Here is a 72,089-nt window from a genome sequence, read left to right on the forward strand (position 1 = left end):
AAATTAATGTAAAATCGTGTGAGATGAGAATGGACAAACTCAAGGTTGTGCAATATGGAAGGGTAGTCATTGGACATTCTGAAACTTGTTTGAGTCCAGCTATATATAAGGCTTGTCAGTGGATATTCTGACAGAAGTTTGAGGGTTGTAGGTCACATGACCAAGGAGCTATTGAAATGTAATGTTTGAAAACTGTAAAATCGTTTGAGATTGAAATGGACAAAGAGCCTATATATTTAGGCTTTATACTTCTCATCATGAAGAACAAGTTCAAATATCATGACTAAAGAGGTCTAGTAGTCTAGCCATACATACATAAAGTGGAAATCTAGCATTTATGACCAGAGAGGTATTGAAATTCGAAACAATAAAAACATAGAAAAATGTATGTAACATCACCTGAGTTGAAATTTGACAATTCAAGGGTGTGCAATTTAGTGACTGGATGTTCTGAAAGTAGTTTGAGGGTTGTAGGTCACATGGCCAAGGATATATTGAAATGAGCAACATTGAAAAACATTGAAAATTAAAGTAAAATTGTGTGAGAAGAAAATGGACAAAAAAAGGATGTACTACATCATTTCAAGGGTGTGCAATTTAGTGACTGGATATTTTGAATGTTGTTTGAGGGTTATAGGTCATAATACTAATGAGCTGTTGATAAAAATTATCATAAAATCTCATGAGATGCAAATGGAGAAACAAAAGGGTGTGCAATGTGTAGGCCCAATGAGTGTACATTCTGAATATTGTTTGAGGTGTGTGGGTCACAAGACCAAGGCACTATTGAATTTTAGAAATTAAAATCAATTATTTAAAATAGTGTGAGATGTAAACCAACAAAAAAAGTGTGTGCAATGTTTGTCTATGCCATCGGTTTAGCTAGAACCAGTTTTTAAAGTTTTAGGATTAATTGTTAAAGAGCTATTGAAATTAGAAAAAATTGTTGACGGTCCCTAACTGCTGTTGGTGGATTTAAGGAAAACTGCAAGCGAATAGTTGAATATCCAACCTGAATGTTCTCTTTACCTCGGTCAACCACAAAGATGTTCTAGTGGTAATTGCACGTAACGATGCTTTACTTGCTGAACATATGGAACTTTCTACTGTCTTCTATGTAATCATTCAGAATAATAATTGATAGCTTCCATTGCATCATCCATTAAAAGTTAGAGGTTGACGCAGCACATGTTTTTAATGTGCGCTCAAGTAGGCTTTCCACTTTCCATCACTCCGGACAGACACAAGCAAAAACAAATTAAATAAATGTAGCAGCAGCCTAGGCTACACCTAAACATTCAAGTTTTGACTTGCTGTATGGGATGAAAACGAGACCATTTTTCCGTCTGATCAACTGTAGGCTACAAATAAGAGCATATGCATACAGCCTATGTGCGCTGTCCATTTGGTAAGGGTAACTAATTGGTAACGTTATATATTTATAGTCCATTTGTGTGTCAGGAGAAAATGTGAATGTGATCAAATTTGGTTTATATTCAAAATTAGGTTGGCTAGGCTGCCTATACGTTTTCAATCCCAAATTATTGTCCCCCCCTGTTTTGAGCCCCAGATTTCTGGGGCGGCTTGCCTGTTTTGCATGTTATTTTGTCATCAAAACGTGTCACATATCAGTTTGCAAATAATGTAAAAGATATATATATATACTCTACCATTCAAACGTTTGGGGACACTAAGAAATGTCCTTGTTTTTTAATAGAAAAACACATTTTTTGTCTATTAAAATAACATCATACAGTGTAGACATTGTTAAAACCTGTTGGGGCTAGGGGGCAGCATTTTCACTTTTGGATGAAAGGCGTGCCCAGAGTAAATTGCCTCCTACTCTTTCCCAGATGAGAATATATGCATATTATTATTACTGGTGGATAGAAAACACTCTGAAGTTTCTAAAACTGTTTGAATTATGTCTGTGAGTATAACAGGAAGTGAGAACTCAATTTTGAAAACAGTGCCATTTGATGTCCATTTTAGATATGGATGAGCATGCACTTCCTAGGGCTTCCACAAGATGTCACCGTCTTTAGATTCTGGTTGTATGATTCTACTATAAAGGAGGGGCTCATAATAGCTCTTTGAGTGGGTTGTCTGGCAGAAAGCCTCGGTCTCATTGCGCACGGTCACGAGAGAGTGTTCTTCCGTTCCAATGCGTTTCTTCAGACAATGAAATTCTCCGGTTGGAACCTTATTGCTGATTAATGTTTAAAACATCCTAAATATGGATTGCATACATCATTTGACTTGTTTCTACGACCTGTAACTGAACTTTTTGAGTTTTTGTCTGGAGGAATTGCTTGTGCTTTTTTAGGATTGAATGCAGGGCTGAACGGGCTAAAAACAAGTGGCTAAATGATGGGCTTTATGGAACTTTATGGAACAAATTGTTGAACTGGGATTCCTGGAACTGCCTTCTGATGAAGATATTCAAAGGTAAGTGAATATATATTGTGTTTTTTGTAGCTTCTGTTGACGCCAAAATGGCTGCTATTTCTTTGGCTAATTTGGGTTCTGAGCGCCTTTCTCAGATTACTTATTTTTCCTTAAAGTAAAAAAAAAAAAATCTGACACAGCAGTTGCATAGAGGATACATTTATCTTTAGTTTTGTGAATAACACTTGCATCTTTTATCAATGTTTATTGTGAGTATTTCTGCAAAATCACCGGATGTTTTGGAATCAAAACATTACTGCACGTAACCCGCCAATGTAAACTGAGAATTGTTATATATATATATATATATGCACATTATCGAACAAAACACGCAATACATATATGACATGATGTCCTATGAGTGTCATCTGGTGGAGATAATCAAAGGTTAGTGATTCATTTTATCTATATTTCTGCTTTTGTGACTGTGAAAAATGGCTGTGTGTTTTTGAATTTGGTGGTGATCTAACGTAAATATATGTTGTGTTTTCAATGTAAAACATTTTAAAAATCGGACACGATGGGTAGATTAACAAGATGTTTATCTTTCATTTGTGTCACGCCCTGGTCTTAGTATTCTGTGTTTTCTTTATTATTTTGGTTAGGCCATGGTGTGACATGGGTTTATTTTGTGGTGTGTTTTTGTATTGGGGTTTTAGTAGGTATTGGGATTGTGCCTTAGTAGGGTTGTCTAGCATAGTCTATGGCTGTCTGAATTGGTTCTCAATCAGAGGCAGGTGATTATCCTTGTCTCTGATTGGGAACCATATTTAGGCAGCCATATTCTTTGAGTGTTTCGTGGGTGATTGTTCCTGTCTCTGTGTTTGTTGTCACCAGATAGGCTATATAGGTTTTCACGTTACGTTTGTTGTTTTTATATTGTTCGATTTTCATTATTATTTAACATGTATGAAAATTACCACGCTGCATTTTGGTCCGACTCTCCTTCGACGGAAGAAAACCGTAACAATTTGCTGTATTGGACTTGTTAATGTGTGAAAGTTAAATATTTCTAAATATTTTTTACATTTCCTGCTCCATCTTTTCAGCTGAATGGGGGGGGTGTTCCCCTAGGGGAACGCTAGCCATAACAGTTGTAAATGACTATTGTAGCTGGAAATGTCTGATTTTTCATGGAATATCTTCATAGGCGTACAGAGCCCCATTATCAGCAACCATCACTCCTGTGTTCCAATGGCACGTTGTGTTAGCTAATCCAAGTTTATCATTTTAAAAGGCTAATTGATCATTAGAAAACACTTTTGCAATTATTTTAGAACAGCTGAAAACTGTTGTCCTGATAAAAGAAGCAATACAACTGGCCTTCTTTAGACTATTTTAGTATCTGGAGCGTCAGCATTTGTTGGTTCGATTACAGGCTCAAAATGTCCAGAAACTAACTTTCATCTGAAACTCGTCAGTCTATTCTTGTTTTGAGAAATGAAGGCTATCCCATGCCAGAAATTGCCAAGAAACGGAAGATCTCGTACAACACTGTGTACTACTCCCTTCACAGAACAGCTCAAACTGTATCTAACCAGAATAGAAAGAGGAGTGGGAGGCCCCGGTGCACAACTGAGCAACAGGACAAGTACATTAGATTGTCTAGTTAGTTGTGTTGTGTAGTGGCTTTGCTGGCATGCATCCCACATAGTTTATTTATTTCCCCACCAAGATGTACATGCTAAAATCACCACTGGTCATACGGGGATGATAGCTGGTCTGTTGATCCCTAGCCTAGTTTCGTGGTCCCAAATAGCACCCTATTCCCTACATAGTGCACTACTTTTGACCACAGCCCTATAGGAAATAGGCTGTAATTTGGGACGCAGACAAAGTTTCTCTGATCTGCTGGATAAAGTGGACAGATCAGCAGTTGCGTTTCAAATGGAACCCTTTTCCCTACACTATAAATGGAACGCAGTGCCATTTCGGACAGACCAGTAGTTGAGGTTTTCTTTCAGTTTCCTCCTTCTTCCTGTTAATGTAATTGGACACCATTGTGGGAGGTTGTCCTCTCGTCACCCCTAGTTACAAGCTACAAGTCAGAAGGGTGGAGGCTAAGGGTGGAGTTGGCCCTGAGGGAAGGAAGGGAGAGAGAGAAGAGGGAGGAGGGAGACACTCCCTAAATATCAGAGTAGTGCTACATTCCAGGCTCTGCTGGGGCCGCACCCTGTGAATCCTGCGGCTCTGCCCTGGCAAATCTGTGTGTGTGTGTTTACCGTTGCATTTATTGTGTGTGTGTTCTCTTCAGCGGTGTGATGATATATGCTTCAGAATGACTGGAATAAAATGTTGTTGGGAAACAAATTGGATTTGCAGGCGCAGTGCCAGGATTCACACACCATCTCCTCGACCTCAACTGAAAACTTGTCAATCTCTCAGTTATAATTTTCGCAAACAACCATCTGGTTAGATAATATGTTCCAGACAGTTATTTGGACCAGGCTGCTGTGATGATTGTCATGCAGATTGCTGTAATTGTGTTAATACTTTTTCATAATGAAAGGACAACTTTTTTGCCGGACAACAACGATAGAATGTAAAGAGCGTCTGCCCCAAAAAGCAACAAATCCCTTTGAAAACGGCTTATGTGGCATCTATATGAGTCAGAAACATTTTGACTACAAAGTGTAAATAGGATAATTTTGGTCATAAGTTCAGCCTCGTCTGAAACAAAGTTTGGAACAGTTCGTCACAAGAGTAAATGAAGGTTGGGTTTGGATTAAAATTATGTCAAAAAATCATGCCCCCTTTTGCTAAGCTCCACGTTCAAATCGCCCCTCCGCCCACTTTGCTTCACATCATTTAATGGGGCTCCGTTGTTTCATGGCCCCCAACGCATTCAAAGGACGGCAGATTGAAAAGCCCTAAACAGATTGACCATGCCTCCACAGCCAAAGTTCTATTTTTTGCTTTTTTGCTTCTATTTTTTGCTCCTGCCAGTGTCATGCACCCTGATCAGCTCTTCATAAAGAGGTGGGAGTGAGGTCACCATTCTGCTTTCTCACTCCCTCTCAACTCCCCTGTCTGTGCCCCTCACTTAGCCTACCACACACATTGACACACAAACACACACACACACACACACATATGAATTTAGATGCGCACACACATTCCTCACACACACTCCTCAAGGGCCTGGAATGGTGGATGTGCATTCCTGGAGTCTGGGCTATGAGGTCTAAGTGGGCTAGGTGGTTAATTTTCAAGGATAACAAAGACTTCAAGGTCTCAGAGCGAGTGACGTCGCCGATTGAAACGCTATTAGCCCGCTAACTAGCTAGCCATTTCACATCGGTTCCACTGTAATGACACATAATAATGAATTCTAATAATTGATTGGAATAACTTTTCCACCTAGGTGCTCAAAGCACTTTACATAGTAAGGGGGAAACTCTCGTCATCCACCACCAATGTGTGGCACCCACTTGGGTGATTCATGGCAACCATTTGTGCCAGGACTCTCAGCACACATCACCACACATCACATTTGTACTCTCCCTCAGCAGGCTTCTGTTTGTCTGTATGTCAAGGTGTAGACTAGACTGTAACTCATGTATTATTGTTCTGTCTGATACACCTGTATGAATGAATTAAGTAAAGGTCAACCTGTTTATGTCTGTAGATAAAGGTTTTATTATGACTTCACTCTCTCTTTCTCACACATGCATACCGTACGAACGCATACACACAGACGTTATGTTATTTTATCCTCGTGGGGACCTCATTCATTCAAATCCTAGTTTCCCTAACCTATACCATAACCTAACCTTAACCCTCCCGAGTGCTGCAGCAGTCTAAGGCACTGCATCGCAGCACAAGAGGTCACTACAGTCCCTGGTTCAAATCCAGGCTGTATCACATCTGGCCGTGATTGGGAGTCCCATAGGGTGGTGCCCAGTGTTTTCCGGGTTTTGCTGGGGTCGGCTGTCATTGTAAATACGAATTTGTTCTTAACTGACTTGCCTAAAGGTTAAACAAATTAACCTAACCCCTTAAGGTGTCTGCATGCCAGCTGGAACATTTTAGTAGAGTTCATATTATGACTTTTAGTTTGTTTTGGACTTAGGTGAGGTTTATTTCAGTTGTTCGGGCACACACATTTTTATCTGGAGTCAAGCCGAAGTTCGGAGCGGAAGTCTATGCCCTTCGTCTGTGATTGGTCAACAGTACGAATTCTTCAATAAAGTCTTTGTTGTCATTCAATGAGAGACAACTCATTTTCTTGCACATTTTTTTCATAGAAAAAACAACATTTTAGTTAGACGTAAAATTGCACGATTATGATCTCTTTGGCAAAAACATCAATGAATGCCTGATTTCTTTAGTTATCTTAGATTAATTGGGACCTTTGAGGAACTGTATACTGGCTACGGCATCTCAAAATGGTGTGGGAAATGTCCCCCACAAGGGAGAATTTTCCTTGTTTTCCTATCTTTGTGGGGACTTTTGGGGATTTTAGGTCCCCACAAGGATAGAATAACCAACACACACACCTAACAAGGGAGCAATACTATACATGGCTGTCAGACTTCTTCCCTGCAAAGAGATACAATCACACCTCTGGTCTACACTTAAGATTCTGTTTCCTTTCTGGTTGGTTTGGCCAATGACTCACTCTGAATCCATTAAAAACATAGGCCTAATATACAGGGTGACACTTTTATTACAATAGCACATTTTGAAATGTTGGATAATAACTTAGATAAACACTTATAGTCAACATAGACAGTAAAACACACATTGTTGGGAAGGTTTGGCGTGGGTGGAGTCCAGACCCGAGATAAGACAGGACAGGAGGCGGGACAGTCCCTCCGGGTAAACCTGTTGGTGGTGATCGTTACGGCCAGACCCAGAGAGGACTCCGTACCCCCGCATAGCCTGTCTCTCTCTGTCTCTATTCTTCCCGACACACCCTTGGATTTCATGTGTGAGCTAAAATAATTACCAAGGCTCTAGAGCCAAAACCTCCACCCATCCCTCGCACCGCGCTGCACTCGGGACTTCACCGAACGACTTCAGTCATTTTAGGTAGGGCGCGATTCTCCAGACTTCTGTTTATTCATCCCGCTGCGCAATGGCCCCGGGCGTCTTTTACGTCAGCCTACTCACTGTGGTAAGTGACGGAAACCGCAAACAATAATTTTGTATTGAAAGTCACAATAGCTGTCTTGGAGAATAGCGCTGATGTAGGCTAGACTATTTAACACACAATGCACACACTGGTTGAATCAATTTAGTTTCCACGTCATTTCAATGGAATAGACGTTGAATGGACGTCTGTGCCCAGTGGAACGGTATTCTTCACTGGGATCCGTTGTTTTCGGTATTTCCCCGAATAAAAGTATTGAGGGACTAAAGTTCAGGTTTAAAAGTAGGTGGGCAGTCCAGTCCTCAATGTCTGACCACTACCCGTATCTCATGCAGACGTTTCGTGAGCAAATCGGTGTGGAATGTAAGCACAGACATGACAGACGTATGTTGTTGAGCTGAAACTTTGTATAAAATGAGCATGATCCGTGTTCTCTAGTCTCCTGTACTAGTCTCTTTCTCTGACGTGTGTTTAGGCTATAGGCTACTTATTTGTCAAGCTGAGTAGGCCTGTCTAGATCTATTGCAAATGCATTCATTAGTTATACATTTCACTGATACTGCACTCTCGCTGCGAATGGAGTTAATGATTATCGAAGGCACTACGGGTTATAAAAGAAACACAGGTCTGGGAAATGCGAATCCAGATAAGACTTCTTTGATAAACTCCCGTAAAGCTCAAATATTTTCAAATAGCCTAGTGTGTGGCGGCCCATGTTGACATATTTTTTTGAGCCATTATGACCAAGCTACTCCATATAGGAAAATAATAAGGTCATTTGGGGGCCTCATACAAACAGCATAAGGCCTCCTTACTCATTGCTCAACACTGCCCCACCAAAACATCCTATACTGTTTCAGGGACAAATATTAGAAATATTGCTTAAAATAACCCATATCCCAATCTGGGATTAAAAAACAAAGCAGTCACATCACCACTTGTTTTGATAAACAGTTTCAATGTTTGTAAACAACAGAAATGTGAACAAACACCGTACAGCCTCAACTAAAGATGGGGAAAGAAATTGATAAAGTTACATATCAAAATATTATTTGGGATGATATTATATCGATACTTTGACTCAAAGTATAGATTTGTAGATTATTATGTTTTGGCTTGGTAGCGTTAGAGCCGACTAGTGCTTGCTATCTATGTCAAAACTGAAGTATTTTTCATCCTATAGCTTTTTAAATAGTGAGCCAACAAGTTTTCACCACTTATATTTCCATGACTGATCAATACTCATTTTTGTTATGGGTCTCACTTGTCTCTCTGCAGTAGACATGCACTGAGTGTACAAAACATTACAAACACCTAATATTGAGTTGCACCCCCTTTTGCTCTTGGAACAGCCTCAATTCATCAGGGCATGGACTCTACAAGGTGTCAAAAGCATTCCACAGGGATGCTGGCCCATGTTGGTGCCAATGCTTCCCACAGGTGTGTCAAGTTGGCTGGATGTCTTTTGGGTGGTGGACCATTGTTAACAAACACGGAAACTGTTCAGTGTGAAACTGCAGCATTGCAGTTCTTTACACACTTAAATATTTTGTCTTGCCCATTCAACCTCTGAATGGCACACATACACAATCAATATCTCAAAGATTAAAAATCTTCTTTAACCTGTCTTTTCCCTTTCATCTGCCATGAGTCACATCATCAATAAGGGATCATAGCTTTCACCTGGATTCATCTGGTCAGTCTATGTCATGGAAAGAGCAGGTGGTCCTACTGTTTTGTACACTGTGTACAATGAGCAATACATATCGTATCGGCACCTGCGTATTGTGATAATATTGTGATTCCCTGGAAATTCTATGGTCAGTCAATGCATCCATAGATCTGTCTGAATTTCAGTGGTTACATTTCTCCAGACCAATCCCTAATCTTTTTAGGAAAACAGAGGCAGTGTGCCTGCTTTGTTATTGTTTTGATTAAGGATTATAGATTTAAGGTTAGGGTTCAAAGACATGCATCTGCAGCCAGTCTGTCTGCTCTCTTGACAAGGAGTTGGCAGATAGCAGAAATGGATTTGGGAGTTAATGCATCACTGCCAATAATGAATTGAAAATATGGACTGTAGGAGAAGGAGAGTGACAGAGACAGGATGAAAGACACACGTGTAAACCATGTTCTCTCTGTTCTCTCTCAGATCATAGCTCAGTCCGAGTGCTGTGTTCCTCATTCCATCCAAGCCCAGGTCCCAGTGGAGGTCAGGCCTGGCTATGTCATCTCTCAAGGTAGGCCTATAACACCTGCCTATCTGTGTGTAGCCTAGTCAATGTAAACTTCAAAAAGAAATGTCCTTTCACTGTCAACTGTTTATTTTCAGTAAACTTAACATGTGTACATATTTGTATGAACATAACAAGATTCAACAACTGAGACATAAACTGAACAAGTTCCACAGACATGAAACTAACAGAAGTGGAATAATGTCTCTGAACAAAGGGGGGGTGGTGGTGGTGGTGGTGGTGGTGTCAAAATCAAAAGTAACAGTCAGTATCTGGTGTGGCCACCAGCTGCATTAAGTACTGCAGAGAATCTCCTCCTCATGGACTGCACCAGATTTGCCCATTCTTGCGCTGAGATGTTACCCCACTCTTCCATCATGGCTCCTGCAAGTTCCCTGACATTTCTGGAGGGAATGTCCCTAGTCCTCACCCTCTGATCCAACAGGTCCCAGACATAGTCAATGGGATTGAGATCCGGGCTCTTTGCTGGCCACGGCAGAACACTGACATTCCTGTCTTGCAGAAAATCACGCACAGAACGAGCAGTATAGTTGGTGACATTGTCATGCTGGAGGGTCATGTCAGGATGAGCCTGCAGGAAGGCTACCACATGAGGAAGGAGGATGTCTTCTCTGTAACGCACAGCGTTGATATTGCCTTCAATGACAACAAGCTCAGTCCGATGATGCTGTGACACACCGCCCCAGACCATGACGGACAGTCCACCTCCATCACCCCTGGTGAGACAAAAACACGACTCGTAAGTGAAGAGCACATTTTGCTAGTACTGTCTGGACCAGCGACGATGAGTTTGTTCCCATAGGGGGAATTGCTGCCAGGTGTTTTTATTATTTTACCTTTATTTAACTAGGCAAGTCAGTTAAGAACAAATATTGTGACCTTAATTGCCTGCCTACCGTCTGTAAGCTGTTAGTGTCTTAACGGCCGTTCCACAGGTGCATGTTCATTAATTGTTTATGGTTCATTGAACAAGCATGGGAAACATTGTTTAAACCCTTTACAATGAAGATCTATGAAGTTATTTGGATTATTATGAATTATCTTTGAAAGACAGGGTCCTGAAAAAGGGGTATGTTTTTGTTGTTGCTGAGTTTATTTAGTGACAGTGTTTTATGTGTGTGTGAGTTATGTCTGACTCACTGCCTGTAGTTACCATTGCCTGTATTCACAAAAAGTTTCAGAGTAGGATATAGGATCAGATTTCCCCTTTTAGATCATACTGAATAAGTTTATATGGATAGAGAAGACCTGATCCAAGATCAACACTTCTACTCTGAAACTATTTGTGAATACGAGTTTGAGTGTTCTGTCCAAAGTAATATGTTTTGTTCTGAGTGTATGTGTGTGGGTGTGTGTTGCCCAGTGTAGTAACTGTCATGATGTGCACTGTGGGAGCCCTCCCCCTCTTTCAATTCAATTAAAGGGTCTTTATTTGCATGGGAATCTTATGTTAACATTGCCAAAGCAAGTGAATTAGATCATATCCAAAAGGGAACTAAATACTAAAAATGAACAGTAAACATTACACTCACAGAAGTACCAAAAGAATAAAGACATTACAAATGTCATATTATGTTTATATACAGTGGGGCAAAACAGTATTTAGTCAGCTACCAATTGTGCAAGTTGTAATTTATCATAGGTACACTTCAACTATGACAGACAATTAGATTTTTTTTCTCCAGAAAATCACATTGTAGGATTTTTTGTAGGCATTTATTTGCAAATTATGGTGGGAAATAACAATTTGGTCAATAACAAAAGGTTCCCAATACTTTTTTTTATATACCCTTTGTTGGCAATGACAGAGGTCAAACGTTTTCTGTAAGTCTTCACAAGGTTTTCACACACTGTTGCTGGTATTTTGGCCCATTCCTCCATGCAGATCTCCTCTAGAGCAGTGATGTTTTGGGGCTGTTGCTGGGCAACACAGACTTTCAACTCCCTCCAAAGATTTTCTATGGGGTTGAGATCTGGAGACTGGCTAGGCCACTCCAGGACCTTGAAATGCTTCTTACGAAGCCACTCATTCGTTGCCCGGGCGGTGTGTTTAGGATCATTGTCATGCTGAAAGACCCATGTTTCATCTTCAATGCCCTTGCTGATGGGAGGTTTTCACTCAAAATCACACGATACATGGCCCCATTCTTTCCTTTACACGGATCAGTCGTGCAGAAAAACAGCCCCAAAGCATGATGTTTCCACCCCCATGCTTCACAGTAGGTATGGTGTTCTTTGGATGCAACTCAGCATTCTTTGTCCTCCAAACACGACAAGTTGAGTTTTTACCAAAAAGTTATATTTTGGATCCATCTGACCATCTGACATTCTCCCAATCTTCTTCTGGATCATCCAAATGCTCTCCAGCAAACTTCAGACGGGCCTGGACATGTACTGGCTTAAGCAGGGGGACACGTCTGGCACTGCAGGATTTGAGTCCCTGGCGGCGTAGTGTATTACTGATGGTAGGCTTTGTTACTTTGGTCCCAGCTCTTTGCAGGTCATTCACTAGGTCCCCCTGTGTGGTTCTGGGATTTTTGCTCACCGTTCTTGTGATCATTTTTGAGATCTTGCGTGGATCCCCAGATCGAGGAAGATTATCAGTGGTCTTGTATGTCTTCCATTTCTTAAATTTTGCTCCTACAGTTGATTTCTTCAAACCAAGCTGCTTACCTATTGCATATTCAGTCTTCCCAGCCTGGTGCAGGTCTACAATTTTGTTTCTGGTGTCCTTTGACAGCTCTTTGGTCTTGGCCATAGTGGAGTTTGGAGTGTGACTATTTGAGGTTGTGGACAGGTGTCTTTTATACTGATAACAAGTTCAAACAGGTGCCATTAATACAGGTAACGAGTGGAGGACAGAGGAGCCTCTTAAAGAAGAAGTTACAGGTCTGTGAGAGCCAGAAATCTTGCTCGTTTGAAGGTGACCAAATACTTATTTTCCACCATAATTTGCAAATAAATTCATAAAAAATCCTACAATGTGATTTTCTGGATTTTTATTTCTCATTTGTCTGTCATAGTTGAATTGTACCTATGATGAAAATTACAGGCCTCATCTTTTTAAGTGGGAGAACTTGCACAATTGGTGGCTGACTAAATACTTTTCCCCCACTGTACAGTGTTGTAACGATGTACAAATGGTTAAAGTACAAAAGAGGAAATATGTTTATTTATATGGCTTGTATTTACAATGGTCTTCATTGGTTGCCCTTTTCTTGTGGCGACAGGTCACAAATCTTGCTGCTGTGATTGCACACTGTGGTATTTCACCCAGTAGATAAAGGAATCAAAATTGGGTTCATTTTCAAATTCTTTGTGGATCTGTGTAATCTGAGTGAAATATGTGTCTCTAATATTGTCATTCATTTGGCAGGAGGTTAGGAAGTTCAGCTCAGTTTCCACCTCATTTTATGGGCAGTGTGCACATAGCCTGTCTTCTCTTGAGAGCCAGGTCTGCCCACGGCTGCCTTTCTCAATGGCAAGGCTATGCTCACTGAGTCTGTACATAGTCAAAGCTTTCCTTAAGTTTGGGTCAGTTACAGTGGTCAGGTATTCTGCCGCTGTGTACTCTCTGTTTTAGGGCCAAATAGCATCATAGTTTGCTCTGATTTTTGTTAATTACTTTACACATTGGAAATAATTATCTTTTTGTTTTCTCATAATTTGTTTGGGTCTAATTTTGTTGCTGTCCTGGGGCTCTGTGGGGTGTGTTTGTGAACAGCGCCCCAGGAACAGCTTGCTTAGGGGACTCTTCTCCAGGTTCATCTCTCTGTAGGTGATGGCTTTGTTATGGAAGGTTTGGGAATTGCTTCCTTTTTAGGTGGTTGTAGAATTGAACGGCTCTTTTCTGGATTTCGATCATTAGCGGGTATTGGCCTAATCCTGCTCTGCATGCATTATTTGGTGTTTTACATTGTACACGGAGGATATTTTTGCAGAATTCTGCATTCAGTCTCAATTTGGTGTTTATCCCATTTTGTGAATTCTTGGTTGGTGAGCGAACCCCAGACCTCACAACCATAAAAGGCAATGGGTTCTATATCTGATTCAAGTATTCTTTAGCCAGATCCTAATTGGTATGTTGAATTTTATGTTCCTTTTGATGGCATAGAATGCCCTTCTTGCATTGTCTCTGAGATCGTTCACAGCTTTGTGGAAGTTACCTGTGGCGCTGATGTTTAGGCCAAGGTATGTATTGTTTTTTGTGTGCTCTAGGGCAACGGTGTCTAGATGGAATTTGTATTTGTGGTCCTGGCGACTGGACCTTTTTTGGAACACCATAGTTTTGGTCTTACTGAGATTTACTGTCAGGGCCCAGGTCTGGCAGAATCTGTGCAGAAGATCAAGGTGCTGCTTTAGGCCCTCCTTGGTTGGTGACAGAAGCACCAGATCATCAGCAAACAGTAGACATTTGACTTCAGATTCTTTTAAGGTAAGGCTGCAGGTTGTTCAAGTGCCCTTGCCAATTCTTTGATATACAGTGCCTTGCGAAAGTATTCGGCCCCCTTGAACTGTGCGACCTTTTGCCACATTTCAGGCTTCAAACATAAAGATAATAATATAATATATAATATAATAATAATATAATAATAATATAATAATAATAATATATGCAATGCAATGCAAGCTAAATGTTAGAGGAGGGGGATGCAATGCAGGTTATATGTTAGAGGAGGGGGATGCAATGCAGGTTATATGTTAGAGGAGGGGATGCAATGCAGGCTAAATGTTAGAGGAGGGGGATGCAATGCAGGCTAAATGTTAGAGGAGGGGGATGCAATGCAGGCTAAATGTTAGAGGAGGGGGATGCAATGCAGGTTATATGTTAGAGGAGGGGGATGCAATGCAGGTTATATGTTAGAGGAGGGGGATGCAATGCAAGCTATATGTTAGAGGAGGGGGATGCAATGCAGGCTATATTTTAGAGGAGGGGGATGCAATGCAGGCTATATGTTAGAGGAGGGGATGCAATGCAGGCTATATGTTAGAGGAGGGGATGCAATGCAAGCTATATGTTAGAGGAGGGGGATGCAATGCAGGCTATATGTTAGAGGAGGGGATGCAATGCAGGCTATATGTTAGAGGAGGGGATGCAATGCAGGCTATATGTTAGAGGAGGGGATGCCATGCAGGCTATATGTTAGAGGAGGGGATGCCATGCAGGCTAAATGTTAGAGGAGGGGATGCCATGCAGGTTATATGTTAGAGGAGGCCATGGCTATATGTTAGAGGAGGGGGATGCAATGCAGGTTATATGTTAGAGGATGGCAGGTTATATGTTATGGAATGCAGGTTATATGTTAGAGGAGGGGGATGCAATGCAGGTTATATGTTAGAGGAGGGGGATGCAATGCAGGCTATATGTTAGAGGAGGGGGATGCAATGCAGGCTATATGTTAGAGGAGGGGGATGCAATGCAGGCTATATGTTAGAGGAGGGGGATGCAATGCAGGCTATATGTTAGAGGAGGGGATGCAATGCAGGCTATATGTTAGAGGAGGGGGATGCCATGCAGGCTAAATGTTAGAGGAGGGGGATGCAATGCAGGTTATATGTTAGAGGAGGGGGATGCAATGCACGCTATATGTTAGAGGAGGGGGATGCAATGCACGCTATATGTTAGAGGAGGGGGATGCAATGCAGGTTATATGTTAGAGGAGGGGGATGCAATGCACGCTATATGTTAGAGGGGGATAATAATAATAATAATAATAATATATGCCATTTAGCAGACGCTTTTATCCAAAGCGACTTAGTCATGTGTGCATACATTCTACGTATGGGTGGTCCCGGGGATCAAACCCACTACCCTGGCGTTACAAACGCCATGCTCTACCAACTGAGCTACAGAAGGACCACAGATATAAAACTGTACTTTTTTTGTGAAGAATCAACAAGTGGGACACAATCATGAAGTGGAACGACATTTATTGGATATTTCAAACTTTTTTAACAATTAAAAAACTGAAAAATTTGGCGTGAAAAATTATTCAGCCCCCTTAAGTTAATACTTTGTAGCGCCACCTTTTGCTGCGATTACAGCTGTAAGTAAGAGTTGGGCGTGCAAAATTATTCAGCCCCTTTACTTTCAGTGCAGCAAACTCTCTCTCTCTCCAGAAGTTCAGTGAGGATCTCTGAATGATCCAATGTTGACCTAAATGACTAATGATGATAAATACAATCCACCTGTGTGTAATCAAGTGTCCGTATAAATGCACCTGCACTGTGATAGTCTCAGAGGTCCGTTAAAAGCGCAGAGACCATCATGAAGAACAAGGAACACACCAGGCAGGTCCGAGATACTGTTGTGAAGAAGTTTAAAGCCGGATTTGGATACAAAAATATTTCCCAAGCTTTAAACATCCCAAGGAGCACTGTGCAAGCGATAATATTGAAATGGAAGGAGTATCAGACCACTGCAAATCTACCAAGACCTGGCCGTCCCTCTAAACTTTCAGCTCATACAAGGAGAAGACTGATCAGAGATGCAGCCAAGAGGCCCATGATCACTCTGGATGAACTGCAGAGATCTACAGCTGAGGTGGGAGACTCTGTCCATAGGACAACAATCAGTCGTATATTGCACAAATCTGGCCTTAATGGAAGAGTGGCAAGAAGAAAGCCATTTCTTAAAGATATCCATAAAAAGTGTCGTTTAAAGTTTGCCACAAGCCACCTGGGAGACACACCAAACATGTGGAAGAAGGTGCTCTGGTCAGATGAAACCAAAATTGAACTTTTTGGCAACTATGCAAAACGTTATGTTTGGCGTAAAAAAAAAACACAGCTCATGACCCTGAACACAACATCCCAACTGTCAAACATGGTGGTGGCAGCATCATGGTTTGGGCCTGCTTTTCTTCAGCAGGGACAGGGAAGATGGTTAAAATTGATGGGAAGATGGATGGAGCCAAATACAGGACCATTCTGGAAGAACCTGATGGAGTCTGCAAAAGACCTGCGACTGGGACGGAGATTTGTCTTCCAAAAAGACAATGATCCAAAACATAAAGCAAAATCTACAATGGAATGGTCAAAAATAAACATATCCAGGTGTTAGAATGGCCAAGTCAAAGTCCAGACCTGAATCCAATCGAGAATCTGTGGAAAGAACTGAAAACTACTGTTCACAAATGCTCTCCATCCAACCTCACTGAGCTCGAGCTTGTTTTGCAAGGAGGACTGGGAAAAAATTCAGTCTCTCGATATGCAAAACTGATAAACATACCCCAAGCGACTTACAGCTGTAATCGCAGCAAAAGGTGGCGCTACAAAGTATTAACTTAAGGGGGCTGAATAATTTTTCACGCCCAATTTTTCAGTTTTTTAATTGTTAAAAAAGTTTGAAATATCCAATAAATGTCGTTCCACTTCATGATTGTGTCCCACTTGTTGTTGATTCTTCACAAAAAAAATACAGTTTTATATCTTTATGTTTGAAGCCTGAAATGTGGCAAAAGGTCGCAAAGTTCAAGGGGGCCGAATACTTTCGCAAGACACTGTATATGTTGAAGAGGGTGGGGCTTAAGCTGCATCCCTGTCTCACCCCACGGCTCTGAAGAATTGTGTTTTTTTGTCAATTTTAACCGCAGACTTGTTTGTGTGCATGGAATTTAAAATTTTGTATGTTTTTTCCCCCAACACCACTTTCCATCAATTTGTATAGTAGACCCTCATGCCAAATTGAGTCAAAGGCTTTTTTGAAATCAACAAAGCATGAGAAGACTTTGCCTTTGTTTTGGTTTGTTTGTTTGTCAATTAGGGTGTGCAGGGTGAATGTGTGTCTGTAGTACGATAATTTGGTAAAAAATACAATTTGACATTTTTTCAGTACATTTTTTTCACTTAGGAAATGTATGAGTCTGCTGTTAATGATAATGCAGAGGATTTTCCCAAGTTTGCATATCCCACGGTAGATATTGGGGTTAAATTTGTCTACACTTTTGTTGATTGGGGTGATCAGTCATTGATTCCAAATATTGGGGAAGATGCCAGAGCTAAGGATGATGTTAGTGTTTTAGTATAGCCAATTGGAATTTGAGGTCTGTATATTTTATCATTTCATTGAGGATACCATCAACACAGGTGTTTTTGGGTTGGAAGGTTGATTTTTTTTTTATTTTTATTTATTTATTTATTTATTGGTCCTGTGGTTCATTCACGGTAATTGGAGAATCCAGTGGGTTCTGGTAGTCTTTTTTTTAGTTGATTCTAAGATTTGTATTTGATTATGTATGTTTTTGCGTTTTGTTCTTTGTTATCGAGCCAAAAAGATTAGATAAGTGTTTTACCAATACGTCTCCATTTTGGATAGATAATTCTTCATGTTTGTTTAGTGTTTTCCAATTTTCCCAGAAGTGGTTAGAGATTATGGATTCTTCAATTAATTTGAGCTGATTTCTGACGTGCTGTTCCTTCTTTTTCTGTGTTGTATTTCTGTATTGTTTTAGCGATTCACCATATGTTTTTGGTTGGACACATTTCTCCATTTCTTTCTTAGATTTTTGCATTTTTCATCAAACCATTTGTCATTGTTAATTTTCTTCGATTTTCTATTTGAGATTTTTAGATTTGATTGGGAGGCTGAGATATTAAAAATGTCTACTGCGATTTTCATTTTTTGTTGCTTAATAGATTTTTGGTAGGTTTCCAAACTACATTCCTTCCATCTATAGCAATTCTTAATATTACTCAGTTCCTTTGGGGATATAGGGGAGGGAATGCGGTCAGCTCCAGGCAGTTTTTGTCCCCCTGTGTGCTGAGGTGTTACGGATACAGTTATCCTGTGTGTGTGTGTATCCTGTGTGTGTGTTTCTTTTCTCTCCTTCTCCCCTCACAGGTGAAAACCATCACTCCCAATCAGTCAACAATCAATCATCAATCAGAAGACACACCTCCTCCTATTTCCTGACCTATCACAGTTCCTTCCCCATGGTTTAAAAACCCCATCGTTTGTTCTAGAGCTCAGCTCAGCTCAATCTCTCTGTAAATGCCATGTCTGTAGGTCTCTGTGTTTCACGCTCGCTTTGTGTCTTAACCTCTCTTTTGTTTAAAGCACCTCATAGCACTTTGTCATCACCTGTGAGTATTGTTTTTGGTTATGGTGTTTGTTTGTTTGCTGGTGGGAAAAGGGGAAACCAAGACAAGTCGCCCATGGGCATACACTACCCGTAGGTGAACTTTGTTAAATACACTAGTTAGAACTGGGCGGACCACCCACTGTATTTTTGGTTAGTTAGCTGTTGTTAAAGTAGGCTAGTCTAGCTTAGGGGTGTTTTTGAATACTTATTGTTTCTTTCCTTGGGTCTACCTCAGCCCCTTTTCCTGCTCCCCCCATTACCGTGTGTTTATAAATAAACCTAGAGTTTGACGGTAGATTTCTATTGTCGTGGTTATTTCGTTCACACTTTCACTTTGTCACAATAATAATTTGCATGAGTTATGTTACGGATCTCATTACCATCCCCCCTAGACTGTCGGGCCAAAAGGGATTCGTAACATGAGGGTATCAGGGTATCAGGTACATACTGTTACATGTCCCTGGGCCTGGAAATGATTGATTTCCCCCTCCAGGATGGAGAAGCTGTCTTCATTAAAGTATGGGGATTCTAGTGGGGGGATATACAGTGAGGGGGGGAAAAGTATTTGATCCCCTGCTGATTTTGTATGTTTGCCCACTGACAAAGAAATGATCAGTCTTTAATTTTAATGGTAGGTTTATTTGAACAGTGAGAGACAGAACAAGTCAAAAATGTTATAATGTTATAAATATATGCTCACGTAGTTACGCCTACGTGAGCATAGACATTGCGTCAGTGTCATGGACCACCCTATGTAGTGTAGAAAACCCACTCGTGACGCAATTCACCACAGACCACACAAACCACAGTGTAAGCTGAGGTTGCAAATGGTTGAACTACAACACTACCTAAAGAAATTGACATGAGACTAGAAAACATGCAGCTGACGCGACATGTGGAAATAGTTGCCACTACAACTCTACCAAAGGACAAGACCATACCACGTGGAGCATTTGCTACACGGCTGGAAATGGTTGAACTCTGAGACCATTGATCACTACAGAATAAGAGCAAATCTTAGACGAATATTGTCTAGTCTGCAGCTAGAAATTAAGTCTAGAACGAGAATACCGACAACCACTGAAACATCTATTCTAAAAGCATTTTTGAATGATACTCTGAAGTATCCATTCTAACAACCTTCGACTTTGATCTCTGGTGGACAAACCAGAGGCTTTCTGTCGACTCTCTCCAGCCGATCGACCGGCGACCATAGAGCGAGACGACATTCGTAAATATGTAAATTGCAATTTCCTTTCAAATTAAAGGTAGTTCATGTAAGGTATTATCAATTTCTATGAGTGTAGTTATCAGCTATCGGTTTTGTCCGCCAGGGATTTTTTTTTTGTATCATGTAATATGAACTAATTGTCTATTTTCATGTATTTCTGTGACTTGATTAGTTATTTAGTAAATAAGTAATTAAACCAATTTGTATATCGCTGATTCGTAATTTATGCTAGGGTTCGTGCAGATAACCACACATTTTACGATGTTTGGAATGAGACTAACGGAAGGTAAATATTTAATAATCATTAATAGAACACTGTACTCAATAACATATGAAAACATCTGAAGAATCGATTCGGGAAATAGAGACTCTATTAAAATAATTCCGTGGTGCCCCGACTTTATATTTCATTAAAGTTTACATGATTATTTAAATCACGTAATAATAATTACACCTAGAAAATTGTTTTGATAAAATGTATTCACTTTTAATGATAGTTCAATTGACTTAACAGTGTGTGGTGTCTGTGTTCTCTGTTGTACCAGTGACAGGGTGTCACATACAGGGACAGTGGCTGACCTCCAGTGATCCCCACTTCGCCATGCGGAGTGACGGCACCATTGTCACGGTGGACGTCACAACGGTTACAGCGGAGGGCAGGTCCTTCTGGGTGAGGGGGAGGGACGGGGGAGGACGGCGCTGGAGGATGGAGGTCCATCTGTCCCCAGATCTTGAACAGGTGAGGAATGCCTGGGAGGGTGGGAGAGGGAGGGATACTTCTGAATGACTTTACTGTAACATTACTGAATCATGCAATGAATCATGTATGCAAAACAGTATTGAATCACAAACAGAAGACACACCCAGTACTTCCCACCAACACTTCTACTCAAACTGCCCTCTACAACAGAAAAGCAATAACAGAGTTACAGTAGTATTATAGTAGATATGTGAGTCTTCCTGTAAGGTTTAGAAAGTAGACTGCTTGTGTCTTTACTTATCACTGTGACACTGTCCTTGTAGGAGCATATTCAAGTACCCATGAGGGTGCCCTTCAATGTGCCTGCACATAAAGGGGTTCAGAGGGGTCCGTCTGAGGTCCTGAGGCGCTCTAAAAGGAGATGGAGTCCTCTCCCTTTCAGCATCATAGAGCAGGACATCCCTCCTTTCCCCAAAGATGTAGAACTGGTGAGGACATGCATTCATCATTATCACCGTCCTCACATCCTCCCTTCTGTTTCCTCATGTATCCCATCAGTCTTACTCTCCTATCCCTCTTCTGTAACCCCCTCATCTCAATCACCTTCCTCCAATCTTGAACTCCCCCCTTTTGGAATCATCATTCACTTCTCTTCTTGGCTCTTGATTTATGTGTCAGTGTGTTAGAACTGTACTGGTGTTATTTTAGGCTATTTCTGTAAGTGTGTCTGTCCCTCTGTAGGTGGGGTCAGATTCATCAGTGAATTTCACAGTGTACTATATAATCAGTGGTTCAGGGGTGAACATGCCCCCGGAGAAGCTTTTCTCTGTGGATCGTGACACAGGCATGGTGCGTGTGCACTACCCTGTTGACCGGGAACAGTACGCCAAGTTTGTGGTAAGTGTGACAGACCTTCAATACAGGCCATAAAGTTTGTCTAAATGAACGCACAATGATTATAGGCAAGATAATAGCAGTGGAGTCATCTTGTCTGTCTGCTGTCTGTACCTTAGACCAAAAGTGTTCAGTATGTGTGTTCTTAATGAGAGGTGTGTAGTTCACAGCCCAGGTGTTTGACAGGCGGTCGGGGAAGGAGACAGATCGGCCTCTGGACATTACTGTTCTGGTGGAAGATATCAATGACAACGCACCGACCTTCTCTGGACCACTCACCTTCTCTGTGTTAGAGCAGTGCAAACCTGGTGAGTGTGTGTGTGTGTGTGTGTGTCTGATAGATCAATATTGTATTTTAACTTTCTTTCTCTCTCCCCCTCCCTGCCTCTCTCCAGGTACTGAGGTAGGAGAAGTGAAATCCACTGATAAGGATGAAGCAGACACCCCCCACACTAAGATCAGATACACCCTTCTGACTGGTGGTCAGTTCTTCACCATCGGGTCTCACAGTGGGCTGATCACAGCCAAGACCAGCACTCTTGACAGAGAGGTACCATAGGCAGGGCTTCTTTCCTTATTCGACACCCACCTGTTTCCCTCTAAATACACCAGCATCACTGTAATATAGAGTTTGCCTATTGTATTGTTGGGCTATGTTAATATTGTGTAACAAGTGATTGTTAGTCTCTGACATTCTAGCTAATTGAACGGTGTACTGAATTTGAGGTATAAACCAGAGCAGACTTGAGTACTCTTGAATGATGATACTTCACTGAGGTTTTCTGTGGTGGAAATGTTGTAGTTCCCATGTGGCTCAATTGATAGAGCATTGAGCTTGCAATGCCAGGGTTCTGGGAGACCAGTACGAAACAATGTATGCACTCTCGATAAGAGCGTCTGCTAAATGACTAAAATGTATATGTAGTAGAAATGTTTCTCTGTGTGTTTGGGTCTTTCCAGACGCAGGTTGTCAATGCTGTTACCGTGGAGATCCGGGACATGGACGGAGCTAAGAACGGTCTGTTTAACACTGCTACGGCCACCATTACGCTACTGGACATCAACGACAACCCTCCCACCTTCAGGGAGACCACCGTACGTCACTCCTCCCACTTGTGTTTAAGATGACGACTATCGTTGCATCCTAAATGGCACCCTATTCCCTATATGGTGCACTACTTTCGACCGGAGTCCGTCTGGATATAGGGAATAGGGTTTTTGCCATTTGGAATGCAGTCAATAAATCACTCATCTTTAACGCAAACTCAACGATATTGCACACAAATAATAGCAATAGAGTGAATATGTGGAAAACGTTACATTTTAACAACACTTGAGCAAGATTTATTTTTTGTCCTTTATCCCAACCCCCCACAACAATGCATTAGCCTACAGCATCTGAAAATGGTAAATAGATTTTCACTTCTCTCAAACATGCTGAGATATTCAGGTAACATCAATGCTGTAGAGAGTGATTGCCTGGACAGGTTACCAGTTCTGTAACCTGAGGTCCTATTCTAACCTCTCAACCGTTCTGCCATGAGACAGCACTGTGTCTGTGTTCCAAATTCCCTGCATAGTGCCCTACGAGCCCTGGTCAAAAGTCATGCACTATAAAGGAAATTATTTACATTTTATTGGCTGCCGGAAAATAACACTGCTGGCTAATCTCAGCGTGACAGGCCATTTAGAGTGTATTAGTTAACACATTATTTTGATTGTAAGCAGACCTGCAAAATGTGTTTTAATGTAAAGAGAATAACACATAGTAAGGTTGTAAAATTCTGGAAATGTTTACTAAATTACCAGATTTCCTAGAAATCCTGGATGAAAGATTCCCGGAATCAAAAGGGAGTAAGCAATAAACCTGGGAATTTGGGGAAAGTTAACAAGTTGTGCAATCCTTCACAGAAGTGGTATTGTCTGATATCTTGGTTTAAAAAGACTACTGCCCTCTTTTACCCCTTTGACCTTTCGTACCTGTCCATATGTGTCTGATCAAAACAGGTATGCAGTGTTAATAATGCAGTCAACAAATCACCTCGGTATTTTCGGTAGGTGCTAAGTGGTCATTATTGAAACGCTACTTAAATAGTAAAATATATTCAGGCGATGCTATTTATTTAATGTATTTATTTGCACTTAAAAGGAAACCTTTACATAAAAAAATTGGTGAAATATAACCGGGCAAAAACAACGACAACAAAAAACAAGGGCTCCACTTATTTTACAAAATGATTTAGTTTGTTTCTGCCTGACAGTACAAGGCCACTGTAAAGGAGAACCAAGCAGACATGCTGGTCCTGAGGATTCCTGTGGATGACAAGGATGAGGAGAAGACTCCAAACTGGAACGCCAGGTTTGTCATCACCCAGGGCAACGAGAATGGGAATTTCCGGATCGACACGGACCCTGAAACCAACGAGGGCCTGCTCTATGTCATCAAGGTGACAGAGATAACAACAACTACAGACGAAAGCACTGACACAAACAAAGATAGTCACATACTTGAAATATGTTCCAAATACTTTTATGGGTATACTACTATGATTTCATAACTTTACTATTCCATTAGTCAGCACATGTCCATCTCGTTTGGGTGTGTCAACGCTTGCTTTTTACTTGACTGACACAAATAAAAAGACTGCTACAGAGAGAGACTGACAGAATGACATAGACAGAGCGACACTGACTAAAAGATGAATGATGATATTAATCTGCTCACATTGTTAAAATTCAGAGGCAGCTCTCTGGAGAGTTGAGTGTGGAATTTGTCTTGGCAGACTTGTCTCTCTCTGTGTGTCACACAGTGTCACACAGAGGCACTCACAAGCAGTTTTTCTTAGTAAAGGGACTGTGCAGTCAAAAACATGATTTCCCTGTGTTTTATATATATTTCCGCAATATGAGGTTGGATGGACTTTTGGCCTGCCTGGTGAGTGTGGATTAGTCTTGTCAGACTTGTATGTGTGTCTAAGTTGTAGCAGTGATAAGAAGTGAGCGTGGTTGTTATTATTAGCAGGTCAGTGTGTCTCTGCTCTCTGGTAGGTGGGTGTTAAATGTGTCAGAGGATGGAGACTTCAGCTTGACCTGAGTTGTAACCTGTGCAAAATGTTCCTGCTATGTCACAAATGGAACCCTATTCCCTATATAGTGTGCTACTTTTGACCAGGGGCCATAGGGCTCATTGGGCTCTGGTCAAAAGTTGTGCACTTGGTAGGGAATAGGGAGCCATTGGGGATGCTGCCACAGAGCTCAGGCTTATACTGACAGAATGACAGCCAGGCCAGTCTGAGTTAGTCATGAGCCTAACCTGTTTTTTCCCCCTCTTCCCTACTCTCCCACCCCTCCTCCAGCCTCTTGATTATGAGAAGGGGAAGACGGTGAAGCTGATGATTTCTGCCCAGAATGAGGCTCCCCTGGTGGGCATGGCAGGGACCTGGCTGTCCATCCCTGTGGATGTCAGTGTGGGTGATGAGGACGAGGGACCAGAGTTTACCCCTCCTAACATGGTGATCAGGGTTAAAGAGAACACTCCCAATGGGACCCTCCTCTCCACCTACACCGCACTGGACCCAGAGACCAAGAGTAGCAAGGGGATCAAGTACGGACCACTGTCCCTAGTGCACACTAGCGACCCACTGTCCCTACACATCCAGTAACAGTAGAGTAAAGGAAGTATATAGACCAATGACTACCCTAAAGCTGGTTATAGTAGAGTAGATTGGGAGAAAATTATATTTTCCTTTATATTAAATTAGTTGTTTTTTTCTATTCATGTTTCTACATGCATATCATGTTGCACTTGTCACCTATAGTTTGGAATGCATCAATAGCTCTATGCTATCTGTTAAACCTGTTCTCTCTCTGTGTGCATGTGTAAGATCGTGCTGACAGACATGGCAGGTCTGCTTCTAGCTCCTAAGCAACTTTGTAGTATTTAATTTTTTTACGCAACATCCGCAATAACATCTGCATGTTACCAATACAAATGTTGATTTGTGTGTTGTAGGTACTACACCAAATTTGACCCTGGCTCATGGATAGCTGTGGGAGAGACCACGGGAGAGCTGAGGGTAGCTAACACCATTGACCTAGAGTCTCCTCTAGTTACCAACGGAGCCTACACGATCACTATCAAAGCTGTGGACGAGAGTGAGTGTGGTTTTCACCCAAACTGTTATTACACATGGGCAACCGCACTGGAGAGTGTATGAAGGATATTTCATACATGTATTAGTATGAAATGAATCATCTGCCTTTTGGGGTTTAATAACATTTCCCTGTTAGGTTTACAGCGTTACTCTGTGTAGGTGAACATGCAGTGACACAGTAAAACATGACTTTATTGGTGTTCATAAAGGACCACGTCCTCACAGTATAACATACTTGCTATGCTGTTGTGAGTTGTTGGTGAGAACACCTGGAGTAGCTGAACTGGGGTGTGGCTGATCAGTGTTGTTGGGTTGTCAATCAGGTTGTGGTAGGCGGAAACTCTCCTTTGTGCTCAGTGTACTTTAACTGTTTGTGTCACAGTCCTCTTAGAGAGGAGACCAAGGCGCAGCGTGGTAAGCGAACAACTCTTTAATAAAAGAGAGCACACTGAACAGAACTAAACAAAACAACAAAATGAACCGTGAAGCAATATGGCTAGTGCAGAACAGGCAACTAAACATAGAATAACAACTCACAAAATCAAGGAATATGCCTACCTAAATATGGTTCCTAATCAGAGATGACGATAAACAGCTGCCTCTGAGAACCAAGACTAGGCAACCATAGACATATAAACACCAAGACTAGAAAACCCCTAGACATACAAAAACCCCTAGACAATACAAAAACTAAACAAACCACCCTTGTCACACCCTGACCTAACCAAATAAGGAAAACAAAAATAACTAAGGTCAGGGCGTGACAGTACCCACCCCCCCCACCCCCCCAAAGGTGCGGACTCCCGGCCGCAAACCTAAACCTATATGGGAGGGTCTGGGTGGGCATCTAACCTTGGTGGCGGTGTTGGTTCTGGATGCTGCCCCCCTTTACAGAGTCCGCCCTTGTAGCACTGACCCGTGGATCCTCACCGTAGGCCCCGGGCTGGGGACTGTCGTTGGAGACCTGGGCTGCTGACCGTCGCTGGAGACTGGGTACTGTCGCCGGATACTCTGTACTGCCGAGGCGCACTGTAGGCCTGGTGCGTGGTGCCGGAACTGGTGGTACCGGGCTAAGGACACACCTCAGGGTGAGTGCGGGGAGCAGGAACAGGGCGTACTGGACCCTGGAGGCGCACTGGAAGCCTGGTGGGTGGTGTCTGCACTGGTGGTTCTGGGCTGGTGACAGACCTCAGGGCGAGTGCGGGGAGGAGGAACAGGACGTACTGGACTGTGGAGCCGTACTGGAGGTCTGGAGTGTAGAGCTGACAGAACCCGTCCTGGCTGGATGTGGATTTTCGCCCTGCAAATGCAGTGCGCTGGCACAGGACTTACTGGGCTGTGTAGACTCACCGGAGACACAGTACGCAAAGCTGGCGCAGGATATCCTGGTCCAAGGAGGTACATTGGAGACCAGGAGTGCTGAGCCGGCACCCTCCTTCCTGGCTGGCTGCCCAGTCTCGCCTGGCTAATGCGAGGAGCTGGAATAGAGTCCACCGGCCTAGAATAGCGCACTGGAGACACCGTGCGCTCCACTGCATAACACGGTGCCTGACCAGTAACACACTCTCCACAGTAAGCACGAGGAGTTGCCTCAAGTCTCCGACCTGACTCATGCAATCTCCTCGTGTGCCCCGCCTCTCGGGCTTCCGTGCCAGCCGTGTACCCTCATATTGACACCGTTCCTCCTGCGCTGTCTCCACCTGCTTCCATGGCAGGGTCTTGTCCCCTGCCATTACCTCCTCCCAGGTCTAGGATGTCCTCCACTCCTCTTTCTCCCAGGTCCAAGATGTCCACTCCTTTTTAGTACGATGCTTAGTCCTATTTTGGTGGGTTGTTCTGTCACTGTTGTCATAGAGAGGAGACCAAGGCGCAGCGTTGTAAGCAAACATAACTCTTTAATAAAAGAGAACACTGAACAGAACTAAACAAAACTAACCGTGAAGCAATATGGCTAGTGCAGAACAGGCAAATAAACAGAATAACAACCCACAAAATATCCAAGGAATATGGCTACCTAAATATGGTTCCCAATCAGAGACAACGATAAACAGCTGCCTCTGATTGAGAACCAATCTAGGCAACCATAGACATATAAACACCTAGTCTAGAAAACCCCATGACATACAAAAACTCCTAGACAATCCAAAAACTAAACAAACTACCCTTCTCACACCCTGACCTAACATTTAGGAGGAGCAACGGCTCAGCCGTGAAGTAGTAGGCCACACAAGCTCACAGAACGGGACTGCCTAGTGCTGAAGCGCGTAAAAATTGCATGTCCTCGGTTACAACACAATAACAATAACTATTTCTTGGGAGCTTCATGAAATGGGTTTAAGTGGCCGAGCACCCGCACACAAGCCTAAGATCACTATGCACAATGCCAAGCATTGGATGGAGTGTTGTTTAAGCTCGCCGCCATTGGAAACTGGATCAGTGGAAACGCGTTCTCTTCACTATCTGCCAGTCCAACGACAGATGCCAGGAGTACGCTACCTGCCCCAATGCATAGTGCCAACTGTAAAGTTTGGTGGAGGAATAATGGTCTGGGGCTGTTTTACATGGTTTAGGCTAGGCCCTTTAGTTCCAGTGAAGGGAAATCATAACTCTACAGCATACAATGACATTCGAGACGATTCTGTGCTTCCAGCTTTGTGGCAACAATTTGGGGAAGACCCTTTCCTGTTTCAGCATGACAATGCCCCCGTGCACAAAGTGAGGTGTCTAGAGAAATGGTTTGTTGAGATCGGTGTGGAAGAACTTGACTGGCCTGCACAGAGCCCTGACCTCAACCCCATCGAACACCTTTGGATTAATTGGAATGCTGACTGCGAGCCAGGGCTAAGTGCCGACATCGATAATGCCCATGTGGCTGAATGGAAGCAAGTCCCCACAGAAATTTTCCAACATCTCGTGGAAAGCCTTCCCAGAAGAGTGGATGCTGTTATAGCAGCAAATGGGGGACCAACTCCATATTAATGCCTATGATTTTGGAATGAGATGTTTGACGAGTAAGCGTCCAAATACTTTTGGTCATGTAGTGTGTGTTTCCCATGCCAAAAAAGCCCATTGAATTGAAAGGGTTAAGCTAATCTGTATTATCTGAATGTCTACCATTCCTGAGAGTGATATGTGTGAAACGGTCACGCAACACCATAGTGTAAATTGGATCAAAGCCGTTGGCTGCTATCTGTGTCTATCTAGTCTTGCTTTAAGTACAGAGTCACATAGAATGTGGCAGGAGGACATTCATGCAAGACACTTGAACTGTTTTATCTTCATTAGGGCTGAACTGTCCTAAACTCCCAAAGGAAATCTACACAACAGAACACTCACAAGCAGTTTTTCTTATTAAAGGAGCAGTGCAGTCAAAAACATGATTTATCTTTAAAAAGAAAAATATATATATATATTTCACAATGAGATTGGAATAATACTGTGAAATTTAGAAAATTATGATAATACCTTTTTATTATAAGAGCTGTTTGAAAAGACAGCCTGCAATTCCAACTAACAGAGTTTCAAACCTCTCCGCCCATAACTGCTAGTTTTCAGGTTACATATCCCTCCCATTTAGGCCCCTCTCTCAGGCCACTCCCAGGCAGTCCTAGCTACATTCTAGCTTGAGAAATATAAATATTTCTGATTGACCATTTTAATTTAAATCAATCACAGTAAGGTACTTTATTGTTAACCATCAATTATTTCATATTTAGATAATAATGGCTACATTTGACCATAACATAACTGTGGATGTGTGTGTACAGCACAACTGTTATTACATATTCCACTCAAAGTATTGTACTTTTGTTATGTGGCACTATTGTATAATACAATGGATTTTAGATGTAACAAAATAGTTGAATGGATTACTGAATGAATAGATAAATTCATTCAAGTTACAGATGACATCATGTTTGAATGAATGGATGAGATTCCAGGTTTGAATGAACGAATGGATGAATAATTTCAGTTTTGAATGAGTGAAACCTGAAAAGTTACCCAATCGGGACTGCCGCTCAGAGCTTGACCTTGTTCACCTGACCCCTCCACCTTCTTTTTGTCTCTTAGGTAAGAAATCTGGCAATGGCAATATAACGCTGCTGATCGAGGACGTTAATGACAACGTCCCGATGATCGTCTCGGGGACATACCTGACGTTGTGTGAGGGGGAGGACGGGCGGATGGGCTCTGTAACCATAGAAGCAGAGGATGCTGACCTATCACCTTATGCCAGACCCTTCAACTTCATGCTGCCAGAGGGGCATGATGGGAAATGGAGGCTGAGAGACATTCAAAGTGAGTAGAGTGGGTTGGGGTTGAAATGTGGTTGAATTGTGGGTATAGTATGTCTACATCCAGAGCAGTGGCGGTCGGTGACGTTTAAGATGAGGGAGGAAGATATATTTTTGAATGAGCTTGGCCTTATTTCTATTACAGCATATTGGATGACTGTCATTCATATTCTATTCACCCAGCTCAATGTAACATCGATAGTTTTAGGCTATGTTCCCAATACCCATCACGAGGTTGCTACAATCTAACCTATGAATTAAGGTTTACAATGTAGGTGCACAGGTCAAGATCATTTTTAGTTCAGTGACAGAGAGAATTTACCAAGAGAATTTACATCTACATTTTTGTAGCAGTCTATTTAAGATGAGAAAAAATAAAGCTGTATTTACCACCACAAACCGATGCTGGCACTAAGCCCGCACTCAATGAGCTGCATAAGTCCATAAGCAAACAAGAAAATGCTCATCCAGAGGTGGCGCTCCTAGTGGCCGGGAACTTTAATGCAGGAAAACTTAAATCCATTTGGCCAAATTTTTACCAGGATGTTACATTTGCAACCAGAGGAGAAGAAAAACTCTAGGCTACCTTTACTCCACACACAGAGACACATGCAAAGCTCTCCCTCACCCTCCATTTGGCAAATCTTACCATAATTCTATCCTCATGATTCCTGCTTACAAGTAAAACCTAAAGCAGGAAGTGGAAGTGGTCAGATGACACAGATGCTAAGCTACAGGACTGTCTTGCTAGCACAGACTGACATGTGTTCTGGGATTCATCTGATGGCATTGAGGAGTACACCACGTCAGTCACCGGCTTCCTCAATAAGTGCATCGATGACGTCGTCCCCACAGTGACCATACGTACATACCCCAACCAGAAGCAATGGATTACAAACAGCATCCGTACTGAGCTAAAGGGGAGAGCTGCCCCTATCAAGGAGCAGGACTCTAACCCGGTAGCTTATAAGAAATGCCCTCCGTCAAACCATCAAACAGGCAAAGCTTCAATACAGAACTTAGACTACTGCTCAGTGTTCAACACCATAGTGCCCTCAAACTCATCACTAAGCTATGGACAGTGGGACTAAACACCTCCCTCTGCCACTGGATCCTGAATTTCCTGATGGGCCTCCCCCAGGTGGTAAGGGTAGGCAACAACACATCTGCCAGGCTGATCCTCAACATGGGGGCCCCTCAGGGGTGTGCGTGTGTAGTCCCCTCCTGTACTCCCTGTTCACCCACAAATGCGTGGCCAAGCATGACTCCAACACCATCATTAACTTCTCTAGGGTAGGGGGCAGCATTTTGAATTTTGGATGAAAAGCATGCCCAAATTAAACTACCTTCTACTTAGGCCCAGAGGATAGGATATGCATATAATTAGTAGATTCGAATGGAAAACACTTGAAAGTTTCCAAAACTGTTAAAATAATGTCTGTGAGTGTAACAGAACTGATTTGGCAGGCGAAAACCTGATACAAATCCATTCAGGAAGTAGGATTTTTTTGTTGTGTAGTTTTTAATTCAATGCCATTACAGTATCCATTGACTTCGGACTCAAATTGCTATGCCTTCCACTAGATGTCAACAGTCTTTAGAAATAGTTTCAGGCTTGTATTCTGAAAAATGAGGGAGTAAGAGCAGTCTGAATGAGTGGACCCTGCCGTGTCACAGAGCTTTTTCATGCGACCGAGAGTGCCTTTCTTGTTTACCTTCTATATTGACAATGTTATTGTCCGGTTGAAATATTATCGATTATTTAGGCTAAAAACAACCTGCGGATTGAATATAAACATTGTTTGACATGTTTCTATGAACTTTACGGATACAATTTGGATTTTTTTGTCTGCCTGTTGTGACTGCGTTTGAGCCTGTGAATTACTGAAGCAAACTCGCAAACAAAACAGGGGTTTTCGCATATAGAGAGAGACTTTATCAAACAAAAGGAACATTTATTGAATAAATGAATGTCTTCTGAGTGCAACCATATGAAGATCATCAAAGGTAGTGATTTAATTTTATCTCTATTTCTGACTTGTGTAACTCTTCTACTTGGCTGGATACTGTTTGTAATGATTTGTCTGCTGGGCTATGGTCTCAAATAATTGTAAGGTATGCTTTCGCCGTAAAGCATTAAAAAAAATCTGACACCATGGTTCGATTCGCAAGAAGTTAATCTTTAAACCTATGTAAAATAGTTCTGTCTTTTCTGAATTATGAGTATTTCTGTATTTGAATTTGGCGCTCTGCAATCTCACTGGATGTTGGCCAGGTGGGACGCTAGCGTCCTATATACCCTAGAGGTTAAGTTTGCCGACACAAGGTTGATAGGCCTGATCAATGACAATGATGAGACAGCCTATAGGGAAGAGGTCAGAAACCTGGCAGTGTGGTGCCAGGACAACAACCTCTACCTCAATGTAAGCAAGACAAAGGAGATTATCATGGACTATGACAGGGCTGTAGTGGAACAGGTTGAGAGCTTCAAGTTCTTTGGTGTCCACATCGCCAACAAACTATCATGGTCCAAACACATCAAGACAGTCTTGAAGAGGGCACGACAACACCTGTTCTACCTCAGTTGGCTGAAAAGATTTGGCATGGGTCTTTAGATCCTCAAGAAGTTCTACAGCTGCACCATCAAGAGCATCCTGACTGGTTGCATCACCGTTTGGTACTGCAACTGTTCGGCCTCTGACCTCAAGGCGCAACAGAGGGTAATGCATACGGCCCAGTATGTACATCACTGGGGCAAAGCTTCCTGCCATCCAGGACCTCTATACCAGGCAGTGTCAGAGGAAGACCCCAAAAATTGTCAAAGACTCCAGCCACCCTAGTCATAGACTTTTCTCTCTGCTACCCCATGGAAACCATAGCGGAGTGCCGAGTCTAGATCTAAAAGGCTTCTTAACAGCTTCTACCCCAATCCATAAAAATGCAGAGCAGCTAATCAAATGGCTATCTGGACTATTTGCATTGACCCTTTTTTATGCTGCCAACTCTTATTTTTCTTAACTGCATTGTTGGTTATGGGTTTGTAAGTAAGTATTTCATTAAGGTCACAGCGCGTGTGACAAGTAACATTTGATTTGAAGACTATATCTACAATTTTAAATGACCTTAAAACAGATTACTAGAGCCCAGATTGCCACAATAAGTCCAGTGGAACAAACAGAATGCAGTGATTGTTCAGAGGCCTGTGTGTTCTGCGTCCTAAATGGCACCCTATTCCCTTTTATAGGGCACTACCGTGTGTGACCTGGTCAAAAGTAGTTTGCTATATAGGAAATAGGGTACAATTTGAGATGCAACCTTCGTGTATATTAGACAGAGCCAGACTTGTGAGTGTGTGTGTGTTTGTTTGTGTGTGTGGTGGGGGTATTGTGTGTATTAGCCCTAGCCAGACATCTGCATCCTCACAGGGGAGAAATGTCCAACTAAATGCTAGGCAGCACAGAGGAAATGTCACCCTCCATTTAGTGTGTGTGTGTGTGTGTGTGTGTGTGTGTGTGTCACCCTCTATTTAGTGGCATGGTAAATACATCTGAGGATAAGTTCCAAAACAACCATCACAGGCTGCCATAGGCCCAGCACCCAGTGGGCACATAGACACACGTGCATGGAGGCACGCACACACCACACACAAACACACGCACAGTGACCATAGAGTGAGATGCTGGAGGGGATAGGGATTGAGATAAATACACACGTCACACTCTAGGGGACCGTCGTGCTGCAGGACCCTCACGCTGCAGGACACTCGCATGACCCCTGGTTGCACAGCCACACGCTGCAAAGCACATACAGTGCATTCGGAAGTATTCACACCTCTTTAATTTTTTCCACATTTTGTTACAGCCTTATTCCAAAATGTATTAAATAAATAAAAAAGTCTTAATCAATCTACGCACAATACCCCATAATGACAAAACAAAAACTGATTAAGAATTTTTTTGCAGAATTATTAAAAATTTAAAAAGGAAATACCTATTCAGACCCTTTGCTATGAGACTCGAAATTGAGCTTAGGTGCATCCTGTTTCCATTGATCATCCTTGATGTTTCTAAAACTTGATTGGAATCCACCTGTGGAAAAATCAATTGATTGGATATTATTTGTAAAGGCACACACCTGTCTATATAAGGTCCCACAGTTAACCGTGCATATCAGAGCAAAAACCAAGCCATGAGGTCGAAGGAATTGTCCGTAGAGCTCTGAGACAGGATTGTGTTGAGGCACAGATCTGGGGAAGGGTACCAAAACATTTCTGCAGCATTGAAGGTCCCCAAGAACAAAGTGGCCTCCATCATTCTTAAATGGAAGAAGTTTGGAACCACCAAGACTTTTCATAGAGTTGGCTGCCTGGCCAAACTGAGCAATCAGGAGAGAAGGGCCTTGGTCAAGGAGATGACAGAGCTCCAGGGTTCCTCTGTGGAGATGGGAAAACCTTCCAGAAGGACAACTATCTCTGCAGCACTCCACAAATAAGGCCTTTACGGTAGAGTGGCCAGACGGAAGCAACTTCGCAGTAAAAGGCACATGACAGCCCGCTTGGAGTTTGCCAAAAGGCACCTAAAGGACTCAGAACAGGAGAAACAAGATTCTCTGGTCTGATGAGACCAAGATTGAACTCTTTGGCCTGAATGTCAAGCGTCACGTCTGGAGGAAACCTGGCGCCATCCCTACGGTGAAGCATGCTGGTGGCAGCATCATGCTGTGGGGATGTTTTTCAGCAGCAGGGACTGGGAGACTAGTCAGGATCGAGGGAAAGATTAACAGAGCAAAGTACAGAGAGATCCTTGATGAAAACCTGCTCCAGAGTGCTCATTACCTCAGACTGGGGTGAAGGTTCACCTTCCAACAAGACAACGACCCTAAGCACACAGCCAAGACAACACAGGAGTGGCTTAGGGATAAGTCTCTGAATGTTCTTGAGCGGCCCAGCCAGATTCCGGACTTGATCCCAATCTAACATCTCTGGAGAGTCCTGAAAATAGCTGCGCATTGACACTCTTGATCCAACCTGAAAGAGCTTGAGAGGATCTGCAGAGAAGAATGGGAGAAACTCTCCAAATACAGGTGTGCCAAGCTTGTAGCATCATACCCAAGAAGTCTTTAGGCTTTAATCCCTGCCAGTTGTGCTTCAACAAAGTACAGAGTAAAGGGTCTGAATACTTATGTAAATGTAATTTTAATTTTCTTTCTCATAATGGGGTATTGTGTGTGTGTAGATTGAGGGTAAAAAACTATTAAATCAATTTTAGAATAAGGCTGTAACAACATGTGGAAAAAGTCAAGGGGTCTGAATACTTTCCGAATGCACAAACACACACACACTTTGAGGGGCACACAGCCACCACAGGAGACTACCAAATATGGAGGGAAACTCTCTGAACACTGAACATTCCAAAGGTTATCTCCTCACGAGGCATTTATACCATGGTTACCAAAGTAATCTATCTCTAGCTTGCTCTGTCTCTCATTTTTTTCTCCTCCCTTTCACTTTTCCTCTCTCTCAACCTAACTCTCTAAATCCCCTTCCTCTATTCTTCTATCCCTCATATTGTCAATCACCTCCTAACTCCCGTCCTTCTTACACCCCGCCCCCTCTGTAGATGGGTCAGCTGTGCTGGAGCAGATGGTGGAGATGGCCCGGGGTGTGTATACGGTCCCTGTGCATGTGACTGACCTCCAGAATAAGGGCGGGGTCCAGGTGTTGTCTTTAAGGGTGTGTCAGTGCCTGGGGGGAGAGTGTGTGGCCAAGAGGAGTTCTGTCTCTGTGGGGATCTGGGGCGTCCTAGCCATGCTGCTGGCATTCCTGCTGCTCCTACTGCTCTGTGAGTAGGAATGATGGATACACACTAGCACATGCCCACACTTGTACATTCATCAAATATCTTATCCTGCATCACTTAGTCACATCGAATACTTTGTCAGTTTATTCCTGTATTAAATAATATGCCACTCGGAGTACTCATACCATGTTCTCAGGCATGAATATGACATATCCTACATTATACTTCACATCTATCATTTTAGTCAATTCTCCATTTATATGGATTTATGTAACTAACATATTTGTTCTCTCATATGCAGGTCTATTATTTGTGTTTTACTGCACCACTAAGGGAGAGAAGATCTACATGGAAGACTGTAGTGGTGGCATGCTGCTGAAGTCTAACACAGAGGCTCCTGGAGATGAAGTGGTGAGATCAGCTTTCCTCTGGACTAGCTCCTCTATCATTGATGAGTGTGTGTGTACTGTTTGCCTGTGTGTGTTGTGTGTGTATGCGTGTGTGTGAATGGGACTTTCATTGTCATTGTCTCTGATCTCTGGTCAGAAATCTGCGGCCCTGCTGATTGTACCTTCCACCGGTATTGCCGTGGACACAGTGGATGGCTCCGTGAAGGGGGCAGGGCTGGTGGGGCTTCTGGATCAGAATGGGGCGGGGTGTCCAGCTCCAGGTCCTCCTCTGATTGGTCAGAAGACGATCAATCTGAATCGGGAGAGCAGTAGGCGGGACTTCCTGACAGCTCAGGGACAGAGTAGCTTTTACTCCACTGGACAGTACGGGGGCGGTAACTTCTACACAGACACTACCTTCCTCAAACAGTCCCAGGCTTCCTCCACTCTCTCCGCCTTGCACACCTGGAAGACCAACGGACTCTACCTGGGCAAGGTAAGCCATAGCCAAAGCAACATGTGTTTTTTGTTATTGTGGTTTTTGTGATGGTATTCAGATTGCAATACATTATTTGTAGATTTAGTCAATATGGGCTGTTTAAAAAGAATGGAATTTCAGCACTCAATTTGTCATTCCTGTCAAGTGTTTTTGCAATAAATATCTGGGTTGGTGTGACAACAGTTGGGACCTGGACACCTCTTTTCTCTATTCTGCAGAAGCTGGTCTATTTTGCAGATGAGTCAGAGGAGCGTTATGCGGACGACGTGGCCCGAGCGTACGGGTACGAGGGTGAAGGGTCACCGGCCGGGTCGGTGGGTTGCTGCAGTGACTTTGGTGACCAGGATAACCTGGACTTCCTGGACTCACTGGGGTCAAAGTTCAAAACACTGGCCAACATCTGCATGGACAAGGAGGAGGAGATCTGAGATGAGAACATGATTAAAGAACACAAGTAACGAACACAAAGCAACTAATAAGATCAGAACCTTTGAGAGAAAGACAATCACTAAAGTCAATGGAAGGTTAATGCCAAGAGTGTGTCGTCAGTATGTGAGACTGTCAGTGAGTGAGACTGATGATAGATCTGTTGTTTTGGATGGGAGACAAAGATATGGCAGGTAGAAGATTGAAGAAGCGAGACATCACCCAGACTATTCTCACTCTGAGGTACACATGCTGCTGACTGTTAGTGCTCTGATCTGGTTTCTGTTATGCTCTGCTTTGACACCAGGGGGCGTATGTCCCTGTTTTTACTGTAATACAACACTGGCCAGGATCAGTGTGTTTGTGTGTGATAGAGATCAGCTAGAGATCATATTTCTGGAGTTGTCATTGCTGAATGTGTAACATAATCTCTGAGTCAATTGGTTTCTGTAGGAGACGAGATAATGCTTCATAATTGCTGCCATTTGTCAAGGGCTCAGACTATCTTGTCTTTTTCTAATGAGAAAATAAATAGCAAATTTAAGCAGGAAGAGAAGAGCTTTGTTTTGTACATTTGTGCTTGAAGATGTTAATGCAGAGTATTTTTCTATTGTACGTTATACATTAAAACGGTCTGCTTCTTGAATGTTTGTTTCTCTTAAATTAAACCCAAAGGTATTTTGAAAGAGTTAATAGAGGGGGAGAAGTGTGTCCTGCCAGCTGAAGAAATGGAGAAAATAAAACGGTAAAGAACGGTGATTGCTCTTTCTAACACAGCGGGTTGAGAGTTTCAAGTTCCTCCGTGTCCACATCATTAAGAAATGATCATGGCCCACACACACCAACACAGTTGTGAAGACACTTCTTCCTCCTTAGGAGGCTGAAAAGATTCGGAATGGACTGAGATCCTGAAAAAGTTTACCGGTGTACGATTGAGAGCATCTTGACCGTCTGCATCACCGCTTAGTATGGCTTCTGCTAGGCATCTGACCGCAAGACGCTACAGAGGGTAGTGCGTATGGTCCAGTACATCACGGGCCGAGTTCCCTGCCACCCAGGTGTCGGAGGACGGCCCTAAAAATGGTAAAAGACTCAAGACATAGACTGGAACCAACAGGCGGGGTTGTGGGCATGTAAAATGGCGCGGTCTCCAACCAATATTTTTAAAGGCCCTCCTGTTGGGTGAAGAGAAAACATTTAGCTGTTTTAAAGCGAATTTCTTGCAATTCTACACATTTTGCCATGGTTTATGCCGTCCTTTTCTGCTATCTGTGTGATTCAAACATTTTTTTTAATAATGGGGGGGCCATGACATCTTTGGAATTTGAGATGTTTCCTGAATGTCTAGTTTTTATTTTGGTAATTTTTAGTTCTCAAAGATCATATTTAAAAGTCAAGTACCAGTCAAACGTTTGGACACACCTATTCATTCAAGGGTTTTTCTTTATTTTGACTGTTTTATATTGTTGAATAATAGTGAAGACATTACTATGAAATAACACATGGAGTCATGTGTTAACCAAAAAAGTGTTATACAAATTGTACTTTTTATATTTGAAATTATTCAAAGTAGCCTCCCTTTGCCTTGATGACAGCTTTGCACACTCTTGGCATTCTCTCAACCAGCTTCATGAGTTAGTCACCTGGAATGCATCTCAATTAACAGATGTGCCTTGTTAAAAGTTAATTTGTGGAATTTCTTTCCTTTTTTAATCCGTTTGAGCCAATCAGTTGTGTTGTGACAAGGTAGGGGTGGTATACAGAAGATGGTATGGACTTGGTCTTTTACCAAATAGGGCAATGTCAAGAACAGTTCAAATAATCAAAAAGAAATGACAGTCCGTCTTTACTTTAAGACATGAAGGTCAGTCAATGCTGAACATTTCAAGAACTTTGAAAGTTTCTTCAAGTTCAGTCACAAAAACCATTTAGCGCTATGATGAAACTGGCTCTCATGAGGACCGCCACAGGGAAGGAAGACCCAGATTTACCTTTGCTGCAGAGGATAAGTTCATCAGAGTTACCAGCCTCAGAAATTGCAGCCCAAATAAATGTTTAACAGAGTTCAAGTAACAGACTGTTCAGAGGAAACAGCGTGAATTAGGCCTTCATGGTCGAATTGCTGCAAAGAAACCACAACTAAAGTAAGTCGCTTTGGATAAAAGCGTCTGCTAAATGGCATATATTATTATATTATAATAAAGGACACCAATAAGAAGTGACTTGCTTTGGCCAAGAAACATGAGCAATGGACATTATACCGGTGGAAATCTGTCCTTTGGTCTGATGAATCCAAATTTGAGATTATTGGTTCCAACCGCTGTGTCTTTGTGAGACGCAGAGTAGGTGAACAGTTGATCTCCGCATGTATGGTTCCCACCGTGAAGCATGGAGGGGGAGGTGGGATCATGTGGGGGTGCTTTGCTGGAGACACTGTCTCTTTTTATTTTACCCCCTTTTTCTCCCCAATTTCATAGTATCCAATTATTAGTTACTATCTTGTCTCATCGCTACAACCCCCGTACGGGCTCAGGAGAGACAAAGGTCGAAAGTCATGCGTCCTCCAAAACCCAACCAAGCCGCACTACTTCTTAACCCATCCAACCCGGAAGCCAGCCGCACCAATGTGTCGGAGGAAACACCGTGCACCTGGCGACCTTGGTTAGCGCGCACTGCGCCCGGCCTGCCATAGGAGTCGCTGGCGCGTGATGAGACAAGGATATCCCTACCGGCCAAACCCTCCCTAACCCGGACGACGCTAGGCCATTTATGAGTCGCCTCGGGGCGAACCCAGAGTCTCTGGTGGCACAGCTAGCGCTGCGATGCAGTGCTTTAGACCACTGTGCCACCTGGGAGGCCCGCTGGTCACATGTCAGTGAGTTATTTAGAATTCAAGGCACACTTAACCAGCATGGCTACCACAGCATTCTGCAGCAATACGCTATCCCATTTGGTTTGCGCATAGTGGGACTATCATTTGTTTTTCAACAGGACAATGACCCCAAACACACCTCCAAGCTGTGTAAGGGCTATTTGACCAAGGAGAGTAATGGAATGCTGCATTAGATGACCTGGCCTCCACAATCACCCGACCTCAACCCAATTGAGATTGTTTGGCATGAGTTGGACCGCTGAGTGAAGGAAAAGCGGCCAACAAGTGCTCAACATATGTGGGAACTCTCTTAAGACTGTTGTTAAAGCAATCCCCATGAAGCTGGTTGAGAGAATGCCAATAGTGTGCAAAGCTGTCATCAAGGCAAAGGGTGGCTACCTTGAGGAATCAAACATTTTAAATATACGTTATAGGTTACTACAGGATTCCATGTGTTATTTCATAGTTTTGATGTCTTCACTATTATTCTACAATGTAGAACATAGTAAAAAAATAAAGAAAAACCCTTGAATGAGTTGGTGTGTCCAAACTTTTGACTGGTACTGTTTATAGCTCCATTATCTTTTCTACATACTTCATATCTAGTTTTAGTCAGTTAAGTTTACACTGAAAATATTTTACCAACTGGGTTTTTTTGTTGTTAAAATCATTCAATCATATTTTTGGGAGTGGCGGAAACAAATGAATAGAAGCGAAACACTGGTGTGTGTGTCTGTGTCTTAGTTCCTCTGGGATGGAGAATTTGGGATATTGTGGAAATGGGAGTGATAACCTGTTAATACAGTAGGTGCTATCTGACATTCATGGATAATGTTGAACATTTTAAGATTAGATTTTTCCATAAAAAATATTGTGTTGATTAATTCAGCTACCAGTAATTGGAAGCAAGCCAATTTTGACAACAAAGTATCTTGTTTAAAATAAATATTTTTTATATATATACTTTTTTTATATATACTCCTAAGTTGTGCTTTTTGTGGGTGATTATTTAGTTTTGCAGTAAACAATGTGGTAATGGTGTCATGAGTTGTTGAAATGTTAATTTGTGGTCTAAGTGTTTCACTTACCAGATAAACATGAATTACTATTACTACATTCGATAGCTGAGTAGATGGAGGCAGACCGGCAACGAGCAAATCTCAGAGCAAATGTGACTGTTCCTATCAGGCTGAAACTCAGTACTGTCATGTTCGACTGTCACAGTAAGACATGCTTAAATGTTAATGACCTAACCCACTGGGTACACACTGGTTGAATCAATGTTGTTGTCTATGTCATTTCAATGAAATTATGTTGAACCAACTTGGAATAGACGTCTGTGCCCAGTGGGACAGATCACTACCGTTATGCAAATACTAGCTTTGAAAATATGTTAATGACAGTAGAGGGGGGTAGATATTTCTTACCGCAAACAAACCAAATGCACACTTAAAATATACTCTGTCGTTATGCTTAATAAACCACCCAAAAGCATGATAGCTCTCAGGCATGTTGATGTTATTCTGCTCATGCTCTCTCTCATTTTGAACTTGTGTGTGTGAGAGAGAGCATGCTGCAAAATCATGAAAGAAGAAAGCCTTCAAGGATTATTTCAGGTCATTCCCAGTGGGTGCAATTAGGACGTTTTTAAGAGCTCAAACACCTCTCTAAACTCACCAGAGCTTCTTGGCTAACACTGGCCCTGAGCACTCATTTTGGGTCAGAGTAGGCAGTGGCCAGGGGCGGGATACAGGCAGTAGACATCTCCTCTATAGTGTAGAGGGGGGAATGTGTGTGTGTGTGTGTGTGTGTGTGTGTGTGTGTGTGTGTGTGTGTGTGTGTGTGTGTGTGTGTGTGTGTGTGTGTGTGTGTGTGTGTGTGTGTGTGTGTGTGTGTGTGAGAGAGATGCAGAGGTAGAGAGAAATAGAAACAAAAAGATGTTGACTCAAGAGGGAGATAGCAGGCTGAACAGTTAGTCAGCGGGAGAGTTGTTCATCAGGTACCAGCTGATGTGAGTCAGCAGCATTAGGGATTAGGGAGTCATTCCTTCATAGCCACCCGTTATTCATTCAGCTGCTCTGCCACTGGGGAACCGAGTGGAGGAAGAAAGCTATTACAAAACTTGTGATATGTATACAAACACAAGGCACAATAAGGAACACAGACCTAGTATAGCCATACAGAAATGTGTTTCTTTAATGTTAAAAATATGTATTTAAAGACACTTCCACATAACCACCATTATGTATTATGTAGGAAAATGAACATAAACTGCTCACAAAACTGTTCTTCACTCGCTGCAAAGTCATGAAACCAAAAAGCCTTCAAGGATTATTTCAGATCATTCCCAGTGGGTGCAATTAGGAGATTTTGAAGAGCTCAAACGCCTCTCTAAATTCACTGGAGCATCTTGCCTGAGACTGTAACACTGGCCCTGAGCACTCATTTTGGGTTTCAAGTAGGCAGTGGCCAGGGGCGAGATACAGGCCCTGATACAGGCAGTCTCCTCTATAGTGCAGAGGGGGAATGTCTGTGTGTGCGTATGTGCGTGCTTGCTTGCGTGCATGCGTTACATGTATTTTTGTTGAGTAAAACTTTTTGTGGAAGGTATGAGAGCATTCAGACAGGTTTAAACGAGTTTCCTCACGGAGCTGCCAGCCAGCCGTCGTTCCAAACCCTATCACACACACGCAAATGAGTCGGCGAAAAAGGAGTTTGCTGTAAAATATAACATGTTGTGGAGATTCTTCAGTGTGTGTGTGTGTGGTTGGCAAGGCCAGGGCTGGGTCTACATCAGTACAGAGGAGAAAGGATGGTTGACAAGGCCAGGGCTGGGTCGACATCAGTACAGAGGAGAAAGGATGGTTGACAAGGCCAGGGCTGGGTCTACATCAGTACAGAGGAGAAAGGATGGTTGACAAGGCCAGGGCTGGGTCGACATCAGTACAGAGGAGAAAGGATGGTTGACAAGGCCAGGGCTGGGTCTACATCAGTACAGAGGAGAAAGGATGGTTGACAAGGCCAGGGCTGGGTCGACATCAGTACAGAGGAGAAAGGATGGTTGACAAGGCCAGGGCTGGGTCTACATCAGTACAGAGGAGAAAGGATGGTTGACAAGGCCAGGGCTGGGTCGACATCAGTACAGAGGAGAAAGGATGGTTGACAAGGCCAGGGCTGGGTCTACATCAGTACAGAGGAGAAAGGATGGTTGACAAGGCCAGGGCTGGGTCTACATCAGTACAGAGGAGAAAGGATGGTTGACAAGGCCAGGGCTGGGTCTACATCATTACAGAGGAGAAAGGATGGTTGACAAGGCCAGGGCTGGGTCTACATCAGTACAGAGGAGAAAGGATGGTTGACAAGGCCAGGGCTGGGTCTACATCAGTACAGAGGAGAAAGGATGGTTGACAAGGCCAGGGCTGGGTCTACATCAGTACAGAGGAGAAAGGATGGTTGACAAGGCCAGGGCTGGGTCTACATCAGTACAGAGGAGAAAGGATGGTTGACAAGGCCAGGGCTGGGTCTACATCAGTACAGAGGAGAAAGGATGGTTGACAAGGCCAGGGCTGGGTCTACATCATTACAGAGGAGAAAGGATGGTTGACAAGGCCAGGGCTGGGTCTACATCAGTACAGAGGAGAAAGGATGGTTGACAAGGCCAGGGCTGGGTCTACATCAGTACAGAGGAGAAAGGATGGTTGACAAGGCCAGGGCTGGGTCGACATCAGTACAGAGGAGAAAGGATGGTTGACAAGGCCAGGGCTGGGTCTACATCAGTACAGAGGAGAAAGGATGGTTGACAAGGCCAGGGCTGGGTCGACATCAGTACAGAGGAGAAAGGATGGTTGACAAGGCCAGGGCTGGGTCTACATCAGTACAGAGGAGAAAGGATGGTTGACAAGGCCAGGGCTGGGTCTACATCAGTACAGAGGAGAAAGGATGGTTGACAAGGCCAGGGCTGGGTCTACATCAGTACAGAGGAGAAAGGATGGTTGACAAGGCCAGGGCTGGGTCTACATCAGTACAGAGGAGAAAGGATGGTTGACAAGGCCAGGGCTGGGTCTACATCAGTACAGCGGAGAAAGGATGGTTGACAAGGCCAGGGCTGGGTCTACATCAGTACAGAGGAGAAAGGATGGTTGACAAGGCCAGGGCTGGGTCTACATCAGTACAGAGGAGAAAGGATGGTTGACAAGGCCAGGGCTGGGTCTACATCATTACAGAGGAGAAAGGATGGTTGACAAGGCCAGGGCTGGGTCTACATCAGTACAGAGGAGAAAGGATGGTTGACAAGGCCAGGGCTGGGTCTACATCAGTACAGAGGAGAAAGGATGGTTGACAAGGCCAGGGCTGGGTCTACATCAGTACAGAGGAGAAAGGATGGTTGACAAGGCCAGGGCTGGGTCTACATCAGTACAGAGGAGAAAGGATGGTTGACAAGGCCAGGGCTGGGTCTACATCAGTACAGAGGAGAAAGGATGGTTGACAAGGCCAGGGCTGGGTCTACATCAGTACAGAGGAGAAAGGATGGTTGACAAGGCCAGGGCTGGGTCTACATCAGTACAGAGGAGAAAGGATGGTTGACAAGGCCAGGGCTGGGTCTACATCATTACAGAGGAGAAAGGATGGTTGACAAGGCCAGGGCTGGGTCTACATCAGTACAGAGGAGAAAGGATGGTTGACAAGGCCAGGGCTGGGTCTACATCAGTACAGAGGAGAAAGGATGGTTGACAAGGCCAGGGCTGGGTCTACATCAGTACAGAGGAGAAAGGATGGTTGACGAGGGTATTTATTTATTTTTATTTCACCTTTATTTACCAGGTAGGCAAGTTGAGAACAAGTTGTCATTTACAATTGCGAGCTGGCCAAGATAAAGCAAAGCAGTTCGACACATACACTAATACAGAGTTACACATGGAGTAAAACAAACATACAGTAAATAATACAGTAGAAAAATAAGTCTATATACAATGAGCAAATGAGGTGAGATAAGGGGGGTAAAGGCAAAAAAAGGCCATGGTGGCGAAGTAAATACAATATAGCAAGTAAAACACTGGAATGGTTGATTTGCAGTGGAAGAATGTGCAGAGATAGAAATAATGGGGTGCAAATGAGCAAAATAAATGAATAAATACAGTAGGGAAAGAGGTAGTTGTTTGGGCTAAATTATAGATGGGCTATGTACAGGTGCAGTAATCTGTGAGCTGCTCTGAGAACTGGTGCTTAAACCTAGTGAGGGAGATAAATGTTTCCAGTTTCAGAGAGGTTTTTAGTTCGTTCCAGTCATTGGCAGCAGAGAACTAGAATGAGAGGCAGCCAAAGGGAGAATTGGTTTTGGGATTGAGCAGAGAGATATATATATACCTGCTGGAGCACGTGCTACAGGTGGGTGCTGTTATGGTGACCAGCGAGCTGAGATAAGGGGGGACTTTACCTAGCAGGTTCCTGTAGATGACCTGGAGCCAGTGGGTTTGGCGACGAGTATGAAGCGAGGGCCAGCCAACGAGAGCGTACAAGTCGCAGTGGTGGGTAGTATATGGGGCTTTGGTGACAAAACGGATAGCACTGTGATAGAATACATCCAATTTATTGAGTAGGGTATTGGAGGCTATTTTGTAAATGACATCACCTAAGTCTAGGATTGGTAGGATGGTCAGTTTTACAAGGGTATGTTTGGCAGCATGAGTGAAGGATGCTTTGTTGCGAAATAGGAAGCCAATTCTAGATTTAACTTCGGATTGGAGATGTTTGATGTGAGTCTGGAAGGAGGGTTCACAGTCTAACCAGACACCTAGGTATTTGTAGTTGTCCACATACTCTAAGTCAGAGCTGTCCAGAGTAGTGATGTTGGACAGGCGGGCAGGTGCAGGTAGCGATCGTTTGAAGAGCATGCATTTAGTTTTACTTGTATTCAAGAGCAATTGGAGGCCACGGAAGGAGAGTTGTATGGCATTGAAGCTCGCCTGGAGGGTTGTTAACACAGTGTCCAAAGAGGGCCAGAAGTATACAGAATGGTGTCGTCTGCGTAGAGGTGGATCAGAGACTCACCAGAGTCGGTCGAATAATTAAACCCTGTGGCATCCCCATAGAGACTGCCAGAGGCCCAGACAACAGACCCTCCGATTTGACACACTGAACTCTATCAGAGAAGTAGTTGGTGAATCAGGCGGGGCAATCATTTGAGAAACCAAAGCTGTCGAGTTTGCCGATGAGGATGTTGTGATTGACAGAGTCGAAATCCTTGGCCAGGTCAATGAATACGGCTGCACAGTATTGTTTCTTATCGATGGCGGTTAAGATATCGTTTAGGACGTTGAGCATGGCTGAGGTGCACTCATGACCAGCTCTGAAACCAGATTGCATAGCGGAGAAGGTATGGTGGGATTCGAAATGGTCTGTAATCTGTTTATTGACTTGGCTTTCGAAGGCCTTAGAAAGGCAGGGTAGGATAGATATAGGTCTGTAGCAGTTTGGGTCAAGAGTGTTCACCCCTTTGAAAAGGGGGATGACTGCATCTGCTTTCCAATCTTTGGGAATCTCAGACGACAGAAAAGAGAGGTTGAACAGGCTAGTAATAGGGGTGGCAACAATTTCGGCAGATCATTTTAGAAAGAAAGGGTCCAGATTGTCTAGCCTGACTGATTTGTAGGGGTCCAGATTTTGCAGCTCTTTCAGAACATCAGCTGACTGGACTTGGGAGAAGGAGAAATGGGGAAGGCTTGGGCGAGTTGCTGTGGGGGGTGCAGTGCTGTTGACTGGGGTAGGGGGAGTCAGGTGCAAAGCATGGCCAGTCGTAGAAAAATGCTTATTGAAATTCTCAATTATAATGGATTTATCGGTGGTGACAGTATTTCCTATCTTCCGTGCAGTGGGCAGCTAGGAGGAGGTGTTATTATTCTCCATGGACTTTAGTGTCCCAGAACTTTTTTGAGTTTGTGTTGCAGGAAGCAAATATAAAATAACTGCCTGTGTATATTGGTTTCTAGCTTCCTTGAAAAGTTGCATATCACGGGGGCTGTTCGATGCTAATGCAGAAAGCCATAGGATGTTTTTGTGTTGGTTAAGGGCAGTCAGGTCTGGAGAGAACTGGTTCTACATTTTTTGAATGGGGCATGTTTATTTAAGATGATGAGGAAGGCATTTAAAAAAAACTGACGGAATGAGATCAATATCCTTCCAGGATACCCCGGCCTGTTCTCTGAAGTGTTTCAGGGAGCGTTTGACAGTGATGAGTGGATGTCGTTTGACCGCTGACCCATTACGGATGCAGGCAATGAGGCAGTGATCCCTGAGATCTTGGTTGAAAACAGCAGAGGTGTATTTAGAGGGGCTGGGCAGGGGCTTCTGTCCAGTGGTTATTGTTGCATCATTAATCAGATAGTTTTGCTCTCTTCCGGCACCACTGATCTATAAAAAGCCTCGGAGTGTCAGCCTTCTGTGCTGGATTAAGTTTGGTTGGGCTGGACTGGTTTGGGCTGGGTTAGGCTGGACTGAGCTGGGCTTGCCAAACAACAGGATTCAGATTTAGTGGAATTCAGGTCTAGTGGGAAAGATCTAGTGGAATTCAGGTCTAGCGGAACAGGGCAGTTGGGCTGAGTTGAGGGTATTGGATCTGATATAGGGGTGACTTGGCCTGGTGTTGCTCCCCTTACTGTCAGTGTTACTGGGATTGTTATTGATTATTGGCTCGTTTATAACCCAGTCATAGAATAGGCATCACCTGCCTCCTCCATGCTACTCCCTCCTGCTGTTGTAGAATGTCACACACAGGCTGTATGAATGATGGTGTTGCTCCCCTTACTGTCAGTGTTACTGGGATTGTTATTGATTATTGGCTCGTTTATAACCCAGTCATAGAATAGGCATCACCTGCCTCCTTCATGCTACTCCCTCCTGCTGTTGTAGAATGTCACACACAGGCTGTATGAATGATCTCAGGGACTAGAGAAGACAAGTATGTCCCAAATGGCACTATATTCCATATATGGCACACTACTTCTGACCAGAGCCCTGTGGTCAAAAGTAGTGCACTATAAATGGAATAGGCAGACATTTGAGACACTGCTGAAGACTTGGGGGGCAGGGAGATTCTGCTTCCATGTGCAATTATACCATATGCTGATGAGGTGTCAGAGGAGGGCTATGTTGGGGGTTAGGGTGGGGTGGTTTGGGAGGGTTCAGGGCGGTGTGTGTGATTTTGTGTGTGCGTGCATGCGGCTGTGTTTGCGTGTGCATGTGTGTGTGTGTCTGTGGAATGGGTTGACTGACTCAGTATGACAGGATAAAAGAGTGACATGATACGGTTTGTATATTATTACATCCATACCATCACTGAAGAGTTATAGTCCACCTATATACTGTATGTTAGATCCATACCATCACTATAGAGTTATAGCACACTTGTATACTTTATATCAGATCTATAAATCACTGTAGAGTTATAGTCCACCTGTATACTGTATATTAGATCCATAAATCACTGTAGAGTTATAGTCCAACTGTATACTAGATACATACATAACTGTAGAGTTATAGTCCAACTGTATACTAGATACATACATAACTGTAGAGTTATAGTCCACCTGTATACTGAATATTAGATCCATAAATCACTGTAGAGTTATAGTCCAACTGTATACTAGATACATACATAACTGTAGAGTTATAGTCCACCTGTATACTGTATATTAGATCCATAAATCACTGTAGAGTTATAGTCCAACTGTATACTAGATACATACATAACTGTAGAGTTATAGTCCACCTGTATACTGTATATTAGATCCATAAATCACTGTAGAGTTATAGTCCAACTGTATACTAGATACATACATAACTGTAGAGTTATAGTCCACCTGCGTACTGAATATTCGATCCAAACATTACTGTAGAGTTATAATCAACCTATATACTGTATACTAGATCCACATCACAATAGAGTTATAGTCCACCTGTAAACTGTATGTTAGATCCATACATCACTGTAGAGCTTGTGGCAGACCAGGGGGTTGGGTCAAAACGTTTACACAGATCAGACAGGGACAGAGTATGATTAGCTCAGTTTCAAAGGTGTTTCTTGAAATTATAGTTCAAAAGAAAAGGTCTCCCCATGAGACCCTCTCCGGGATGTCGTCTCCTTGGCTCCGGGTCTTGCTGTATCCTGTGGGGATCAAAAACTGAACCCACTCCTGTTACCTCTGCAACCGTCCCCAACTCTGCAACTGTCCCCGTACGCAGTAATTGACAGGTCCCAGCTTCTCGATCACCTCGTACGGCCCGTGCCAAGTTGTCAGGAACTTACCACATTAGGTGGGGTAGTAGCTGATCCCAGTTCTTCCCATGCTGCTTGATGACCGTCCGCAGCATTTGTTTGAGCATTTTATTGAAGCGCTCAACGAGCCCATCCGTCTGTGGGTGAAAGACGGAGATCCGGATCTGTTTGATCTGCAGGAGAGCACACAACTCTTTCATTAGGCGGGTGTTGTGGAAATAATCAGAATTTGTTGGTAACATAGGTAAGATGTTTTATATTCATCAAATGTTTGTAAGTTACTTCTCATCAGAATGGTATTTTTGTATAATACTGTGGCAGGGTTGCAGTATCTGTTCTATGTCAAGACTAAGTTGCATGGGCCGCAGAGAGGGGAGAGGTCAAGGGATCATCAAGCGTGTATCTCTTGGCTCCACAATGTCTGTGTGCCAATCAGTGTGTCTCTGTGATCTTGTCAAGATAGGATGGATTTGGCTGTTGATATGGAGGATTGTTTTATGGTTCTGGGGTTTGAGTAAGGAGACAAAGCTGAATGATTTATTATGTCTATGCTGTCTGACTATGTGTGTTCTTTGCTATTAAAGGATCGCAGTTGCAATGCAGGGGGGGCTCTCAGAGAATTCATTGAGAGACACTGAATTACCTGAGAGTCACAGGATTGTGATAGAGCTCATATAATTAAAGATGGACTTTGATAACTAACTCTGACTTGTGTGGTTTTGCTCCCATGATTTGGTAAATAGAGGAAATTTCCACGACACGGGACATAAACTCAGTTCCTTGGTCTGTCAGGATCTCATTTGGGATGCCTAACCGGCTAAAGAGGTGGAACAGCTCCCAGGCGATTTCTTTGGATAACGCTGGCCATAGGGGAATGTCCTCGGGATACCGGGTGGCATAATCTACTATCGCAAGGATGTACTGGTGTCCTTGTGCTGTTTTTTTACCAAGGAGTCCAACTATATCCCTGGCAATGCATTCAAATGGCACCCCGATAATCGGTAGGGGGACCTGTGGGTTTCGGCAGTGTGCTTTTGGGGCAGGGAGTTGACACTCCGGGCAGCTGCGACAGTAGTCATCCACGGCCCTCCTCATCCCGGGCCAGTGGAACCGGGCGGCGATCCTTCTCGAGTCTTCTCCATTCCCAGGTGCCCCCAACAGGTTCCGGCGCCCCCTCTGACTCCGACTCCGGACCCGTAGATACAGGTTGGTCAACCGGTTGCTTCCGGGTTGCACAGGCAATGGCTCGTCCCCGCTCTCTTCCTCGGCCGGCTCGTATCTTTTTCTTCAGCTCGTGACCCCATGGGGCCTTGAACAGCGGACAATCCAGTCCCACTAGGAGAGGTACCGGCAACTCTGGTACTGCACCCAGGTACTGCAAGCTCCCTTGTGGTGTCACGATGTTGGTCCGTACGGTTGGATACCGCTTTGTGTCACCGTGAACACAGGAAATGGACATCTCCCTACCCCGTTCTGTCTCCTGGTTCAGCAGGCTCATCCGTGTCGTGTCCGTCAACCTTCAGCAGGACCATGGGTGCAGTTTATTCGCTGTGCGCCCAACAAGAGGTGACATAGTTCACGGCGTGACCCACCTCGCCTCCGGGGCTTGCTGATGGCATCGACTCCTCTCGAGCCGGGCAATTCCAGGCAATGTGCCCCCGGGCGCCAGACTCAAAACACCTCCTTTGGTCTCCATCTAACTGAAGTCGTCGGTGGTGGTTCGGCCCTATCCCAGCCGTCTCTCCATGGGTTTGCAGTCCCTTCACCCAGCCGACTGTTGGTTTGGGGCACACAGCGGTGGGGCTGTCCTTCTGTCTCCTCGAATGGGTCGCCGACACGGCCCGGCTCCCACTCAGCAGGGCCTGAGTGTTCTGATGCGTCTCCACTGCTTTCAGGAGGCGCTCCAAGGTCTGGGGCGCACATAGACTCACTGCCCTCTTCATGTCAGGGGTAGCGATCCAGGACCACTTTATCGAGGATGGAGAGGGTGGATACGTTGGTTAGGAGCCATGCCCTGGTGATGTGCAGTAGGTTGCTCGGGGGGGGATGTGTTCGGGTACGAACCTCCAGTTGTTGAACAGTTGAGCCCGATGGGCCAGGCTGTACCCGTAGCGGCTGAGTATCTCCCGTTTGAGTCCGTCGTAGTTAGCTGCCTGTTCGTCATTCAGGTCTCAATACGCCTTTTGGGCATTCCCAGAGAGGAACGGGGCCAGCAGACTTGCCCACTTCGGCCTTGGCCATCCTTCCCGTAACGCTGTCCATTCAAATGTACAGAGGTATGTTTCGATGTCATCGTCTTCCGTTAGCTTGATTAAAAACTGATTGGGATGCAATTCAGGAGACGCTCCTCCTTGCAGCTTCCTGATGTCCTCAACGAGGCGGATGTTTTGTAGTCGCTGTTCCTCCAGTGTTCGTTCCTGAACCGCCTGTTGTCCTTGTTGGGCCCGGACGAACTGAGCGATCATCTCGTCCATGCTGATGTTGTGTAAACGTCAACCCTGATCTGACCACGTTATCAGAATGCCCGCATTCTCCACCACTTGTGGCATACCAGGGGGTTGGGTCAAAATGTTTACACAGATCAGACATGGACAGAGTAGGATGAACTCAGTTTCAAAGGTGTTTACTAAAATAATAGTTCAAAAGAAAATAATAGGTCTCCCCCATGAGACCCTCTCTGCGATATCGTCTTCTTGTCTCCGGGTCTTGCTGTATCCTGTGGGGATCAAAAGCTGAACTCACTCCTGTTACCTCTGCAACTGTCCCCAACTATATGGGAGTCCTTTCTTCCCCCACTCTCTCCCCTGTGTGCTGTTCTTCTGGCAGCTTTATGGGACTTGTACAGCTGTTGAGCAATCAGCCCTTGATTACTCACCAACTCCCAATCAGCCCCAATTAGTCTTGGCCGGAGAGCCCGTCCAGACCTGGCACGTCCAGCAGATGGAGCCATTGCCTCATGATGTATACTCCGTCTGTAACCAGGCCTCAACGAGTCTCCCCCTGGTGGCTGACCTGCTGTACGCCACAAGCTACAGTCCACCTGTATACTGTATGTTAGATCCATACCATCACTGTAGAGTTTTAGTCCACCTGTATACTGTATATTAGATCCATACATCACTATGTAGTTATAGTCCACCTGTATACTGTATGTTAGAGCCATACATTACTGTAGAGTTATCGTCCACCTGTATACTGTATGTTAGAGCCATACATTACTGTAGAGTTATCGTCCACCTGTATACTGTATGTTAGAGCCATACATTACTATAGAGTTATAGTCCACCTGTATACTGTATGTTAGAGCCATACATTACTGTAGAGTTATCGTCCACCTGTATACTGTATGTTAGAGCCATACATTACTGTAGAGTTATCGTCCACCTGTATACTGTATATTAGATCCATGATGGCACTGTAGAGTTATAGTCCACCTGTCACAAGTTGTATGTTGTTAAACGGTTACACACAGGATTTAAATTGACAAGATGAATAGGCTGGGGTAGATGCAGTGTGTGTGTGTGTGTTGCTGAGGGTGGAGAGGTGGTTCGTTCAGTATGCAGGCAGTTAGCTAACTGCCATCCTCAGCAGGATGCTATCATAACCCTAAGTGAACCATGGTGATCATGAATTTAATTTTCGTCCCCCCTCCTCCCCCTTAACTCCCTATATTCCGCCATGGCTCCAGTTCTTATCAGAGTGAGTCAGAGCTCTCTACAGTCGCTGCCTCTCTTTCTCTCGCTCCTTCTCCCCATCTCTCCCTCTCTGTCCTCTCTCTCTCGAAGAGAAGAGGAGCCTCACAGACGCCACAACACAGCGCCTCCCCTGACTATGTACTGGGAGGAGATAATCACGCCATGCGGCTGTGTGTGTGTGTGACTGTGTGTGCGTGTGTGTGTGTGTTGTCTGTGTACAGGGAGGAGATAACTATGTAGCTGTCTGTGTTCTGCATAGCAGATAAGATTGACTGAAATGCTGGAATTGTATTTTGTGCTTTCCACTTAATACAATACAGCACAATCTTAATTCAATCACCATTATCCCTCGATGGAGCATCTAGGTAATGAGTTGGATTAAGGGACTCGGTGCACTAGCAAAGCAGACTGTGTGTGTTTGTGTTGTGTGGGCTCATCAAAGAAATGTGTCTTTAAATGCCTAGAAAGGGAAGGAGGGGGGAATAATCATTAATCATAAAGTTATCAAAACTTGTGATGCTCTCCGTTGTCGTGTGGAGCCTGACTTGTTGGGGGACTAGGCTCTACTTCTCATCTTATTTCTCCATAGGCCTCCATTATTTATTCATTTACATGTACATGTGGAAAATATGCCTGTGGGCTGTTCTAATGTGTGCCGCTTTGTTGAATCAACACTACTGAACATGTGTTTGTACAAAATGTATGATCACTGATAGTATTACTTCTAACAGAATTACTAGAGATGGTCACAGACCCATTTATTAGGTAGGATTCAATTGGGATTTTTAGGTGGTGTGAGCAAAAATCTGTTCCAATTCTCCCAACTAAACTACTTTGAAACAAAAGTATGCACCTCACACACAGCGTTATAGGCTTAAAAAAAAGAAGACATCTACCTGTACCATGTTGAAATGTATTACATTTAGAGTTTGCATCCCAATGTAACACTTTATCTACATCACAGAAGACTGAAATACAATTAAAGTGGATTTTCTGCATACATTTTAGTTGTTGTGTTGATTAATTATGAAATTATGAAAAATATTAATAGCATTCCACCCATGAGGCCACTATGTCATTTGACTACAAGAAAGGGTTACATCTCGTTGTGACTGCGTGTTTGCAACTGGTGGAAAATGCAGGTATCTTCCCCGCTCAGCATCTACCTCCAAGCTATAAGACTGCTAAATAGTTAGTTAAATAGTTAACGAATAGCTACAGAGAATGTCTGCATTGACCCTTTTCACACTAATCAGTGGTGTAAAGTACATAAGTAGTACTTTAAAGTATTTTTACTTAAGTCGTTTTTTGGGGGGGTATCTGTACTTTACTTTTCTATTTATATTTTTGACAACTTATACTTTTACTTCACTACATTCAAGAGAACATCCCTGGTCAGCCCTACTGCCTCTGATCTGGCAGACTCACAAAGTGAGTTGAGTTCAGTGAGTTGGAGTGTGGGGGTGGGGGGGGGGATTTTCACTTTTACTTAAGACATTTCCTATTATGTTATCTTAACTTTTACTCAAGTATGACAATTGGGTACTTTTTCCTCCACGGGCACTAATTTCTTTTGACTCATCACATACGCTGCTGCTACTGTTTAACATCTATCCCGTTGCCAGGTCACTTTCTCCCTACTTGTATGTACAGACAGTATCTACCTCAATTACCTTGCACATCGACTTGCACATCGACTTGGTGCTGGTAAACAGTGTATATTTACAGTGCTTTTACACCTGCATTGTTTGCTGTTTGGGGTTTTAGGCTGGGTTTCTGTACAGCACTTTGAGATATCAGCTGATGTACGAAGGGCTATATAAATAAATTTGATTTGATTTGATTTGATTATATAGTCAAGTTATCATTACTCATTGTGTTATTATTTTTCTTTTAATTCCTTGTGTTATTATCTTTCAACAGTTTATACTATTTTTTTTTCTTCTCTCTGCATTGTTGGGAAGGGCCCAAAGTAAGCATTTCACTGTTAGCCAACACTTTTTTTTACGAAGCATATGACAAATAAAATGTTTTTTCTTTTTTTCCTCTCGTGAGTGTAGGACCCAGTCTCACCACTAGATGACACTGTGTCCTCTTCTGAGCACTTTCAGGTCAGACAGAATGAAATACCTCCTTATATGGAACTCGTCCAAGAGGACGCAGCTTTAGAAAGATCTGACAGAGGGAATAGATGTGTATGTGGGCGTGGGTTGACATGAGGTACGTAGTGCATACACTGCATCAGTACACATATGTACTGTAGTTCCATACAGCATGTGGCATATCAGGGTCCTTATTAGGATTATCGTCTTCTTGAGACATATTGTGCCACCATTTAATTCCTAACTTCCTTAGTGTATAACCCCCCATGTGTTTGACTCATTTGAGGCCATAGATACAGCCATATGGCATAAAGGAACTATACCAGTGCAGTACCAGACGTTACTATGCAGTACCAGACACTTTTCATATCTCTGACTCTGTGTCACTGATAGCTTTGTAGACTGGTACCTTGCAGTGCGCTCTGCACAGCATCTCTGACTCTGTGTCACTGTTGATCAAGTGTGAGAGAGTGCATGAGTGCAAGGGAGAGCAAGAGTGAGAGAAAGAGAGAGACGTCCACAACAGACTCAACAGTGAAACCTTTCACTCTTTTACTTTTCTGTACCTCTCAGTCTGCCCTGCTGTTCTTTCTGACAGTATTCAATTGGAACAAACAACACACATGAGCAATCTCTCTATGACTGAGACGAGCTCTATCGGACCAAATTATCTGAAGCCTCTCACTGTGTTGATCCTCCATCAATCAATAGGAAAGTTTACTGTATGTGTTCCAGGCCTGGTTGTCAGAGGAGAGTTGTGAGGCAAAGTGGGTTTCTCACTAAAGTCAACAACTGGTGGGACTTTACTCCAGGGTACATCAGCTACCATTTGGACCAGTTGTCAAGGGTCCCCTTTCAAAATGGAGACAGGCTTTCCTATCATAGTAAAGGGCATTTGTCTTTTCGAAACCTGGAATGGGCTGTTTGGTTTCACATGAGTTGCAGGGACGGGAGAATAAAGATATATACAGGTTTTAGAATCATTATGAAAGTATTAGAACGTGTTTGGCAGTGTGACATTTTCATTCTCAGGAGAAAATGCAAGGTGTATTTTCTGTGTGTGTGTGTTTGTTTACATTAAAATGCATTAGAAAACCCTGTCATCAAAGACACTGTATAACGCAAATACAGCCTTCTTTGTAGGGTTTCTGATCTATTTCCTTACTAACACAAAATAAAAAGGATAATCAAAGGTATCTTACTGTAAGCAACGTATAAACATGCTGTATATATATAGATATATACAATTAATGAACATGGAACTGTCGTTAAGACAAGAACAGCTTACAGACGGTCACAGTTATGAAAACTAAGGACACTAAAGAGGCCTTTCTACTGACTCTAAAAAAATACACAAAAAAAGATGCCCAGGGTCCCTGCTCATCTGCGTGGACATGCCTTAGACATACTGCAAGGAGGCATGGGGACTGCAGATGTGGCCAGGGCAATAAATTGCAATGTCCAAACTGTGAGATACCTAAGACAGCGCTACAGGGAGACAGGACAGACAACTGAACATCCTCGCAGTGGCAGACCACATGTAACAACATCTGCACAGGATCGGTACATCTGAACATCACACCTGCGGGACAGGTACAGGATTGCAACAACAACTGCACAATCTCTCCATCAGTGGTCAGGCTGTCCGCAATAGGCTGAGAGAGGCAGGACTGAGGGCTTGTAGGCCTGTTGTAAGGCAGGTCCTCACCAGACTTCACTGGCAACAACTTCGCTGGACCAGACAGGACTGGCAAAAAGTGCTCTTCACTGACAAGTCGTGGTTTTGTCTCACCAGAGGTTATGGTCGGATTTGCGTTTATCATCGAGGGAATGAGCATTACACCGAGGCCTGTACTCTGGAGCGGGATCGATTTGGAGGTGGAGGGTCCATCATGGTCTGGGTTGGTGTGTCACAGCATCGTCGTACTGAGATTATTGTCATTGCAGGCAATCTCAACTCTGTGCGTTACAGGGAAGACATTCTCCTCCCTCATGTGGTACCCTTCCTGCAGGCTCATCCTGACATGACCCTCCAGCATGACAATGCCACCAGCCATACTGCTCGTTCTGTTCGTGATTTCCTGCAAGACAGGAATGCCAGTGTTCTGCCATGGCCAGTGAAGAGCCCAGATCTCAATCCCATTGAGCACGTCTGGGACCTGTTGGATCGGAGGGTGAGGGCTAGGGCCATTCCCCCCAGAAATGTCAGAGAACTTGCAGGTGCCATGGTGGAAGAGTGGGGTAACATCTCACAACAGGAACTGTAAAATCTAGTGCAAGTCCATGAGGAGGAGATGCACTGCAGTACTTAATGCAGCTGGTGGCTACACCTGGTACTGACTGTTGACCCCCCCCTTTGTTCAGGGACACATTATTCCATTTCTGTTAGTCACATGTCTGAGGAACTGTCACAGTTGTTGAATCTTGTTATGTTCATACAAATATTTACACATGTTAAGTTTGATGAAAATAAACACAGTTGACAGAACTTTTTTTGTTGTTGCTGATTTTATGTATATATATATACACAGCTGAAGTCAGAAATGTACATACACCTTAGCCAAAATATTCCCTGTCTTAGGTCAATTAGGATCTCCACTTTATTTTAAGAATGTGAAATGTCAGAATAATAGTAGAGAGAATGATTTATTTCAGCTTTTATTTCTATCATCACATTCCCAGTGTGTCAGAAGTTTACATGCACTCAATTAGTATTTGTTAGCATTGCCTTTAAATTATTTATCTTGGTTCAAACGATTTGGGTAGCCTTCCACAAGCTTCACACAATAAGTTGGGTGAATTTTGTCCCATTCCTCTTGACAGAGCTGGTGTAACTGAGTCAGGTTTGAATGCCTCCTAGCTCTCACACGCTTTTTCAGTTCTGGCCACACATTTTCCATAGGATTGAGGTCAGGGCTTTGTGATGACCACTCCAATACCTTGACTTTGTTGTCCTTAAGACATTTTGCCACAACTTTGTAAGTATGCTTGGGGTCATTGTCCATTTGGAAGACCCATTTGGATCAAGCTATATATTCCTGACTGATGTCTTGAGATGTTGCTTCAATATATCCACATAATTTTCCGGCTAATGATGCCATCTATTTTGTGATGTGCACCAGTCCCTCCTGCAGCAAAGCACCCCCACAACATGATGCTGCCACCCCTGTGCTTCATGGTTGGGATGGTGTTCTTCGGCTTGCAAGCCTCCCCCTTTTTCCTCCAAAGATAATAATGGTCATTATGGCCAAACATTTCTATTTTTGTTTCATCAGACCAGAGGACATTTCTCCAAAAGTATGATCTTTGTTCCCATGTGCAGTTGCAAACCGTAGTCTGGCATTTCTATGGCGGTTTTGGAGCAGTGGCTTCTTCCTTGCTGGGCGGCCTTTCAGGTTATGTTAATATAGGACTCGTTTTACTGTGGATATAGATAATTTTGTATGTGTTTCCTCCAGCATCTTCACAAGGTCCTTTGCTGTTGTTTTGGGATTGATTTGCACTGTTCGGACCAAAGTACATTCATCTCCAGGAGACAGAACGCGTCTCCTCCCTGTGTCCAAAAATACAGATTTCCGATTGTTATGAAAACGTGAAGTCGGCCCTAATTAATCGGCCATTCCGATTAATCGGTCGACCTCTAGACTCTAACGTAAGTGTATGTAAACTTACGACTTCAACACATATACACACAGTGCCTTTTTCCACATGTTGTTACATTACAGCCTAAAATGTCATATATAGTTTTTTTCCCTCATCAATCTACGCATCAATTATGTAAAACTGAAATATCAGATTTACATAAGTATTCAGACCCTTTACTCGGTACTTTGGTGAAGCACCTTTGGCAGTGCTTACAGCATCAAGTCTTCTTGGGTATGACGCTACAAGCTTGGCACACCTGCATTTGGGGAGTTTCTCCCATTTTCTTTGCAGATCCTGTCAAGTTCTGTCAGGTAGATGTTCGCTCTTGTTCAAGTCTGGGCTCTTGCTAGCCCACTCACGAACATTCAGAGACTTGTCCCATAGCGACTCCTGTGTTGTCTTGGCTGTGTGCTTAGGGTCGTTGTCTTGTTAGGTGAACCTTCGCCCCCAGTCTGAGGTCCTGAGCACTCTGGAGTAGGTTTTCATCAAGAATCTCTGTGTACTTTGTTCTGTTCCTCTTTGCCGCGATCCTGACTAGTCTCCCAGTCCCTTCCACTGAAAAACATTCCCACAGCATGATGCTGCCACCACCATGCTTCACCGAAGGGTTGGTGACAGGTTTCCTCCAGATGTGATGCTTAACATCCAGGGCAAAGAATTCCATCTTGGTTTCATCAGACCAGAGAATATTGTTTCTCATGGTCTGAGAGCCTTGAGGTGCCTTTTGGCAAACTCCTAGTGGGCTGTCATGTGCCTTTTACTGAAGAGTGGCTTCCGTCTAGCCAATCTACCATAAAGGCTTAAATTTGTAGAGTGCTGCAGAGATGGTTGTCCTTCTGGAAGTTTTTCACATCTCCATTAAGGAACTCTAGAGCTCTATCATAGTGACCTCCCCGAGTCACCTCCCTGACCAAGGCCCTCCTCCCCTGATTTTTTGCTCAGTTTGGCAGGGTGGCCAGCTCTAGCTCTACAGACAATTCCTTCAACCTCATGGCTTGGGTTTTGCTCTGACATGCACTGTCAACTGTGGAACCTTATATAGACAGGTGTGTACTTTTCCAAATGATGTCCAATCAACTGAATTTACCACAGGTGGACTCAAGTTGTAGAAACATCTCAAGGATGATAAATGGAAACAGGATGCGCCTGAGCTCATTTTCGAGTCTCATACCAAAGGGTCTGGATTCTTATGTAAATAAGGTATTTCTGTTTTTTATTTTAATAAATTTGCCAACATTTCTAAAAACCTGTTTTCACTTTCTCATTATAGGTTAGTGTGTGTAGATTGCTGAATTTTAAAAATATATATTTTTTATATAATCCATTTTAGAATAAGGCTGTATTGTAACAAAATGTGGAAAAAGTCAACGTGACTGAATACTTTCCGAGGGGCATTGTATAGCTCTCTCTCACCCAGGCCTGAACAGTTCCTGAGCGGTGACTCTAGGACAAACATAAGGATAATCAACTTTATTTTAGTGACTAAGGCCATATTCTATACAGATATCTTTCTCGCCCATGTGTGTAGAGTTCCTGAGTCGAGCCTGTACTGTGAAAGACTCTGCATGCCTGTCTTTGTGGCTGCCTCCTTCTCTTGCATAACAATGGTGTCTCAGATGGAATGGGTTGTAAACAAGTGAACTTAATGAAATCGGTTATCTCAAGAGCTGCACTCGCCGCTGGGGACGCGTAGTGCCTAATATTGCAATTCATTCTGCAAATGAGTTATGAGTGAGTTGTGCAAGGCAATATTCCCTATTACAGCAGAGATGATTGCATTATGACTGGGGGATAATAGAAATATGGTGCTCCCGTAACAGACCCCATGGTACAGGCCTCTGTGAGGCATTGAAGGCTCCACCAGAGCTTACACTATTATACAGGGAGTCATCAAAAAAATGAATAATCTAGGAATCAACTCACAGATTCCCAATTTTACAGGGAATCATATGGAAATCAACTCACTGATTCCCCTTTAATATAGGGAAGCATTTTATAATCAACTCGTTGATTCTCCAATTTACAGGGAGTTCTCTGGAAATCAACTCACAGAATCAACTCATACTCATGAACTGACTTACGATTTATGAGTCATGATCCTGGGCAAACTGAAATCCATCCGATTGATACTTGTCTTTTTATTTTTTACATTTTATTTAACTAGGAAAGTCAGTTAAGAACAAATTATTATTTACAATGACGGCCTACACCGGCCAAACCCGGACGACGCTGGGACAATTGTGCGCCGCCCTATGGGACTCCAAAACATGTCTGGTTGTGATATAGCCTTGATTCCAACCAGGGTGTCTGTAGTGATGCCTCAAGCACTGAGATGCAGTGCCTTAGACCGCTGCACCACTCAGGAGCCCATTTGTCTGATCAAACTTACTCACAATCTGTTTCCAGGAAAATAGATTCAAACTCAACTAAAGGCAAAACGGGGCCATTATTGGACACATCAGCTCAAAATGTTTGCCGTAAGTCTGTCTGCTAAACAGATGCAACATAATGGTTTCCTGGAATAAGTGACAAGCAGAGATGCAACATAAGGTCAGAATCAGAGAGGATCACTAACTCCATCAGTGCTGTTTGGCATCAGAGAAAGTTACTGTCACCATCTATTACAGACATTCCCAGATATACTGTAGGTTTAGGAATGTTGATCAATTCTTTAGGCAAGTCTTATAGTGTAGCCTATGTTTAGGCCAGTTGATGTTCGTTGGTGAAATGTTTGTTAACAGCTGTTTTTTGTCTGTTGAGAGTTGAGTTTCTCAGTTGATGAGAGAGACCATGCTGGATGGGAGCCGAGTTGTTTTCGTCAGCTGAGAGTTGAGAAGACTGTGATGTATGTTAACAGTTGGTTGTGTCAGTTGAGAGTTGAGTTTCTTTCCAATCGATATACATTTGAGAAGACAATGCTGGATGGGAGCTGAGTTGATTTTGTCAGATGTGAGTTGAGGAGATGAAAGAGGTTTAACGAGTTCAGCCTCAGAGCTCTGAGGGCATCCATTCCACCCACACACCACCAGTGTTATAGAACACTCCATGCCAGTGGATTTTCATGCCAGGTCACATGGTCAAGCTGCCCACAGCTAAGTTATCACAGAGATTCAGGGCCCTGTCTTCTCCCAGGAAAAATACCTGTGGAAACCATGTTAACAATGGCTGAGGGGATGAGTCACTGCTTAGCGACAAAGGTGACAGGGACATGTGGTGCAAAAACCTATTTCTCCAATGGAAGACAGAATAAACATTTGTAATATGAGAGAGAGAGAGAGAGAGAGAGAGAGAGAGAGAGAGAGAGAGAGAGAGAGAGAGAGAGAGAGAGAGAGAGAGAGAGAGAGAGAGAGAGAGAGAGAGAGAGAGAGAGAGAGAGAGAGAGAGAGAGAGAGAGAGAGAGAGAGAGAGAGAGAGAGAGAGAGAGAGAGAGAGAGAGAGAGCAATAATGTGAGAAACAGAGAACGTGAACAAGAACAAGAGAAAGAGAGAAAGTATGGAATAGAGAGAGAGAAAGACAGAGAGATGATAAAACCTTGTCAGCGTTAGAAAAATATTACAGATAAAGGAGTGAAATGGAAATTAAATTAAACTGTAGAAAGTACTGCACTGCGGAACTGAAAGCAACCTACTGTAAGGTACCCAAAGCTCTAAGCCAAGAAGCCAAAATACAAACCAACTGTATCTAGAGAGGGTGAGAGGTGGTCTGGATTGGTCCAGTCCAGTTCTTCGGAGTTCTATCCCATCCGATCAGAGCTGAGAGCTGACAGAGAGAGGCTCTGTAGCACTATGGTCTTTGGCCAGACCTCTGTCTGCTTTAACAAGTCTGGATCTCTGAGTGTCAGTCAACTGAATCAGCCGTAGAGCCGGACTGTCCTGCTTTAATTCAACATGTTTCATCTGTCAAACACATACAAACACAGAAAGAACGGATGGCTGGTCATAATATTCTTTCTGTTCTGTTTCGCCTGAGAATCAAACAGTGGGACACATTCTGGCACTGACACCCAGACTCATTTCTTTCTTTAGGGCTCAGTCTTTTGTTGTTCTTCTCTACCCCTTTATTCTTTCATCACAATCTCTTTCTATATTTTGGCACCCAAAGAAGGAATACGATGTGAGCCTGAAGCACTGACCAGACACAAAGAAAGAGAGTCTTTGAATGGACTGTCTGTGTGTATTTAGTATTTTATTAGCTAGTGCTAAAGCAGAAGCTAGTCTTCTTGGGGGTCCACACAAAACATAAAACAAAACATTAATAGACAAGTACATCACGAGGACAGAACTACATACATTTAAAATAAGAATACACACTTTCAAACATTTATGTTTTCATAATCATGTGATTCATATATGTTACTGAGTGCAACACACACAAACAAAAATGGAAATGCAGTAACAAGGTGTTTTGCAAATAGGCTGACATTATTAGCTAAATTCCCCGGATGTGAACATGGCAACCTTGTTTCACTAAGTTCCCAGCGGAGCTGAATAAAGCTACCTTGTTTCTATAGTTACCGCCTGTAATGGGTATCCTGGGGTAAAGTATAGACTTTTTACATATGGATTTCCTGCTTTTACCTGTGATCACATTTTGTTACAGTTATGTACCAGTTTTATGAGTTTCCTTTGGTAAAATGCAACATGAAAATACATAAATAACCAGGACGGTGTTCAGTTCATATAAGACGTGTGTGTGTGTGTGAGCTTACTAGATATTTCCTTTTGCAATATTGGTCTGTCTCTCGCTGCATAGCTGTATTTCTGTCCCCTTTCTCTTCCCCCCACCTGCTTTTCTACTTTAGTCTTAACATTTTCTCTCTCTCTAGTCTGCCAACATCCTTCTCTTCTCAGTTCAGGAAACAGCAACACTTGATTCAAGTTTCTCTGTTTCCAAAGAGGAAGTTCAATGGCTCCAGTGTCCTTAAAACGTTGTCTGACAAAGCACATCAAACTGAAACGCAGTGCTGCATAAAGCCCTGTGTCTACAGAAAAGCACACACACATAGAAAACTTTAAATAAAAGCAATACGTTCAGTATAAACAAAAATAACAGCAAAGGAGGAAATTATGTTATAGATCACAAAGAAGCTCTGGTGTCAACATCAGGATGAGGAACACACAAAGCATTCAAATCTCTTCCACTGCATGACAGTAAAAAACCTGTTGTAATATATAATAATAATAATAATAATAATAATATAATAATAATAATAATAATAATATAATAATATATGCCATTTAGCAGACGCTTTTATCCAAAGCGACTTACAGTCATGTGTGCATACATTCTACGTATGGGTGGTCCCGGGAATCGAACCCACTACCCTGGCGTTACAAGCGCCATGCTCTACCAACTGAGCTACTGAGTGTCCCAAATGCCACCCTATTACCCATATAGCACACTACTTTTGACCAGAACCCACTGGTCAAAAGTAATGCACTATGTAGGGAATATGGTGCCATTTGGGATGCAGTCACTTAGTTATCTGAGTTCCTACTGTCTCCCTGTCCTCCTGGTCCAACACCCCATAGGTATATGCTATGGGGCTATTGGCCCTGGTCAAAAGTAGTGCAACATATAGGGAATTGGGTGCCATTTGGGGTGTAATCCATTGGTCTCTGTTCTTGGGACCCTAAACCTGATTACTTCAGTCAATATGACAGCGTCCAACTCTGTAACCATAAAAACAGCATTAGAATTAAAGTGAAATATTCTGTAACATAAGTCACCTTGATGAAGGGCCCACCAAATACGACATGAATAAATAATGCAGATTAATATTCCGGTAAGCATTCCACAGGGGAAAAGCGACGCACATTAAAACAAATGTGACAGCCATCGATTGTTGCAGGATTTCGGTGAATATGAGTCATGGCCCCGTTATGTATAGAGCAGGCCATAGACTGTAGGGAAGCATACGGTACAGTACAACTCTATTGGACCTTGGAGGAACAGGTAGGTTTTTAATAATGGCAAAACAGTTGCATCAAGTCCCCAATACCACAACAGTCAAAATTTACACAACAATACCACAACAGTCAAAATTTACACAACAATACCAAAACAGTCTAAATTTACACAACAATACCACAACAGTCAAAATTTACACAACAATACCACAACAGTCAAATTTTACACAACAATACCACAACAGTCAAAATTTACACAACAATACCACAACAGTCAAAATTTACACAACAATACCAAAAGAGCTACACCAAGACATATATACACCAAACATTTCTGTAAAGACATTCCTACCCATAAGATACCATAAGGGCTTGTAAGTAATCATTTCACAGTAAAGTCTACACCTGTTGTATTCATTGCATGTGACAAATAAAAATGTATTTGATACCTGTAACATACTTAAGGATCTCTTAGTACTTTGCTCTTTCCCTCGATCCTGACTAGTCTCCCAGTCCCTGCTGCTGAAAAACATCCCCACAGCATGATGCTGCTACCACCATGCTTCACCATAGGGATGTTGCCAGGTTTCCTCCAGACATGACACTTGACATTCAGGCCAAAGAGTTCAATCTTTGTTTCATCAGACCAGAGAATATTGTTTTTTCGTGGTCTGAGAGTCCTTTAGGTGCCTTTTGGCAAACTCCAAGCGGGCCACTCTACCATAAAGGCCTGATTGGTGGAGTGTTGCAGAGATGGTTGTCCTTCTGGAATGTTCAACCATCTCCACAGAGGAACTCCGGAGCTCTGACAGAGTGACCATCGGGTTCTTGGTCACCTCCCTGACCCTTTTCCCCGATTGCTCAGTTTGGCCGGGCGGCCAGCTCTAGGAAGAGTCTTGGTGGTTCCAAACTTCTTCCATTTAAGAACGATGGAGGCCACTTTGTTCTTGGGGAACTTCAATGCTGCAAAAACATTTGGGTAACCTTCCCCAGATCTATACCTCGGCACAATCATGTCTCGGAGCTCTACGGACAATTCCTTCCACCTCATGGCTTGGTTTTTGCTCTGGCATGCACGGTCAACTGTAGGACCTTATATAGACAGGTGTGTGCCTTTCCAAATCATGTCCAATCAATTGAATTTACCATAGATAGACTCCAATGAAGTTGTAGAAAAATCTCATGGATGATCAATAAAATAAACAGGATGTACCTGAGCAAAAAATTATACCAACCTGTTTTCACTTTGTCATTATAGGGTATTGTGTGTAGATTGATGAGGAAATGTAATACATTTTAGAATAAGGCTGTAACGTAACAAAATGTGGGAAAAGGGAAGGCGTCTGAATACTTTTCGAATGAACTGTATGTCCTCTGATTCGTATGATATTGTACAAGTCCTATTTCATTGATAGTGTAACCAATATATCATATATATCATGCCCTGAGACCATGTTGGGGTGTTTGGTAAGCAGGAAGGTCTTGATATAGGCCTAGGTTAATGGAAACCTACTCCAGAGCGTTCAGCACCTCAGAATGGTGCAAAGGCTCACCTTCCAACAGGAAAACGACGCTCCTTGAGCGGCCCAGCCAGAGCCCGGACTTGGAACCGATCAAACATCTCTGGAGAGACCTGAAAATAGTTGTGCAGCGAGTAAAGGGTATGAATACATATGTAAATGTGATATTTAATTGTTTTATTTTTAAGAAATTTGCTAAAATTTCTGAAAACCTCTTTTTGCTTTGTCATTATGGGGTATTGTGTGCGAAGCCTGCGCCTATTGACGTGGAGACGTCCAAGAAGCAGAAGAAGCAGCAGGATGGATGGAAGAAGAAGAAACAGGGAGGTGGAGACCAGCTCCAGAACCAAGTGGAGAACATGTCTGTCAACGATTCTTAGACACCATCATCATTCCTATCCTTAAGTTAGCATTTCTCTATTAGTGAATGGTAGACATTCTGCTTACTTGCAATTGGTTAATGGAACAAGTCAGGAGATATTCTGTATCTGAATCTGGTTCAGTACCAAAGGCGGACAGTCTAGACACCTTCCCACTGGAAGCACGTCATCAAATAATTCATGCGCTGTATCACTCATATTATACTACTGATTCAGAAAATAACAGACCTCTATGCAATCTTCAATAGAGGAGATCCGATTGATGAGGAAAAAAAACAATTTAATCTATTTTAGAATAAGGCTGTAAAGTAACCACATTTGGAAAAAGGCAACAGGTCTGAATGCACTGTACATATGGATTTACAGTATTCATTTGTATTTGGTTGATGTACAGGGTCCACTTTGACCTAAGCTAACAATCCAGAATTAGAATTTTCGAAAAAGTTAAGATCATCATGAATACTATTAACTGGACCTGATCCTAAATCTCATGGTGAATTATCTCTCTCCCTCATCCTTTCTATAACTTCAGATTGATCCCCTGTTCTATGATTAGTAGATGAGGGTGAGTGGACATACAGATCTGGGATTAGCCTAGCAACAGAAGCTCTTCTCAACTATTGGCTAGGATTTATCTGACATTCAATCACCATTAAAGATGCTTTATTCTGCCTTCAACACTTCTATTGCAGGAGAGGTGAGTACCTATCAGTTCCCCTTACTGTCCTTCACCCTCAGTGCAGTTTGCTGACCATAGCTGAGGCCAGGAAAAGTCTGCCAGTCGAAGTAGGAGCCAAGTTCATTGCCATGCAACGCTCTACTGACCGAGGTAGACTATGCTTTGAGTAGCAACTGACTGACAGTCAGGCAGGCCGGCAGAGACACACACCCACACTCACATTTGACTTGACCTTATATTGACAGCACTCTGCTCACATATACACCCCCTCGTTTTCCCACCCCTCATTTCCACCCTAGGTGCCAGGTAATCTTCTCCTTCATAGTAGCCTCAACTGGACCCCATTGCATAACCTCTTGGTCAGCTGGACCCTACCACATCACATCTAGCCAGGTGAATCAAGAGCTTCACCAGAGATGGCAGAGGAAGTGAAACATTCCTCTCCCTCATTTTTTTCTCTTTAATTTAAAGTCAATGGACTAAGTAGACCAGACTCAGCTGCTCTCACATTGGTGTCTATGGGAGAGCCACCACCTTAAGTGTACAATGGTAAATGGCGTGAATGAACTATCTTCATTTATCCACCATCTTTGGGTTCACCCTGGCCCAGCCGGGGACTCCGAAACTCCACCCTCAGTGCGTCCTGAGTGGTGCATAGGTCTAAGGCACTGCATTTCAGTGCTAGAGGTGTCACTACAGACTACAGGGTGGTACACAATTAACCCAGTGTCATCCGGGTTAGTGTTTGGCTGGGGTAGGCCGTCATTGTAAATAAGAATTTGTTCTTAACTGACTTGCCTAGTTAATTAAAGGTAAAATAAAAAAGATTCCCAAATATGGAGGAAGCCCACCTGCTTGCTCTGCCCCTCCAGTACTGGTTACATCATATTTGCTTGAACAATAAGGTTGTTGCTTGAGTCAATAATTTTAAAGATACAGTTGAAGTTGTAAGTTTACATACACCCTATATACACCATCATTTTATTACGTTTGCAATCGCAACAAATAATCTGCTCAGACCCCAACCAAGGAGCATCAAAAGTCGTGCTATAAATTCTCAGACAACAAAGATTCCTTGATGCCCTTCCAGACTCCCTCTGCCTACCCAAGGACGTCAGAGGACAACAATCAGTTAACCACCTAACTGAGGAACTCAATTTAACCTTGCGCAATACCCTAGATGCAGTTGCACCCCTAAAAACTAAAAACATTTCTCATAAGAAACTAGCTCCCTAGTAAACAGAAAATACCCGAGCTCTGAAGCAAGCTTCCAGAAAATTGGAACGGAAATGGCGCCACACCAAACTGGAAGTCTTCCGACAAGCTTGGAAAGACAGTACCGTGCAGTATTGAAGAGCCCTCACTGCTGCTCGATCATCCTATTTTTCCAACTTAATTGAGGAAAATAAGAACAATCCGAAATGTATTTTTGATACTGTCGCAAAGCTAACTAAAAAGCAGCATTCCCCAAGTGAGGATGGCTTTCACTTCAGCAGTAATAAATTCATGAACTTCTTTGAGGAAAAGATCATGATCATTAGAAAGCAAATTACACACTCCTCTTTAAATCTGCGTATTCCTCCAAAGCTCAGTTGTCCTGAGTCTGCACAACTCTGCCAGGACCTAGGATCAAGAGAGTAACTCAAGTGTTTTAGTACAAAATCCTCTTAGAGCTACCCCCCTACTTTTTTCAATTTCCACCTGAAGACATACCCAAATCTAACTGGAGCTCAGGCACAGAACCAGGATATGCATATTCTTGGTACCATTTGAAAGAAAACACTCTGTTTGTGTAAATGTGAATTGAATGTAGGAGAATATATAACACAATAGATATGGTTTAGATAATACAATGAAAAAAAACGGGGAAAAAAGTTTATATTTTTTATTGTTCTATCATCTTTAAAATGAACAAGATAAAACAAACATTCAGATAGGATGATGGGGACAATTTCAGTGAAAAACACAAGAGGGCAACAGTACTTGTGCAAAGTTTCAGAATGATAACTTCCAAAATGAGTGTGCTACATGACATTTATCATGAAGTCAGCCAGGTGTCCCACACAAGTAGCCCAAATGTACCCAAATTGGTGAAGTTATACATTTTGAATGGAATAATTATATATAAAATACCAAAATGGTATTTTAACACCCCCCCCCCAAAACAATTGGAGAAAAAAACATGAAAAAAATATACACATCTACAAAATAACACATATTTGGAAGACCCTCAGTCCTCTTCACAATATTATGCTGCTGATGCCAGGTGCCATAGCACATCCATGCCTGCAGAAATACATTTGGGCAGATGAACACCACTTGTGGCAGGATGAACCAGCTTCAGTGGGGATGGACACCTTGGCACTGGGGGCTCGCGTCGGGAGTCAGTGTCACTGTGAAAGAAATGTTCAGTTAGAATAGTTTCACATATGAGCCCTGTATCAACAAGTATAATAAACAGATATATATAGAGTACATGGAACATAAGGTTGAATATATTATTATAGACCTGCTTGACAATCTGGACCCTCTATTTCTGAAACTATCTGCCGCCATTGTCGCAACCCCTATTACCAGCCTGTTCAACCTCTCTTTCATATCGTCTGAGATCCCCAAGGATTGGAAAGCTGCCGCAGTCATCCCCCTCTTCAAAGGGGGAGACACCCTGGACCCAAACTGTTACAGACCTATATCCATCCTGCCCTGCCTATCTAAGGTCTTCGAAAGCCAAGTAAGTCAACAAACAGGTCACTGACCATCTCGAATCCCACCGTACCTTCTCCGCTGTGCAATCTGGTTTCCGAGCCGGTCACGGGTGCACCTCAGCCACGCCAAGGTACTAAACGATATCATAACCGCCATCGATAAAAGACAGTACTGTGCAGCCGTCTTCATCGACCTTGCCAAGGCTTTCGACTCTGTCAATCACCATATTCTTATTGGCAGACTCAGTAGCCTCGGTTTTTCGGATGACTGCCTTGCCTGGTTCACCAATTACTTTGCAGACAGAGTTCAGTGTGTCAAATCGGAGGGCATGCTGTCCGGTCCTCTGGCAGTCTCAATGGGGGTGCCACAGGGTTCAATTCTCGGGCCGACTCTTTTCTCTGTATATATCAATGATGTTGCTCTTGCTGCGGGCGATTCCCTGATCCACCTCTACGCAGACGACACCATTCTATATACTTCCGGCCTTGCTCTAGTCGGCTGGCCCTCGCTACATATTCGTCGCCAGACCCACTGGCTCCAGGTCATCTACAAGTCATTCTAGGTAAAGCTCCGCCTTATCTCAGTTCACTGGTCACGATGGCAACACCCATCCGTAGCACGCGCTCCAGCAGGTGTATCTCACTGATCATCCCTAAAGCCAACACCTCATTTGGCCGCCTTTCGTTCCAGTTCTCTGCTGCCTGTGACTGGAACGAATTGCAAAAATCGCTGAAGTTGGAGACTTTTATCTCCTCACCAACTTCAAACATCTGCTATTTGAGCAGCTAACCGATCGCTGCAGGTCTATCTGTCTATCTGTAAATAGCCCACCCATTTTTACCTACCTCATCCCCATACTGTTTTTATTTATTTACTTTTCTGCTCTTTTGCACACCAATATCTCTACCTGTACATGACCATCTGATCATTTATCACTCCAGTGTTAATCTGCAAAATTGTAATTATTTGCCTACCTCCTCATGCCTTTTGCACACAATGTATATAGACTCCCCTTTTTGTCTACTGTGTTATTGACTTGATAATTGTTTACTCCATGTGTAACTCTGTGTTGTCTGTTCACACTGCAATGCTTTATCTTGGCCAGGTCGCAGTTGCAAATGAGAACTTGTTAACCAGCCTACCTGGTTAAATAAAGGTGAAATAAATAAAAAATAAAAAAGATCTACTGTCTCATTTATATTATGACATTTCAGCTGTATCTACTGTCTCCATTTCACTTTGGCCAAATAGGCTATTTCATTTCACAAATAATATTTTGTATTATTAATTTCAAACAACGGCATTAGCATGAGAAGAATTTACCAGTCCAAAACGATGTCCTCTCCGTTCAAAAAATATTCCTCCATTTGGGAATTGCTAAATGAATCGTCCTCGATCAATTTCTTCTAAAATTGTGTGTACATCTGTATATCTAGACTTAGATTTAGCTTTTCCTGACTTAGTTGCCATACTGATTGATATATAAACAGCTGAATATGCGCTTTACCAAAACAATGCTGTGCGCAACATGCGTTGCTCCTTCCGGTATGAATCGTCAATGGCGAATTAACCTCTTTACCCCAGAGTTTACTACATGAGTTGGTCTTCCAACACATAAACATTACATATAGCCGTTTACCTCAGCTCATTAGCTATCTACCCAGCTAGATTTCAAGACGATCAGTGGTCATTGGGTTAAAATACAGTCAATCAACGAAACAGCGGGCAAATCATTGGTGCACAATGATGTCTTCAAATCGGTTTCTTTCAGTCAATACGTCCAGCGAAATGACCCATCAAGTTTGGTTGTGTTACAAACAAACCAGTTGACTGCAATGAAACCAAACATGACTGGAAAAGTCACGTTCTGTGTATGTATCTACCTCGAATGTGTCGTCGAAAATGGAATGAGACAGAATTCACAAAATGTTTCGTGTTATTCTATAAAAATGGATTTTATCAAATCAAAAACCATTCATTGTGTAACAATGAGCATTGGGATTGCAAACAGAGAAAGATCATCAAAGGTAAACTATTTATTT

At 43.1% G+C, this 72,089-nt stretch overlaps 1 protein-coding gene across 1 annotated transcript; it reads left to right on the top strand.

The window, feature by feature from the left end:
- Positions 1 to 7,278: 7,278 nt before the first annotated feature.
- LOC123996739 (desmocollin-2-like) lies at positions 7,279 to 37,913 on the top strand. The gene is made up of 16 exons (XM_046300380.1): positions 7,279 to 7,567; positions 9,696 to 9,783; positions 20,658 to 20,851; positions 21,136 to 21,300; positions 21,554 to 21,709; positions 21,870 to 22,014; positions 22,102 to 22,256; positions 22,667 to 22,801; positions 23,968 to 24,153; positions 25,063 to 25,310; positions 25,719 to 25,861; positions 29,932 to 30,159; positions 35,774 to 35,995; positions 36,255 to 36,364; positions 36,500 to 36,838; positions 37,060 to 37,913. Exons 1-16 carry the CDS (start codon positions 7,529 to 7,531, stop codon positions 37,267 to 37,269), a joined length of 2,763 nt encoding a protein of 920 aa, XP_046156336.1. The 5' UTR covers positions 7,279 to 7,528; the 3' UTR covers positions 37,270 to 37,913.
- The last annotated feature ends 34,176 nt before the right edge of the window (positions 37,914 to 72,089 follow it).

Source organism: Oncorhynchus gorbuscha, linkage group LG15 (genome assembly GCF_021184085.1).
Source record: "Oncorhynchus gorbuscha isolate QuinsamMale2020 ecotype Even-year linkage group LG15, OgorEven_v1.0, whole genome shotgun sequence".
NCBI lineage: Eukaryota > Metazoa > Chordata > Actinopteri > Salmoniformes > Salmonidae > Oncorhynchus > Oncorhynchus gorbuscha.

Excerpts from the sequence above, each read along its gene's own strand:
- LOC123996739 (XM_046300380.1), top strand. The coding sequence starts at position 7,529 with ATGGCCCCGGGCGTCTTTTACGTCAGCCTACTCACTGTG. Across the intron at positions 7,568-9,695 it reads ACGTCAGCCTACTCACTGTG|ATCATAGCTCAGTCCGAGTG; the intron begins GTAAGTGACGGA and ends GTTCTCTCTCAG. Across the intron at positions 21,301-21,553 it reads TCCCCAAAGATGTAGAACTG|GTGGGGTCAGATTCATCAGT; the intron begins GTGAGGACATGC and ends GTCCCTCTGTAG.